Source organism: Diplotaxodon limnothrissa, linkage group LG22 (genome assembly GCF_057381915.1).
Source record: "Diplotaxodon limnothrissa isolate DT_005_m linkage group LG22, D_limnothrissa_male_GT1.1, whole genome shotgun sequence".
NCBI lineage: Eukaryota > Metazoa > Chordata > Actinopteri > Cichliformes > Cichlidae > Diplotaxodon > Diplotaxodon limnothrissa.
In genome coordinates this window covers 8,188,567-8,251,193 of record NC_140616.1, presented here as the reverse complement: position 1 = coordinate 8,251,193, position 62,627 = coordinate 8,188,567, and the positions used below count along the sequence as shown (strand labels likewise).

The window sequence follows — 62,627 nt, the reverse complement described above, 5'->3', positions numbered from 1 at the left end:
TGATTAGGGATTAGACACAGGTGGAGACTCAAAACTCCAGAGCAAAACAGAAGGAAAATGAAGAGAAAACAACCTAAAGGTATGGAAGTTTGTATCCACCATCTAAAAAACACAATTTGGGGTTGTTAACTTAAAAAGAAAATAGCTTAAAATTGTACCTTTGCTCTGCCTGGCAAAATGTTTTTTTCTTTTTCTGTTGCAGAAACAAGCTTGCATAAAAAAGACACGTACTAAACACAGAGACAAGAAAACTCACATTAAACATGAACCCAACAGCATTAACACAGAGACGAGAACAGATTGGGACAATCTAAACTCAAAATAGGAACCGAAGCAAAATACAGACCAAGATCTAAAAACTAAGGCTAGAACAAGAAAACCAACTTGTCAGGAAGAGAAAACAAGAAAGATAAAAGAAAAATAATTCAAGAAAGCTGCTTATAGTGTTTACATTTCTGGTTCCTGTGGCTCTCGAGGGATGCAGCAGATGCAGACGTGAGGTCACTCCATGTGTACAATCAACACCTTGTAGTCTAGCCCACCACCCCAGCCCTTTATACAGGCACACACACAGTCTCTGTCCTTTCAGACAATGTTACACTGGCTTACTTTAATTTCCTGAAGACTTATCTGAGCCATAACCAGACTATTATATTTTTATTTATTTACATATTTTTCAAGTCCTCTCAGTGCGACTGTGAGAAGCAGTAACTTGGCTTTCCTTTGGAGCTAACATGACTTATTTCGGTGCACAGAGCATTCATGTACAATCTGTTTTAAATTCAAATTGTACTTTTTTTCCAAATAATTATGGTTTTTGCATCAAAACTAATAAAGTAATTAGATTTATTAACAATAATCTTTAAATCGTTAAAAATAAAATTCTAATGTTTTGGTATGTTTTCATCCTGCATTTATGTAACCACTCCTGCACCACGAACAAAGAGAGCCTGAACAATCAATGTGGCCTCATAGACTCCGCTGCATTATGTAACATCACTTTACCTTTAAACATAATAAGCCCACAGGTTAACGCTCTCATTAAATGCTGCAGTTTTTTTGGCTGTAAAAATTAAACTTTTTACTGCTGGGTTGTTAAAAAGTATTTTCTCTTTTATGGGTTACATCAGTGACTGCAGTGCATTAACACACATGTTCCTTCAAGCGTGCAACATGCTGCACAGAGCGACCTCTTCTTCTTCTCCTCCTCTCTCCGCTCTCACCCGTTTCACTGGCTGGATGGCCAAATCACCCCTGACAGGCCGGAGCTTTTCATGCGGCGCTGCGAGTGTTTGTGTGGCACACTGTACAAAAGAGCAGGGACACACAGGACCCTCTTCAGCACGTCAGGCTGCCCCCTGTTTGCTCAGACTGCCGAGGGGCTTCACGGGGCCGGAGGTCCGTCTGCCGTCGATGAAGGCACGTCTGGATCCCAACTGGATGCTCATCAACTCCACGAGGACCTCCTAACTTCAAACTGTGAGGCTGATATGTTTTACCTGAAGGCTGATGACGCTGTGGAGACACCAACAATAAATGGCTTATAACACATTATAATGAAGCTGTTAAAGTGATAAAGTAAAAGTTTATATAATTACAGCTTTTACTGTCATCAGTTAGCTTCTGCTTAAGGCAAATACGTCCAAAAACATTTTAAAATGTGTTATAAACTGTTTATTAAAGGGTCACACAGTGTAAGCCTTAGAAATACTAAACAAGAAGACTTAAAATAAGGTATTGATATTAATAAAAAATTAATATCCTCAAACATTTCCTTGCTTTAGTGGCTTTGAAACTGAGATGTGACAAAACTTATGTCAGGCTGTGATATCAGTTTGAATTACCTCAATATGACTAAACTAGTTGGGTTAAAGACAGTTTTATGTTGTCTGCAACGTATTAGGTTTGTTACAATGAATAGCTCAAAATAAAATTTAAGTGTTCATTTCTCCACAGAGATTTACTTCTCTTGAGTATGGTTTAAATATGTATCTATTAAAAACATCCTCAAATAAACCAGGCAGTTCAAAGTGAGGCAGAAATCTGTTTTTAAAGTCACTGATTTCCATCAAGAAGATTAAGTTCTCCTTGAGATAAATTGGAGGGTGTCACAGCAGGATAAATGAGATGTGGAAGAAAAATGTGTCTTTTCCCTTTATTTTTCTGTGAAATGCATCTAATTATATCTTTTTGGGCTTTTCCCGTCAAACAGTGAAGGCGTCCAAAGCAACCATAATATATTCAGCCAGTTTGCCAGACACTGAGTGAGCCTAGTCCTAAATTAAAAGAAAATTTCACGGAAGATCACCTCTGAAAATTGTTTTAAATCTAAGTCCATGTCTGGGAAACTGAGCCATACTGTCTGCATAAATCTCATCTAACAATGCTCACTTAATGAAAACAGTAAGAGGGATGGGAGTTTTCCTCTCCTGCAGGAAGCTCCTCTCCCGTCGGAGAAACTGAGGCAGCAGGAATGATGATCAGACTGGGAAGACTGACACCGGGATACTTCCGCCTCCTCCAGGTTTGTGACTCTTAATTCCTGATTACATCCATGTTTCATCATTAAGTGGTTCTTCATCAGTAAACGTGTGTGCACAGAAAAGTCTTCTAGCTGTTGTTATCATAAAGCAAATCTGAGTCTGAATGAATAATTTATGGTTTCTATACATTTTTAATAGCGATACTTTAGACTATGACAAACAGCAGCAGTGGACAGGATGTTCAGAAAGCTCCATCTCTGGAGGGTTTATGTTATATAAGCTGTTCAGACTCCAGCAACAGAAAAATAACTGATGCTGTCGTCCTGCTCAGTTCTCAAAAGTACCAAAAATGGTGGTGAGGTAGGTGAGTAGATTTAATGTTTACCTTCATAAAAAATGAGTGACTTCTTCTTTAGCCTTTACTTTATATCAATTTGATCTTTAATCGCTCACAGATCAAAGACACATCAGTGGTTTTAGGAAAAGTTTTCCCTCCATTGGCCCATCGGGCGATTAAATCACACTTTTTGTGTCTAATTTAATTCCTTCATATACTGTTAATTTAAGCTATATTAAAGTAGTTGAAAAAAACTGCAGTGAAGCAGGTTGTGTCTGGTGGTAAGGAGGTAGGTCTGTCACGCCTAAAGGGTGGAGTTATGCGGACTCCTGGGCGTGTCCAACAGATGCACAGATGACAGGTTATGATGTTTGCTACTGTAGTGAAGTTGGAAAGGGTTTAAAACTTGTTACTTTAACAATGATTAGATTTTATTAATCCACTCTGAAAATAAAAAAATGGAAAACTAACTGAAGACATGCAGAAGAGACAGTGAGGCAAAGGACTGCGGGGTGAGACGGCGCTGTGTATACACAGAAATGCAATCGGGGATGTGAACACAGCAGTGAAAAACAAGAAGTAGGTGCAGACAATCAGCACAATCACAGGGGAGGACGTAAAATGTATTACGAGTCACGGAAGATGACTTATAAAGTAGAACAGGAAGTAAGCAATCATAACCAAATAGTGAAACACAAACGTAAACTTAATATGAGGAAAAAATCTGAGCAAACTAATAAACTCTGATATATACAGTAACTCGAAGAAAGACCTCAAGACTGAAAAGACTAAAGAAATACAGAATGACAATGTAAAGAAACAAACTAAGATCCAGTTAGAGGGTATTTATTAATAATAAACGAGAAATAGTGCTGGTCCACGGGGAGATGGAGTCGGTTATGGAGGGTGCGTGAGGACTGATTCGAGATCACGATTTGGTCATTTGTGTTGGTTATTTTTACATTAGTGAAATGTTACCAGGAAAATAAAGGGATCAGGATTCATTTGTGTTCTTTATGCCCACACATTTTTATTACCGTTATTAGTGCTGTTTTGTCAAAGCAAGCATTTGTGCCCTGACACACATTGATGAGATGAATCTGTCACTTCCAACTCATCATCATCAGTGGTAAAAGGGTTAATTTTACCCCAAACCATGACCTTTCCTAAACCCAACCAAAGAAGTTATATATGATGTAAGCATCACATTTATCGTCCCGGTTATCAGTCTCATTTAAGGTGTGGAAATTAAAGCACCTTCTGGGGCCTTTCCTTTGTTTTATTGAATTTAACTTTATTGGACAGCGTGAACATTTAAAGCTGTCATCAGCCAGATGAATTATTACCCAAGTGGAGCATTCACTGAAAGCTTTAGTGTCTCACTATAGCAGTCCCTAGGTGACTGAAAGGAAAACACTCAGTGAGGAGTAAGAATATTTTAACAGCCTTTCTTCACCTGTGTGTCCACCTCGTCCACAGAGGCAGATGTCGGGTGAGGTCCAGATTCAGCCGCAGAGCAGCCTCATCGATCCTATCGCCATGACGATGGCCGCGGTGGGGATGGGAGTGTCTCTGTACAGCGCCAGGCGGATGTCAGAGAGAGTCCAGCTGAAGCGGCCAAACGCCTGAGAGATCTCACCTGTTCACCGGTTCAGTTTCTGCGGTTCATGCGACATGTGTTTGTGAACGTCAGAGAAAGTCAGCGGAGGAGGAGTGTGTTTATGTGTGTGGGTGTGTCTGTGTGGTGCTAGAAGGAAAATCTAAGTGTCCCCGAAGGAAAATGTGAGTCGGTCATCAGCATGTCGCATGTGTGAAGCTGTAGTTTGATAACCCTACGTGTTGTGTGCAGGATGTCTTTAAAAGGAGTGCGTATTAAATCAGAGATTTGTACTTTAATTCAGTTAATCATCAATTAACAAACAGCATTAGAGTTTAGTTTTAATTTAAAAATGTGTATAATACAGATGTAATTCAATTCAATTTTATTTATATAGAACCAAATCACAACAAGTCGCCTCAAGGTGCTTTTTATTGTCAGCTAAAAATCCTACAATAATACAAGGAAAACAGAGAAAAGCCCAACAATGATTAGACCCCCTATGTGCAAGTGCTTTGGTGACAGTGGGAAGGAAAAACTCCTTTTTAACAGGAAGAAACATCCAGCAAAACTAATGTAAGTTGAAAATCTTACAAAGTTATTTTATTCATTAATATTAGTCACAAACACACCCTTCCAGGCATTTCTGATAGTTTTTATATAAATTATTAAGCAGCATCACATCTGAGTATTTCTTCACTAATCACACTAAGCATCTTCGAAGCATCTTCGAACGACTTACTGAAGAAAATGTCTGTAAATGTAAGATGCTAACTCAGAGATATCTACACTTCTTTGTGCGTCTAATAAAAATGTTCACATTTTCTGAGCTCTGTGTGCAGACTAATGTTTTCAAACAGCAGACTGCAGTCCATTCAGGTGCTTCTCGGCTCAAGGACAACAAGCCTTTAAAGCTTAACAGGATCGCACCATTCTGTCCTGTAAAAGCAGACAGGACAGACACATCAGTCAGAATGTTTTCAAAGCGCTCTCTGGTTCTCAGGCTTCATCCATGTGGAAACGGTCTGAGGGGAAACGGATGCTGTCAGGCGACTGCACAGTCTGTATGGGGTGATTAATGTGACTGAAGCTCCAGCAGAGGAAGTGATTTTACTGCAAGGCGTGAATCGTGACATGAGTTTATTTTCAAATCGACTGATTCTTCGGTCTCACATGAGTTTGTCAAATGGTCCGGGATGTTGGGATGAACAGACTCCCTTTTCCGGTTCTCGCTTTGGGTGACGCTTTGAATCGGTTCTTTCCAATCAGGCCTGGGAGTGACTCAGAGCTGTAAAGGATGATACCCAGTAATAAATAGGGGAATTACAATATCACTGCTGATCTAGATGACCGAGCCCTCCTGTGGGTCACTGCATGGGACTTGTTTCTGTATCATATCAGTACATCTGCCTCCAGATGGACACCGAATAACACCCTGTCCTTTTCTGTGTCTCATTCCTGAACATAAAGACATACAAAACCATAAAATTGATGCTTCTAATATAGATCGAGATTATATTGAAAGAGCTTCTAGGAAATTTAGTTAGTGCCTGTTAACTGCATGGTGATCATGTTCATCTTAGAATTGACATTTCAACATCTCTGGTGTTCATAATTTTATTGTTTGACTTTCATTTGTGAGCACAGAGTGTAAATAAAAGTTGGATCTTTAGCCACCGAGGCTGTTTGTTTGTGAGGACAGAGTTGTGAACTGAGGAAGAGAAAACACAACTCTTGTGGTGTGAATCACAGAGCAGCTGTGCCCTGTTGTTTCCTTCTGATTGACTCTAATGGGACGACAAATTACAGAATGAACCACATGCTGTACTCAATAAGATAACTGAAGAGCAAACTGAGACCATGATCTCTTTATATTAACTGTGGTCATAAATCTTATGTTTGTTTGTGAGCAGGGCAAACGTCTGAGTCTGCAGACCCGCAGAATCTAAAATAATTAGGATGATATGTGTAGCCTTCACTCAGATTAAAAGATTCCTGTTTATTTACCTGTTCCCTCACTGACTTTACCTCGCTCTTGTCCTCCTTTACTCATCGTTGATTCTCTCATCTTCTTATTTTGAGTTAGTTTAACTTTATTTAGTTTAACTTTATTGATCCTAAAATAAGTGGGAAATGTAATCACTTATATTAATAGTCATAATTAATAATCCAGGTCCTGAAAGGTGTACGTAAGATGTGCATACTAACAATTTCCCTGTGCTACATCTCTCTGAAACTACTCGCCTTGCAGTGCCAGTGCAAGTCTCTGGGTGTTGCCACAGCTTAATTGCCAATTGTTTACACCTGTTGTGGTGTGGAAAAAGGCATGCCTGAGGTCAGCCACCCCACCTGGATTGTTGGGAATGCATGATGATATTTTGCCTCACCTGTGTAAGAACTGCCTAAAACTGATACGTGAGTATGAGCAAATGTCACTGGAGATGGCAGACTACAGGAACTACCCGAGTTTCAGCTTCAGATGCAGACAAACAAACGCAATCGATGTGTTTAAATCTAAAGCAGAACGGATTCAATGATTCAATGCAGATTCTGATGAGGAAGGTTTTCAACAGGTGATTGAATTCACTGAGAAGGCTCATCCAGCACATCATGAAGTCATAGCCTCCAGGGAGAAGTTTGATGTACTTCAACATACATAAACCAGGACCTCGGCTGCAGGCAGAGCAATGTATGCCAGACTCGCACTGAGGATGTGGATGAGTGGGTGAAGAGTTTGTCTAATAACCAACTAAAACAGAGAAGAATAATTCTTGAGAAAATTATTCTGAAATAAGCCCTGAAAATAAGGTCCAGGTGGTGGCTGCAGGAAAAGGGTGGCACGATCTGAAGCAGATGGAGCAGGACGCTGCTACTGACTGGACCTCATGCAACAGATTATACCCAGGGAAGCTACAGCTATGGCTTACCACAAATCCACAAACTAGGGGTGACTTTAAATACCTTCTCCAGGAACAAAAGGCAGTACACAGCTGTTTCACACCTTAAGGTTCAAACTCCCTTGCTACCTACCAGAGTCCTCGAAGAGACAAAAGACTCTTCGTGTGGAGTGTCTGCTCCCCCAACTTCCTTACTAGACCCCCACCATTTGTCTTACTGTATGAGTGTGAGACATGTTAAAATCCAGTGGCACCAAGGTATCATACAATAAAATAATGTGATTAATACATAAGTAAAAGAAATTCCTATACATGCCCCTTCCTGATTTCTTATGTTTTAACATGTTTGTTACACTTACATGTTTACAATTTCAAACGTTAACACAGATGTTCAGAGTAAATACAGATTGTAGTTTTTTAAATGATGATTTCATTTAGTTTGGGGAAACAGCTCTCCAACTTTACCTCATGTAGAAAAAGTCATTTCCTTCTAAACCTAATAAGTGGTTTTGTCATCTAGCAAGAACTGCAATCAAGCATTTGCAATAACTAATAAAAAAAGCACTTGGGACAATTGTGTTGGTGACAGCTTTTGTTATAATATCAATAATATTTATATGAATATGGGATACTGTTACATGTTTGCACAGACTTTTGTGAAATATGGAGACACTCCTGGCATTATATGAGCAAAGTGAGACTCATTTTTTAGGGTTGGTGGAGATGAGTGTGAAGATCCAAACAATCCCTGTCAGTGATGGAAAAGCTTTGATGAAAATATTTGGTAAAAAGTTCACCAGCATGAAGGAAATGAAGTTTCACACTTTCCTTAGGAGGAGCCCAGCACGCCTGCTTAAAGAAAAGGAAGTGTGCCGATGTGGATGCTTGCAGCGACTGCTGTATAGAGGCCATCCTGCTACACATGAAACACATCAGAGTCACAATTGTTATTTTAGTCACGTGTTTGTTTATTATCCTTATTGTTTTATCTGGGACTGTTTGCAGACATCTCAGAGAGAGGAGACACCAGCATCTGAACAGAGACTCAAACCAGCAACCTGCAGCTCCCTGCTTGGCTGCTCCAGTTTTCTCCTCACTCATGTTGCCCACCAGTGATTTCTAGCTGCCCACCCACACAGCAGAAACTTTATTAATCCTTAAGGAAATTATGTGGGTTACAGTTGCGCCAGAGGGAGTGTTTGCCCATGGCGCCAAACAGGCTAGGACCACCACTGCTTGGCACTGTCTTCAATCTCCATATTTCATATCCAAAGACCAGCAATGCATGAAGAGAGGTTTGATCCTGGAGCAGCACCTGGCCAGTGGTTCAGGTATGTGGATGACACCTGGGAGAAAATGTTTACCTGGTCCAGATGAACAGAATAAACTTTCTAGCACATTAAGTCTTTTGCTTCCTTTTCAGAGTGGACAGCCTGTTAATTTGAACTGCATTCATTTAAAGTTGAACCTAAGCATGGAAAGGGAGTGTTCATATTTGAATGTGGATTAATTCTTTAGCCTTCTGATCAAGTGCCCAAAACAAATCCTTTTCTCTGGAACCCGTACTTAATAAATCCATTTGTCTTCATCTCTCTGCAGCTAACAGCTCTGAGACTGATTAACAGCAAACAGCCTGCAGGCAGCTGCTTCCATCCGCCAGAAGAGGAAAGCTGGCACAGTGGGAACAGGCCGTGTTTGAAAATAAATGGTGTGTCTAATGAGTTTGGATGTTGGTTTTTACTCATTCTTCTGTGCTGGTGACAGATGGAGACACAGATGTGTGAGCCAGTTTAATTCTGATTTAATTTATGTTTAAATTAATAAACCTAAGAAGGTGTTTGAGCTCATTTGATTTCACAATCGCAGATCTCTGGATCCCCAGGAACGGTTTGAGCAAATAAAACCGCAAATGAGTCACGACTAAAGAGCAGATTGACTTCTTATTCTGGCTGCTGACTGATGCAGACGCATCCTCTGTGGTAACAGGAAGCTGTGATTTATCACACTGCTTTCTCCCTCAGTTTAAGCTGGCATTATGTGATACTGAGCCAGTGCTGTTTAAATCACATGAGAAGTGGGTACATAATCTCAGTGCAACACTGCGTAACTATCACATGTTAAAAATGTGAAATTATAATACAGAACTGTGCAAATGTTTTGAGCTGCCCCCTCGCCATTTTAATTTTTGTTGTACAAACTGTTTTCCCTTGTATACAGTGTTTACAGCCATTTCTTTGTTTTTCCTAGCAAGGTGCAAAGAAATGAGAGGTATGCCAAAACTTGTAGGCAGTACTGTGTTCCTCTGCTGATGGTAGAATACAAGTTTTAGCAACAAGGAACCACGTGGGATTCATTTTGATCCTATGCCTATGCAATGTTTAGTTTACAGGTTGTTAAATTTCTTCAAAGAATATAAATGAACACTGCTGACACACAAACTGAATCTCAAAAGGAACAAAGCCTTTACTTTCGTTTTGCAAGTAGGGAACAGCTAAAAGACCCTCTGATGGGCTGCTTCTGAGCCCTGTACTGCATGTGTAACACCCCTAATTTACCTATTATTAAAATTATATACCTTATTTAATTTGGAACCTAATCTAAGAAGTAAAACTACAGAACAAAAAGTCAGAAGTGCAATGTAATATTGTACTCTTCCTGGTGGCCGGTTTTGGTCTTCCACTCCAGCAGGTGGCACTTCGCTTCGAGCAGCCCGTGAAGGAAGAGAGGAGCGGGTGTGATCAAGATAGAAATCCATGTGATGAATTTAACTTCTTAGAGTTGCACTAAAAGGGGAGGAAAGAAAATTGAGATCAACTAAAGACTCAGGTGGGTTTAAACCACCTGTAAAACCTCCAGCTGATGGCAAGAAGACAGCGTTATGCGTGATTTTAACATGCCTGGAGAGTTTGTGCGTAAACGTGCGCGCTTCTCCGTGCCTCCCCAAGCTCTCTTCCCATCCTATCCTCACCCTCATCTTCCTCGGATCTGAGCAGCAGCAACAGCAGCCGCGGCGGTCCATCCTTCAGACCAGCTGAAAATGGATCCAATCCGGAGGAGCTCCACTCTGCGACTGACGGGGTTATTGTGCCTTTTATTTCTCGTTTTCTTCTCTCGTGGCTTCGCGAGTCATGATGTTGTTTCAGAAAAATCATCCGGAACGATACAAGAGGATTCCCGTAGCCAAGCAAACTCCACGGCTCATAAAAAGACTTTCCCCGTCCTCTCCTTCAACTATGAACATGTTAGGACGCCCTTTGAGATCTCTCTGTGGATCCTCCTGGCCCTGTTCATGAAACTTGGTGAGTGTCGCTCTAATGAAGCAACGCAACATGAATAAATACGTCCTTCTAAGCTGACTTCTCAGGCAGCTTTCAGAAATTATTTAAAGTCCAAGTTTATTTTGTTGTTTACTTATGCAAGTTCTATTGAAGATGCGATTATAAAGGTGCAGAATGCTCCGATACAAACAAGCTGACCGATTTCCAAAGCAAGAAGCCTCAGAGCTGCAGGTCTGCACCAATGAAGACGAGCATCACCTTTTATGGTTCCACTGTCTTCACATTCTTTAAAGTTTCAGTCATCTATTTACATTCTTTTTATCTGTTTATTTTCTTTATCTTTGTGTTGAAAGCGATTCAAGAAGTTTGTCCTTGATGATGTTGTGTGTCCTTTTCCTGACCCGAGTGCTGTAAATGTCCTGTAGTGGTGGGAGGGGTACTCAACAGATGAGTTGTGCTGGAGAGCCTTCCTGTCCTGAGTGGTGTCGTTTCCATACCACACTGCGATGGAGTTTGTCAGGATACTCTCCACTGTGCATATGTAAAACTTGCTGAGAAGTTTGGAGGTTAATCCAAATTTTCTCAGCCTCCTTAGGAAAAAGAGTCGTTGTTGAGCCTTCTTCATCATCTGCCATGTGTTATGGGTCCAGGTGAGATCCTCACTAATGTGGGTGCTGATGAATTTGATGGTCTTCACCCTCTCCACCTGAATCCCGTTGATGTATAGTGGGGCGTGCTGGTCTCTCCTCATCCTCAGGTCAATAGTAGGTCATATCTGGCCTTTTTGTAGCCCTCTGCGTCACCAGAGGTAAATGCAATGGAGCGTGCATGTAGCATGGAACGTACCTCACAGTTCAACCATGGCTTCTGATTTGGATATGTTTTATAGCACTTGGTGGGGACAATATTGTCAATGCATGTGCTGATGTAGCTGGTGACCACTGATGCTTATTCCTCTAAATCCACAGAACTGTCCTCTCTCATTGGAGCAGTCTTAAACACACCCCAGTTTGTAGCACCAAAGCAGTCCTGAAGCGCCGAATTAGTCTCTTCACTCCAAACTTTAGTAATTTTACTTACTCACGGGGCTCGTTTGAGGAGCTGCCTGTATGCTGGATAGAGAAACACAGAAATGTGGTCAGACTGTCCAAAATGTGGGCGAGGCACTGCCTTGTATGCGCCGCTTACATTGCTGTAGACGTGGTCCAGGATGTTGTTATTCCTTGTCGGAAAGCTCACGTATTGATGGAAAACACAGAAAACACGCAGTAAGCTCGTGTTAATCCATCATAAACAACTGCAAAGCGAAAAACTGTTTCAGTATAAATGACAGCTGCTTTTGTTAAAGAGGACATATTCTACTCATCATCTTCTATATAATTTTATTATTGGACTCTATTAGAGTAGCTTTGCATGATTCACGGGTCAAAACAAGCCGTGTCTCCCTTCATGCTCAGTTTAAACCAGCTTCTTCTGATTTCTCTCTCTCTGAGGAAGGGTTTGGACACCAGGTGGGTTTGGCTGACCTCATCACTTGAACCTTAATATGAGCATCCACCACAGGGTCAGTGTATATATATGATGGAATAATGCAGAAAAACACAAGTCAGCTTTACTGTCTGGTAGTTGCACCAAATAAAGCTTAAAAATGCTTTGCATTTAACATTATTTTATTTAATCACTGAATCTTTTAATTATTTTTAATATTTAAATGCTAATTCTTTGCAAGTTAAACATAATAAAATGTTTGTTATTGTCTTTGTAACAGTGAAAATCTAAAAACTGTTGAGTTTGCTGTTACAGAAGCTTAAAAAAACTTAAAAATGCTCATATGTGAAGCTACTAACAAAGAATTTCCTCCCACCAAGAAAAGACTTAAATGACTCATTGCTTATCTAAACTGTTAGCAGCTGTGTATTTGTCTTTGGAGTTTTTGTTGTTTGTAGCCGGCACTTTGTAGCAAGCAGAGATTTCAGGAACCTGACAGTTGTTACTTTTGAAATTCATCGCCAGAAATAACAAAACAATCAAATGAGTTAAAAGAAGCTTTGACATTCAGTCTCCCCGACATGTGACCGCGGTCCAGGCTGCTGTAAAGAACGTTTATGCAGTCACTGGTTTTGCTTGAAGCCTCCCTCGCCCCCACATCCCCTCCCTGACTCTGCACACTGAGATCTTTGTTATCAAGCAGTGCATTAGGACAGGAAGACGGACAGGCCCTCGGTCACAACAGCTGGACAAACAGATAAGACGCTAAAGAACCTCGCTGTCCCCGCTCAGCCAATGGAAACCCACAGGAGAGACTGAGAAAGCCAATCAGAGTCGCCGCAAAACACCACATGTTTTAGACATTTAACATGGTGGATAATATAGCACCAAAAGAGTCAGAATGGATCTTTTTCTGTGTTGAAAATGTCCTAAGAAAGAGCTACAGTAGTTGTAGGGAGGCCTGCAGCTTCACTGAGCAGAAGAACAATTTGTACACTTACTGCTTGTGTTCAGCTTTGTTTTTTTGAAATTTTAAAGTAGAAAACTTACAGGTTTTATAAATCAAAAGCAGACACAAACAGAAACTGATACACATTTTATGGTATTAAATGGATTTATTTATTTATTTATGCTTTAAAAAGCCAACAAAATATACTAAAATGGTAACAACAGAGTCACTGGGTTGCCAGATTGTGAGAAAATCATCCACCGGGATTATTATTTTGTCTTGTTTTCTTCTTAGTTATCTGCGTCTGGACCATTAGCTGCAACAGCGCAACATCTGTCTTTAATAAATGTCTAAAATATCCCCATAATAATAATAATAATAATAATATTAAATAACTTAATTCCCCAATAAAATTCAACATAGTCTCCCGCATTAAAATTTGCAGCAATTTAGAGCTAAACTGACATATGAATGATATAATTAGTAAAATAGGGAGTCCAAAGTAGGAGGGGTCCAGCTGTGTCAAACCTGAAGGCTATTTGAAGAGTTTGAGTACTACAAATCTCCACAGAGATCCCTTTCATAGGTCTGAATCCAGCGTTTGCTTTGGAAACAGGAAATAGATGTTCTGTCCAGCTTTGTCCTAAAATAACTGAAGCACTCTGTGTATAATTGTGTGCAGTGGGAATATCCTTTACTATCATGTTCTCACAGAGACATTTCTAAGCTCGACTGACTCTGAACTCTGACATCATGACGGCATTTTTAACCAGAGATCTGCCGCTCACTGGATATCTTCTCTTTTTCTGTCCGTTCTCTGTAAACCCTGGAGATCACAGCGTCACGTAAACCTCCTTTCCTCCCCTTTCCAGTGCTTCAGTGTATTTAGCCATCTCCACATGCATAAATACATTGAGTTGCTACCATGTGATTGGCTGAATGAATCAGTGGGCTGATTGTATTATTGAGAAGCTGAATCTAATAAACTGGCCAGTGAGTGCAGGTCCCATTTAATCCTAATGATACTTTCTCCCATGATCCTTCAGGGAGAAAGTCAAATTTTTAATTCAGATTGGTAATCGGTTCAGTTTGATCTCTCATGCTCTCCAAGGTGCTTTCTATCCAAGTTTCTTCTAAGCCAGCATTTATGAGCCATATATAATGTTTTGATAAATGGTTTATTCATATATTTGTCAACCATTATGAAACCCTATAAGTGGAGGCCGGTGCATGAAACTATAAATTTGTTCTTCGGGAAACTGTGCTTTCAAATGTGTTCACCTGACATGTTTAAAAGGTGCAACACTTGGAGACAAGTGCATGTCTGCTCTAAAGTTTTTAGCTAAAATGTGATTTACATGTTTTCATGCACAAAAAAATCTAAAAATTAAAAGGAGGGGGGTGAGTGCGTGTCTGTTTCAGTGTACATGAGATTTGCGTGTGTGTGTGTGTATCCTGTGTTCAACTTGAGAGAGAGAGTGTTCTTTCGCCCGGTTAATCAAAAGTCAACAGTCTTCCAGCTGATGCACGTGACCTTGAAGGATGGGAGCAGATAGTCAAAGCACAGTCCTCCTATCAAGGAGAATTCTCTGGCCAGTCTTGGCTTTGGGTAGCCGCATGAAGGAGATGGTTGTTTGGGTTCAAACGAACAACTGCATTACAATTTCGCAGTTGGTCTAAATGTCCGTCACTGGTCATCAGGTCTCTCAGTTCCCATTCTTATCAATATTGCATTCAATAAACAGTCTGAGTACTCACGGCTTGCCCGTCGTCAATCATGTCGGCCAGCCTTGTGGGGTTTTGAACAGCTGTAACCACTTTCTTTGTTCTTCGATAAGCCAGGTCCAAGCCAGGTCCAGTCAGCCAGAACTCTGTTATCATTGTTCCGAATAGGCAAATCTCGTTCAATGCCCTCCATCAACAGTTGCGAATGACCATCGAGTATCCGGCAGCAAACGTCTCTGCAGGACAATCGGGCTCTACCGAGCCCAGGCTTCTCATTTAGAATAGGGTGTCATGTTTTTTAGGGACCAGTTGATCAAATCCATAATTCTTTAGGTTTTAGAGAACAAGACTGAGAGACTTTCTGATGGTGAGAGTTAGATGATAGTTATCCACAGTGGATTTTAAATCAAACAATAAATGAAAAATTTCAACTTTAATTCAAGGTGTTTAACATACTCAGTCCTCTATTTCAAAGGCTCAGAATTTGCCTTGTGCCATGTGCCAAATTACACATGTGTACAAAAATGTTGGTACCCTTTGGTCAATGAAAGGAAAAACTCACAATGGTCACACAAATAACTTTAATCTGACAAAAGTAAAATTAAATAAAAATTCTATGAATGTTAACCGGTGAAAGTCAGACATTGCTTTTCAACCATGCTTTAACGGAATTATTTTAAAAAAAATAAACTCATGGCACAGGCCTAGACTAAAATGATGGTACCCCAAGAAAAGACTGAAAATAATGTGACCAAAGGGACATGTTAATCCAAGGTGTATTCACTATTTGGCTATTGTACATGGTAATAGCCCCATGCAGTCCACTTTGGCTCAAACAACTGTCCTGTGGACAGATGAGACAAAAACTGAACTTTTTGCCAAGGCACATCAGCTCTGTGTTCACAGACGGAAAAATGAAGCTTATCAAGAAAGGAACGCTGTCCCTGCTGTAAAACATGGAGGAGGCTCGGTCATGTTCTGGGGCTGCTTTGCTGCATCTGGCACAGGGTGTCTTAATTCTGTGCAGGGTACAATGAAATCTCAAGACTATCAAGCGATTATAGAGAGAAATGTGCTGGCCAGTGTCAGAAAGCAGGTCATGGGTCTTACGACAGGACAATGAGCCAAAACACACAGCTAACAACACCCAAGAATGGCTAAGAGGAAAACATTGGACTATTTTAAAGTGGCGTTCTATGAGCCCTGACCTCAATCCTATTGAGCATCTTTGGAAGGAAGCATGCAGTCTGGAAAAGGCGCCCTTCAAACCGGAAACAACTGGAGCAGTTTGCTCATGAGGAGTGGGCCATAAATCCTGCAGAAGTCTCATTAACAGGAATCGTTTGATTGCAGTGATTGCCTCAAAAGGTTGTGCAACAAAATATTAAGTTGTGGGTCCATCATTTTTGTCCAGGCCTGTTTCATGCATTTTTTTTTTAAATAATTCAGTTGAAGCATGGTTGAAAAGCAATGTCTGACTTTCACTGGTTAGCATTCATAGAATTTTTTGTTTATTGTTACTTTTGTCAGATTAAAGTTATTTCTGTGACCATTGTGTACCAACAGTTTTGTCCACGTGTGTAAGTAGATCAAAGTTCTGGAGTTGATCCCAAGTGTTAAATTTAAATTTGGATCTCTTAATGTGAGGATCTCTTAATGTGAGGTCCAGACAGATGTCAATGCAAGTGAAGAAAATAAAACCTATCAGAGAGATAGCAAACATCTTAGAAAAGGACATGTCAACATTGTGGTACATTGTTAAAATTAATGAATGCACTGACCAACTCAGGAAGTTGCTTTTGAGATGGCTTAAATACAAAACTGAAGACAGAAACAAGCCTTGATTGATTGATTGATTGATAATACTTTATTTATCCCAAGGGAAAGCATCAACTGAAAGTGATGTCCATGGGCTCTAGACTTCATGCAGGCATTGACTGCTAATTATTTTCAGTATTAAGAACATTCGACATATTGAAAAGTAATTTATTAGTGTCAAAAATCATATTTTAACAACAAAACACAGAAGAGTGGACAACTCCACATTTCAAACGTTCAGTTCGAGGAGTTTTTGGCATTTTTTCTTAATGATTGTATTAAATTTGATTATGGTGTGTCTGCAGGATTTCACATCATCCCCACTGTGTCTCACATCGTGCCGGAGAGTTGTCTGCTAATCTTTGTTGGCCTGCTGGTTGGTGGCATCATCAAAGCGACTGGAGAACAACCCCCCATCCTTGACTCCAATCTGTTCTTCCTGTACCTGCTGCCTCCTATCATCCTGGATGCGGGCTACTTCCTGCCCATGCGCCCCTTCACCGAGAACATTGGCACCATCCTGATGTTTGCAATGGTGGGGACACTGTGGAACGTCTTTTTCATCGGTGGGATGATGTACGCTGTCTGTCAGATTGATGCGGCCAAGCTGGCTCACGTGGACCTGCTGTCCTGCCTGCTGTTTGGCTCCATCATCTCGGCCGTGGACCCCGTGTCCGTCCTGGCCGTGTTCGAGGAGATCCACATTAATGAGCTGCTGCACATCCTCGTGTTCGGGGAGTCGCTCCTCAATGATGCCGTCACTGTGGTGAGCAACGTTCGCATTCTCAAATAGTAAATATATTATAATTAAACTCATTCTTTTTAATGTGAATTAATTACTTTTCTATAAAATGTTAAAATATAGTAAAAAACAAATAAACTTTGAGGTGTTGTTATATCCAGTTAACACTAAAAATAGATACAGAAAAGTAGTGAAAGAAAAATAAAGACTAAGCAGGAAATCTCTCAATTTAGGAGGAAAGGAATTTTTTTCTCATGTATAAATTTTCACTTGAGAAAGTTTCTGAACTATAAATTTTCTGCTGATCAGGTAATCAACCCATTAAATAATGAAATTATCAAGATAAAATCAATTTTTTAGGTCCGTGAAACAATCATGAACAAAAGCAAAAGCAAACACAAACACCGCTGTTTCTGCTCCAGGTCCTGTATCACCTGTTTAAGGAATTTGCTCACGAGCAGGCGATTACCGTGACCGGCGCCGTCCTCGGTGTCATCTCTTTCTTCGTGGTTTCCCTGGGAGGTGTCATGGTGGGCGTCATCTACGGCATCGTGGGAGCTTTTACGTCCCGCTTCACCTCATACTCGCGCGTCATCGAGCCGCTGTTCGTCTTCCTCTACAGCTACATGGCTTACCTCTCAGCGGAGATCTTTCACCTGTCAGGGATCATGTCGTAAGTAGACGAGCCCTCGGTCTCTGAGCTTTATGATAAAAAGGTTTGAAGTCTCAAACTCACAAACACTCTGTATCAGATATAATACACTAGTGTTAATATTTCCTAATGAGAAAGTGAAAACATTTTTGCAAATTTATTAAAAATGTAACTAAATTAAATGTATCTTAATTAAAATCTCTCTCCTTTGTCATATTGTAAACTTGATAAAACATTAATTATCAAACTAATTTTTTATATTTATTTAACAAATATCAGTTAGCAGTTAGGTAAAAATGTCATTTTTATTCATTACAAAACATACCAGCCATTAACAGCATAGTCACATATTTGCACTAATAACTGTGAATTTACCCACAAACCAGGGGCTGCTGGGAAGTGGTGTTAACCTTAGACTGTGTATAAAGAAGGATAATATAACAGTTCCCCTGGATTTAAGTCGAATTATTTCATCTGTGGGTTACAGCCCTGTTGTTCTGCTGCTGCAGAAATCAAATTTGCCCACTGGTGGCACCGTGGGTGGATATTTGATACTGAGATCCTGTCGCCTAAACTGTTCTTGACACTAAGCCAACAGAACCACCCAGCTATCTGTTTTCTTGACTACATGTGCAGCTTAAAGACGGTGGCCCTTTTACTCCTCTACGTCTGGTGGCTTTGATGCGAAAGGAAAAGAAGACGCTTTATCCTTCTTTATATACAGTTTGTGTCGATAAAACCACGACAGACTCTAGGTTTTTGTCTTGGTTACAGCTGAAATCATACATTAAATAATCCAATAACCCTAACTTTAGAGAAACTTCTATCAAACCTCATTACGTTGACTGCTTCTCCTCCTTCTTTTCCTTGCCAAACAGTTTGATTGCTTGTGGCGTGATTATGCGGCCATATGTTGAGGCCAACATCTCCCACAAGTCTTACACCACCGTCAAATACTTCCTGAAGATGTGGAGCAGTGTGAGCGACACACTCATCTTCATTTTCCTCGGGGTTTCCACAGTGGCTGGTCCTCACACCTGGAACTGGATCTTTGTCATCTTCACGGTGATCTTCTGTCTGGTCTCTAGAGTGCTGGGTCAGTACAATAAAACACAATAAACCAGGAAGTTCTCTGTTTCTTGCCTATTAGCAACACAATAAACATTGTATAGTAATATATGCTAATCTGAGAGTGCAGCGAAAGCGGAGCTAGGAGCAGCTTGTCTAGCACGCTGGACACAACCCAAAGGCTCCCATGTAATTGAAATGCAGTACAGATTACAGCGTGATCAAAACCAAGCAAGGTCAGTTCTGCTTCATGACAGAGCGCTGTTAGAGATGCAGGGAAAGAGGTCAAGCACTGCCTGCCTTGCTTACCCTGACCTGGTTTAATCAGGTCTACAGTCATGAGCAAAGGGTTTTGGCAGTGGTCCTAATGTTTATTTTTTATTTAAATTATATGTTTTTTATGATATAGTGGAGAACAATCACAAGCATTTCATAAGTTCCAAACTTTTTTATAGGCAAGTAAAGTTTAGTTTTGGCAGTGCTTCCACAGCCTTTGGCCATGACTGTAAAACTTCACCCTTTCATTCAAGTAGGGTCCCTTCTGGCTCGAAAGAAATAACATGAAGAGACCAAAACACTAACTTTGAGGCTTTAACACTCAAATCAGTGGGTGGTGGCTTTGATCGCTACTGTTTTTTAGCCATTGGCATTGCTGCCTGAGCAAAACAGAATCTTGCTCCTCTACTTGGGGACTCATGGGGAAAATCCAGTGGTGAAATTCAATAACCAGTTAAGTGTAGAGACCCAATAAAGGGAAACTGATGATCATATTGATAATGAATTAATCAATTCTTTTTTTTCTGTGTTTCAGGAGTCATCGGGCTTACAGCCTTCATCAATAAATTCCGTATTGTGAAGCTGACCAAAAAGGACCAGTTCATTATTGCCTACGGTGGCCTGCGAGGTGCCATAGCCTTCTCACTGGGGTTCCTGCTGAACAATAATGAAATCAAGAACTTGTTCCTCACTGCCATCATCACCGTCATCTTCTTCACTGTCTTCGTGCAGGTGGGAATAACACGAGTACTTGGGATTTAGGTGTATGACAAAAACAACATGGCAAAGGAAAAAGGCTTGCATGTGAGGCTGGACATAAAGAAAAGAGACGTGTATCAGTTGTCTCTTTTATGTTTAATGTTTTTCCCGCACACATTTTTTCCTCTTGACTGGCCTCTAGTTGTAAGTTGCTGTGGCTTCCACCCGTCTGTGTCAACATCAGTAATTATAGTAATCAGTATTTTTATTGGGTATTGTTATGTGAGTGTGTTTATATGTCTAAAATAAATGTGCAGTATGTTTTGTTAAAACTTAATTTCTCTTTTTTTCTTCAGGGGATGACGATCAGGCCCCTGGTGGAGCTCCTAGCTGTGAAGAAAAAGAAAGAGAGCAAAGAATCAATTAATGAGGAGATCCACACACAGGTGACAATTTCATTCACTTCATGTATAAGAAAACACATCAGTCCTTGTTAATATATGAGAGGGATGGGGCTACAGATCAAACAGTGTATAAGATGTATAAATAACACCCTCTGTAAACTAATTTTGCCATCAGTTCCTGGATCATCTCCTCACAGGAATTGAAGACATCTGTGGTCATTATGGGCATCATCACTGGAAGGACAAGTATGTATTTTCTTTCTTAATGTATCCTCTCTATCACCTCCATCTTTGTAGTTCAGAAGAAGCCCTCAAGTTGTTATGCAGCCATGTGAAAAAGAAAATTTTCACTGGTCTTTGTGCAGTCCTGTAAAAAACATGAAGATGACTCAGTAGATTGTAGATCAACAAGTAACTCTAACTGCCAAAACCTCTGCTTTGATAGAAGTGCTTAAACTTCAAGCACATCTGATTAACAGCACCTGGTTGCTACTTATCCTCTTAAGTCCTGGAAGCAGTAAGGGTGCACTCAGTTTTTCACAGGACTGCAAAGTCAGATTACTGTATCCCCCTTTTATAAAACAGAAAAAATAACTTTTTCTTCTGTATACAGGCTGAATCGCTTCAATAAGACCTATGTGAAGAGATGGCTGATCGCAGGAGAACGCTCCACCGAGCCCCAGCTCATCTCCTTCTACAATAAGATGGAGCTGAAACAGGCGATGATGATGGTGGAGAGCGGGAGCGCCGCCAAGCTGCCCACGATTGTGTCGACCGTCTCCATCCGGTAAATGTCAGAAGCAAGTCCTGCAAGAACTGCTTTCTGTGCATGAGATATTCCCCAAAAACAGTATTGAAGTGAATTACTGAGTAACCCGGACATACCTGTATTTTTTGGGTGAACTAACCCTTAATCCAAATTGATTTTGTGGAGGATGGAGGTCTTTTTGTTCCCCAGCATAAAGCTAAGGTTAAAAACACATCTCAGGAAGTTTTTTTATTATAAGTAAAGCCAGATGCCACCAAAAACACTGATGCTGCTGATCCTCTACATAACAAGTTATCAATTCTCCCCCTCAGCGGATACACTTTGTGCTTGTTTTCTGTGTTAGGCACATTAAAATCTAACTGAATGGCTTTAAAAAGTATAAGCTGTGAGTAATATCACACTAATGCAGGTTCTGGACTTTAAATTTGTTCACTGTTTCCAAACAGAAACGTTCAGGCCAAAGGGTCGCCCAAACCGAGCCGAGCCATCTCAAAGAGTCGTGAGGAGGAGATCAGAAGAGTCCTGCGAGCCAACCTGCAGAATACCCGACAAAGGGTGAGGAAGACATCGACGGCTTGTTCAAAATGGATTGGACTAATCTGAATGTTTGCATGCATGTTCATGAGTTGCAAACAAGGTCCATCCTTTTTAAAATAAATGTGCATTTAATACTTTCTTCCTCCTCTGCAGCTTCGCTCGTACAGCAGATATGAGCTGCTAAACGACGCGCTCGAGGACGATATAAGCGAGGCTCGCTTCAGGAAGCAGAAGGAGATGGAGAGAAGGGTGAGTTTAAACAACTCTAAACTCTAAAGCTGTCGACTTAAACAAATTAGAAACATTAGAACATTTCAGATCTGTCCAACTTTTTGTGCATCTAGTTTGAAGCTTTATTTTTTTGTTCCCTGACTACCACGTTTTTAATGTCAAAGAGTTAAAATCAGAGAACTCGCAGAGTTAAAAGGGTAATTTGGGCTAATAAAAAATGCAGATTCACAGAAATGTGTAAAGATTTTTGGCAGTAAAAGTAAAATGAGGATACTTTCAGATACATTTATTTTTTATCAGATAGAGTACCAGATACAAGCTTTCCTTTAAAGATACTCGAAGGATGTGTCTTGATGCATTCTAAGTAATACAGATAATGAAATCTCAGGAAGCTGATTCTGTTCATCTGGACGCAGAGTTTTAGGAAGGAGAAATGTTTCAGACTGAAGTCCCTGATATGAGTGACAAATATGTCTTCCTCCTAGAACTCTGCGTCCAGATGAACAGAATCAAGTACAAGATACAAGTTGTTACAAAGAAACAACATTAAATATGAAGGAGAAGTGTAAAAACTCCTCAGCAGGCAGAGCTGAAGGCAGAGAGGAGACACAGAGACAGCCAGTGGGGGAAAAACTATTTTTGTCAATGTCAGTTTTATTTTACAGCACATTTAAAACAATAAGGGGGGTTTTAACCAGCTCCAAAGGAAAGCTCGGCAGTGACCAAACATTATCCAAATAGAATTTTTTATCTTTTCCAGCCAATTTTGTAAATTGTGGTTTTATTTAATCATAACTGGTACTTTTATTTTTTTAAATCAAATGCTCAAATGCATAGCCAAACCCTGCAGAAAGGGATCTTTGCATTGAGAGAAACTTCAGAGAGCTTATTTAATATGTCCTGGTGCTGAGTTTAAAAGTGATTGAACCTCTTGAAAGTGTAACAAAGGGGTTTAACAGACGGTCAGAGGACTCTCCATCCAGCACCAGAATCATTTCAGGACCCATTAGATCCCTCCATCCTTGTGTTTTGCTGTGGATAAGAATCAATACTAAAGTGCTTTGTTCAGTTGTTGGGTGTGACTTCCTGCAAAGTCCTTCTTTAAACTCTGTTATGCTTCTCTTACAGATGAGCCACTACCTCACGGTCCCTGCAAACCGCCAGGAGACGCCCCCTGTGAGAAAAGTATTTTTTCAACAAGGTCAGTCTAAGAGCCAGTTTAAAGCACGATTTTATGAGAATGAAAATTATGTTCCGGCTTTAAAGTCACTCATTGTTTTGAGTTTTGTGCTACTGGATTCTTTTGGAGCATTTGAGCAGCTGTGTCCTGCTGTCGAATGCAGACCTGGAAGTCTGTGCATCAATACAATACTTTTCTTTTCCACACGGGATATGTCCTGTACAATGATGCAAATATTTTGCATTAAACAGAATGAGTCTTATGGGGATCGATAAAAGGATACCTTTTGTCTTCCACTGTGTCTGCCCTGGATCTTTTCTAATCATATTATCCTGTGTTGGGTATCATATTTAGCTACAAGACTGGCTTAGGATTTTAAAATGGAATAACCAGATTATTATAAACATTTACACCCAGAGGAAAATTAGATTAAGTGGATGAGGTTGCACATTTTAATAACTGTACAAATGTGCGATATTTACCTGTGATTTCTGTTTAATTCTGTTTAATAATGAGGTTATTTTTCCAAAATTAATTTAAATAATATTTCCACCCACATCAGTAAAAGCCTAAAAATAAATAATATTTTAACATTTTCATTAATAGTAAAGATTAATAAGTGCTTATAAATAGAAGCAAAGGATGATATAAACTATTAAAAGTAAAAATCTGTTTAATTTATTTATTTTTTGGTTATTTTCACTGCAATAATTTTTCTTTTGAATCCTTTCCTATCCTAAAACAATAATTTCTATGTGTAAGTGAATATGCATGCTCTAAATTATTTTAAAATATAACTGGTGCTGGTGTTCCTAATTAACCAAATCTAAAGGTGTTTGTAAAAGGTGTTAAACTGTTAATGAGCCCCTGCCTTTATTCTCCAGAGCACAAAGTGTACACCTACGATGACAGCGAGAGTCCCCGAGGGCGGGCTTCTCCCAGCTGTGCTGATGATGTCAGCGAGCTGAAGGAGACCCCTGAGAAGCCCGATCAGAGCAGCACGCCGAGGGCCAACAGGGACGCCGAGCTGAAGCCAAAAGAGCAGGACGACCAGGGGGATCAGCTGAAAGTATCACGCTGCCTCAGTGACCCCGGTCCAAACCCGGAGGATGATGAGGACAGCACCTTCCTGCCATGAGTGAAGCACATTTTACAGGAGAGGCCTGAAGACAAGAGAGCTTTAGCAAAGCTTGATATTTATCATTTAAATTGTTGTAGGTTTGTGATGTAGGATTGTGCAATCTTCGTTCCATACGTTCATAACATGTTTTTTTATCATGCAACATGCAGAATTGCCAAAGCGTGCTGCAGGGGACATTTCTTATTTGAAGTTTTTATACCCGCCTGAAGTTTCAGCATTTTGAATTTTAACATGCGCCTCAAGCCAAAGCATTTGTTTCAATGAGCTTGAAGCACCAGACGGGTGGAGTCTCCTGCCCTGAAAGCACAGATAAGAAACATAATGAGGTAAAGCCCGGCTGATAAACGCCGTTGGCTGCCAGTGTTTGTCTGTCTGGGGTATTTATCACAGACTGAAACATCTAAACAACCTTTAGTTGGGTTGCCATGACGTTTTGTTCATCTATAGTGCCCAGAGGATGAATCCTCACAACTTAAAGCCGTCATGGATTACCATGAAGTAATGACAGGGGAACTAGAGCTCACATTTTTCCTATATCGACTTCCCTTCATGGGCTCCCTGTTGAATCCAGAACTGGATTTAAAATATTTCTCTTCACATACAGTTCCCAAAATAAGACCTCATAGTATCATATTATCTTGTCAGAGCTCATTGCTCTCAAACTGCAGGGTTACTTGTGGTTTCTAAAAGTAGAATCAGAAGCTTAGATTGGATTAGACTCAACTTTCCTGATAGAGCTTATAGTTTGGGCTGGATCAGGTGAGGCTGAACCATCTCTTAGATATGCTGCTATAGAGTCAGGCTGCTGGGGGTCTTCCCATGATGCACTGAGCACTTCTTTTTCACTCACCTCATGTCACTCCACATGTGTTTAGAAGCCATTGTTGCATGTCATTTTCTCTTCCACAGTTTGTGTTTTGTCCAGTCTCACCGTGCAGATAGCTGCTCCTCCCTGAACCTGGTTCACGTGGAGTTTCTCCTCCGAACTGCTGGTCAATGTGAGAGCAGCACTTATTATAAAAACAAGCTATATCCAAACATGAGACTGAAGTAAAACATCCAAAACTAATGTTTTCATGACTTACTCAGTATTTTCAGTGTACATTCAAACTCAGACATATAGACTGTTTTGATTTCAATCAAACAGGACGATTAAACATACTCCATAATAGTCTCTATAAAGACCCACATTCACCTCTCTTTAAGTCTAAAGGAAGTATTCTGAAAATGTTTAGCTGAGCTATAGCTTTGAGTTTTAATAAGCCTAAGCCAAAAGTCCAAAAAAAGATACCCCTCGTGATCACTTTGCTAAAACATAATTGCCAGGCTACAGAGGTTGAAAACTGCACAGTCAGCCAGATCTGTTCTGCTTTACATGCATCAACCTAAGCGCTATAATCAGGTTTATTATGTGGCACAGTGTGTGGCCTTAAAAGTTCCGCTTTGACATATCTTAGCCAAATTTCTCTAATTGAGAAAAACTGCTATCAAAACAGATTATTTTGCTTTAAAAAAACCAATCTGTATTGTTCCCGAGTCACACTCACATCAGCCTTTACAAAATTCCGGCATCAGATGCATAAATGTTGTATTGTAAATATGTTCGCGCTGCTTGAAGTTTCATGTTGGTAACGAAAAGACCGATCTGATGATCAGAGGCCATTGACGAGCTTAAAATTAAAAAACGAGCTGCAGATATTTGTGGACAAGCTTAGCACTGTGTTTATCTCCACAGCTGTCGCTGCATGTCTGATCAGTGTTTTCTCAGGGAATTCAACAGACGGTGTGTTTGTATGACTAATACGTGCTCCACAGTTTATAATGTGCCTGTTTTTGCACGCTAAAGTGTTTTCAGCTCTTGTCAAACCGAACAAGGTGTTGGTGATGTTTCCACGTTTTGTAAACAAAGCTCTTTTTGTGTGTGTGTGTGTGTGTGTGTGTGTTCCTGTTAACTGAGCATGCTCCAAGACCTGTCAGTGTTTAAGAGACTGGACTGCCTGAGCTTTTGCTGCCTGCACACATTTGCCTTATAAGTGTTTTTGCTTTTTATGCTTTTACCAGTTGTAATGTTCTTTATATTACATATTGTTATATGTTTATTTTGCAAAAATAAAAAAATTGTTGAAATCATAAGGGAAAGCTTTAATTCCTGTCTTAAAAAAAGTTTCTTACTGCTGATTTTGTTTGATTCAAACTGTGCAGGTAGTAGAAGGAGTCAAAAAAAGGTGGAGCAGACTCTACCTGTGTCGCTGCCTGGCTGCGAGAATACTTTAAAGATGTCAGGATTAAAAAGGACATACTGTAATAAGGACTAATGGATGAGTTCAGGCTACTGAGGCCCCTCAGTGGAAAGACAATTAAAGAAATAACAGGGAGTTTGAAATCCCCAGCGTGCCAACCAGCAGCGTGTGATGAGACTGTGACAACATCCTCTGCAGCAAACATGAACTTCAACGGCACCTGGAAAGTTTATTCTGAGGAAAACCTTGAGGAGTTTCTCAAATCCATAGGTAAGATATTTTAAAAACTAAAGGATTATTTATTTCCTGAATATATTAAATGTTTTTTTTGTATTTATACTTTCCAGGTGCACCTCAAATGATTATTAAAATGCGTAAGGAAGTGAAACCGGTGATCATCATAGAGCAGAACGGCAAAGACTTCACCTGCACCGTGAAGACTCCAGCCTGCACCAAAGTCCACTCGTTCAGCCTGGGAAAAGAGTCAGAAATAACAACTGTGGATGGAAGGAAGTTTAAGGTAGTTCAGGGACCTCATGCTCAACACATTTGAGTTTTTAGAGTTTTGTGAATTTTAAATTAATATTGGAAGGAGCAGTGCAGAAATGAATGATGTGATTTATGCAGGCACAGTAAGCAGGAGACGTATCTCTGCTATTTATTTACCTTTTAATATTTAATTGTTATTGACTACAACAATGATTTTGTTCCTGGTTAGTGCATTGTCAGAGAGGAGAACGGGAAGCTGATAGCTGAAAATGACAAGTTTACCTCAGTCAGAGAGATTCAAGGGGATGAAATGATTGAGGTGGGTGGCTCTAATTCTTCTTAAAACTGCTATGAATGTGAATCATCCACGTTCTCCTAATGTGTCTGCTTACTGTTTATATCTAGACTATCACTGCTGGCTCTATAACCTTCACCAGCAGGAGCAAACGTGTCTGACCGGCCAGCTCATGGATCCCTCTCAGAATTCCTCATCTGAAGATGAACGGAGTTAACTTATAACTAACTAAATAAAGCTGAAGTTAATAAAATAAAATGTGCAAACACTATAAAACTCGTATCGTTATTTACTGTAAGGCAGTATTCTGATTGTAGAGGGCGCTGTGGGGATTTTTAAGTGCACGCTTTCGTGTAAACGAAGAAGAAGCAGGAAGGCGCCTTTTGAGTGCGCATGCGTTGCTAATTTTCCCCCCTTCGCAGCCTTTCGTTTTCCCTCTAAAAGAAAACATCCTTCTGCTACGTGAGTGTAACTTTATGGCCAGATACATGAGGCCTCCAAACACGTCTTTGTTTGTCAGGAACATCTCTGATGAGTCCAGGTGAGTCCTCGTAAAGAAGCCGCTACTCGTCTACGAGTTAACTCGTGTTAATTGTAGCTAGTTAAGTTAGCCTGGTAGGCAAGATAGGCCTCAACGTGCAAACTGAAAGGGTAACGCTGACCGGGAGCAGCGCCGCATTTCAAATCTACGTTACGTTATTTTGGCCATATATGTCTTTGTTGTGGTTTTATAAACATTATTAACGTCTGTGTTGCTCTTTAGACGCGAACTTTTTCATGTTTACAGTCAAGCTATCAAAGCTAACTGGCTAACGAAAGCTGGTAAACAGCTCCGTGAAACTTTGAAAGATTTTAAAGGAGGCAAGAAACCCTACAATGTGGATTTAATATGAAGGGGCAAAAATTAATGGCCTCGGCTAACGTTAACCTAATGTTTGTTGGCCGTTATCAATTTTAAACACGCGTGGTTAATTGATTAGTTACAATCTGAGGTCTGTTTGCTGATTTAAGTTTGTATATTTAAATGTGATTAGCACAGAAATTCTCATTTAAACTGCCAAAATACTGACCTCAGAATACGCGATCGCAAATGAAAGCTCGTTTTAATTTTGTATGTGTAGCTTGTGAATTAATCTGTACCTGTAATGGTTTCCTCATGTATTTGTTATTATCATATTTCATTGTTGTTGTTATATCTAGGTTTAGTCTCAGTGTTAATCTAATCTGACCACACAGGGTTGGTTTAACTTGGTTTTAAAAATACTAAACTTGCTAGATGTGTTAATAACTAGTTAAAGTTTTGCACTAGTATTTAAAAGCAGAGTGAAATGGGTAAATCGATCAGAAATCATCAACATTTTGTTCTCAATCATCTTAGAATTGCCAAAAAAATGTATGGTCCAAAGTTTGGGCATATGCAATGATTGCTGTGATGTTTTAACGCATATATTGAAAATTAAAGGTCAGTCCAACCACTTTCAGGCTTTTTAAACACATTGCAATCTGAGGCAATATTTAAACATGAACATCTCCAAAACTATTAACAACACAAACCAAAATAAGTATCACTGACCTCTTTCACAACTGATTAACTCTGTTTGACATGGATGTTGAAGCTGATTTTAATCTCACTGACACTGTGACCTGAACTTAATTTCCTTAATTTCTTCAATTTTACATTTGCATTTGTGGACGGCCTTGTAACTGTTTATAATGTGTCAGTGCTACACCAATGACATTAACATGAATTGCATGTTAATATTAAAAAGTGTGGATATTTTAAAGGGATAGTTCACCTGAAGAGTGTGGCAAACTGTGAGGAGCTTTTTTGCCCCTATTTTCTAAACATTTCCCAGATTATTTTACTAAAGAAAAAAACAATGGACTACTAGGCAATGAAACTTCTAAAAATTACAATACCCGTGAGCCTTGGTGGCTTTTGCCTTGGAGAAAAGACCAGTCGACTAAAAATGCTTTACATACAAGGACAAAATCTTATCTGGACACAAAATAAAAGATTGTTTCTTAACCAAATTAACATTTTTAAGCTTTATGTGCACAAGTTGAGTGTTTTTCATTTTTGCAATGACTGTGCACATATATAGGCCACAAGAAGAGAAAACCAGTTTCCTGTTAATTTAGGTCACTTGATAAAACAGAGGGTATTTTGTACTTGAGTAAATTACATCCACAACATGGTTCAAATGCTTTATATTTTAATGACAGTTTTGGTATATTTTTCTTTCTTTGAAGGTGAGAAGCTCTCTGAGTGACATTAAAAGCATTTGTATGAAGGGAAAACCCTGAAGTTGTATTTGATATATGATCAGGAAGTCTTATATTCAAAGGGGATGGATGGAAAATGGGCTGATTATGTGACCACAATTGAATCATGAGCAAAAAATACAGGCTGTTGATTTCACTGCTCTCTGATATCGGAACTTAATGTACTGTGGGGCAGGTTAGTTACCATCAGCTGGGTTAACGTGAGACACCTTCGTAATACGGAAGTTACCCAAATCCTGCTTTGTCATCCAGGCCTCTCGTTTCTTGGTTGATTAATAAATAAATAAATTTTAAAAATGCCCAAAAGAGCTCCTCAGTGTTTGCCACCTGCTCTGTTTAAAAACAGTCCTGCTGGGATACAAATTGTCTTTGAGCTCTTTTAACAGGTGGATCACCCTCCAGGTAAGAGGAAACAAAATGTACTCTGAGGTGAACTGTCCCTTTATTCAGCAGCTGCTCTTCCAGCTGTTGTCACTGGTTGATGATGTAGGTAGAGATGCCCGTGATGGTCAGTTGAGTTATACTTGTATTTACGGTGTTCAGGCCTGAGGATTTGCGGCGTGAGTTTGGCCGCTATGGGCCGATAGTAGATGTCTACATCCCACTTGACTTCTATACACGTCAGCCAAGAGGATTTGCATACATTCAATATCCTTTCCCAATGACTTTTAACTGTGTATGCTGCTGCTAACAAATTATTTAAATTTCCTTTCGGCAGAGAAGATTTTTATTAATTTATTTTTTGTGATGCATTTTCTTTTTGCACATAATCTGATTGAATATCTAACACGCATATTTCTCTGTTATTGCTTCAGAAAATGTAAACGCGTCCAGTTGTGGAAACCGGCCACAAAGAGTTACAAAGACCCATATAGAGTAGCTGTAAAGACACACAGACCTGCAGGATCAGAGGGAGGGAAAAGGTTGAAAAGAGAAAGTAAAGCATGAAGAGGAAAAAGGGAACGGAGACAAAGCTTGGATTTGGATATGGCGGCAAAGAATGGGGAAAAGAAAAAGAGGTTTAAGAGGAGAAAGCAAGCAGGAAACCCCCGAGTCTCTGTGGGAGTCGGTTAAAGAGTGTAAAGATCAAGATGAAGTTCAAAGTCAAGCATGGGCAAAGGTAACAAGTCTGAATTATTTTGTATCCTCCCATCCACAAATTTGACATGACACCAAAATCAGCTTTCCCTGTGACACTGATGAAACGATTTAATCCAGTCTTATTGTGTTTGATTTTATTTTTTTATATATAGTCACTGTCGTGATCCCTCAGACAGTTAGATGATATGTTTGAAAAGAGCTTGCTTCATCTTTTATCCCTTAAAAAAAAAAAAGCAGTCAGCTGAGCGTGTTTGTGTTGTTTTCTCACCTGTCTTACAGTAATGTAAACGGTGTCTTTTTATAAATGTTTTTACATGGTAAACTGGGCCTCACAAATTTAACTAAAGTAAACGTTTATGAAGTGCATGGTTCTTTTTCTTGAGAAGCCTTTTATTTGTTTAGGAGAAAAAAAAACATTTCTTTAAATTTGTGAGGCCTTAAAAAAAGAGAAAGAAACAGAAACCTTAACCACTCAGCATATTTGAGGACGTGCGTGATGCTGAAGATGCTCTTCACAGCCTGGACAGGAAGTGGGTCTGTGGTCGCCAGATTGAAATCCAGTTTGCACAGGGCGACAGGAAGAGTAAGTGTCTGGTTTTTGTGTCTGAATTAGATTCAAACACTTTGAAATATTTTTGCTGTTGGTTTAAATATTAATCTGTGACTTCCAATGATAGAAAAATGTGTGACCAGCTCGGTTTTATCTCTTTAAAAGGAACCCTGATTATTTATTATTTATTAATATTTAGCTGGTGGTCTCCTCCCCATGAAACATGGCGTTTAAAATTAGACCCATTTCCAACAACATGCCGGTACTCTGTTTTCAACATCTGCAGACACTGAATTTATCTGACACCAGTTTAGTATTAGGAAGCTTTCCTCAGTGTGAAGAACAACTGGAAATTATCCTTTTATTTATAAGGAGACATCAGAATCGACTCTAACATTGTCCTGTTAACTTTTCAAAATATAGAAAACAAGCAGATTTACTGAGTAAATTGGTGAGAATGCATAAGTGTTATTCATGCAATTTATCTGCACTGGTCTCATTTCAGCTCAGTTACGCTGCTTTGGTTGTTGCATGAGCCAACGGTTACATCAGCACACTGGCTTAAGCTGCTGAGGTGTGCTGCAGTCTCATCTGGAATGATACATGTCGCCACTCAGGCAAAAACAAATAACCTGCATCAGTTCTGTGGCTCCACACATTTATTTAACATGCAAAAGATTCACGGTTTGATGCCAGGAGGAGACAGAAATCCATTTGTGGTCGCATCAGGACAAACGGTATAAAATCTGCTGAATTAAATATGTGGAGCTACCCACTGTGGCGAGTCAGTGTAGTAAAAGCTTCCCAATGAGCCTTACATTAGTACACTCTTGTTCAAGCTGTTAGGCATCATTACCCAGACTGCACTGTGACATAAACAACAGTCACGAACTGAGACTGAAAGGATTCCCCCTTCCCCCTCAACGTTTTAACAACCAAGAAATCTGCAGTATGCGTCGTCATAGTCGGGGTTCCTTTTAAATCACGTTTTCAGATTTGTTAAGTGTTTAAAATTAAGCATCAACCATCATGGTTTTAATTGTTTTCTGCTTTAACCACTTCTTCCTCCTCTTCTTTTTCACCAGCACCAAATCAGATGAAATCAAAGGAGCGGCGTTCCCCAGGAAGATCCTCCCGGTATGACGACTACGATCGAGACAGCCGGCGCCGGCGGTCACGCAGCCGCAGTTACGAAAGATACAGGTCGCGCAGCCCGTCTTACGATCGCCGCCGCAGACGTTCGGAGAGTCCTCGAGAGTGAGTTAATCTCTCAGAAGAGAGTCGGTCGGTCCCAAGTGTTCTTTGTGAGAAGGAAAATAACGTTTTCATTTTTCCTTAGGTCTCGTGGACGGGTGTATGGAAGAGGAAGAAGCAGGAGCCGCGAGGATGACAGGTACAACTTCTCTTCTAGACTAAGACCACATTTACACAGATGTAGCCTGTCTGTTGTTTTGCTTCCTAAAATCCATCTTTGTAATGTGCTACTGCAACCAGAAGGTGGAAGTAATGTAGATTTTCTTTGCCAACAACCATTAAATGACAAATAGGATAACGTGCGACTAAATGCCCTGGAATACCCACGTCACAATACAATACAACACTTGTGTCCTCAGTTCAGCTGCAGCGGTACAACACACCAGGTTGGAAAAATCGAGAGGTGCAGAAACAGCAGCTTGTTAATTTGACGTCAGCTTTGTCATACAGCGGCAAAGGCGACTCCAGATGGTAGAAGGACTCAAAGGAAAGAAATGAAATGAGTTCAATGAAGAAAGTGTTTCTCTGCAGTTGACAGCTGCTCATTTCCATAATCGCAGTTAACACGAGTCCTTTATTTACTTATTTTTTCATCGACTGCCATTTGTTTTAGAGACAGCTACTGAATGAAGACTGTCGTGTCCAGATGAACTGAAAGATGCAGGTTGGGTGTAAAGCAAGGTGTGACGCGTTTATTTATTTAAAATACAGAAGGAACCAGGTGGTCCAGCCATCGTGGCTCTATGTTGTGTGTGTCAGCATCAAATTGTTGGACAGTGTCAGTCTTAAACCATTTGGCGCACACAGCAGCACAGCTGGGTGAAAACTGGTAGCTTCATGAACTGGTTTTTAAGCTCTTTTGTACTGATGTGGTGATATTATTGAACCCCACAGTCTTTTCCTCCTTTACATACATTACTGTTCATGTTATCCATGTTCTACCAGTTATTGTTAGATCTAATATGCGTCATTTCATCTGTAACGGTGCCCACAAGTTAGAAATTCATGGGATATCATCAGATTTGACTCTTGGGAGTAACCCTAATGATCCTTATGCTCCGAGGAGGAAATTCCACATTTAACACTCATCAGTTTTCAGTTTTAATGAGAGAAGAGGCGGAAAAAATAAGGACCAGACAGTCAATCACGTCACCCCACAGCCAGTTGAAAGTAAAATCTGATCTGCACTGCATCTAAAAGTGTGACGTATCACTCTTTTACTTTGTGTGCCTTCAGATACAAGCAGAGACCCCGGAGAGTCTCCAGAGAGCGATCCCGCTCCAGATCCGCATCTCCACGAGAGAACGTCAAACCGCCGTCCACCTCCCACTACGTTGAGGAAGAAGTCCGACAGACGCATTCCCCGTCCCGCTCCAGGTCCCAGTCTGCGTCGAGATCACACTCTCGCTCACGTTCTCGGTCCCGGTCCTGGGCCGGGCGCAAGACAGGAGGACGCTAAAGCAGAACCCACTCCCCACCCCGTTCCCCCGGTTCTGTCAGACAGAGCAGAGCTGGTCGTTTTGTTAAGTAAAGGTGTTTGTTTGCCATGAATGGTAACGTCCATTTGTAGAAAGCTCGTTTTCGCTATTCCATTTTAAGAACAGCGCTGCAGCTCCTCGGCTTGGTTTTATAAAGTTGTTCGGTGATATTTCTCTTTAGGAGCAAGATTCAGCGGTTTCTGCGCTCAGCCTGACGGGAAGAATATCCAGTCTTTTTTATATATACAACCAGTTACTGATGATTTTTGTTTTCTAAACCCTATGCACCCACTTTTGCTAAACAATCCCTGACATTCAGTATTCTAAGGAAGTATTGAGTCTGTTGGTGAACCAAATGCATCTTTGTGTGTTTTATAACTAATCATGTACTAGGTACTTTACTGTCAGCCAGTTTCACCGCTGTTTTTTAAATTTACATTTGTTCGACAGCGATAAACCATCACCATGAGATAAATGTGTTCAAGGTTCATGGTGTTCATGGTGTGCGTCTGCAGTTTAGTCAAGTACATGAGCACGGGTGCTAAAACGCACAGAGGTGATGCTGGGGTCCCTAAAGTGTTAAAGACGTCAACAACAAGCTGACCTATACGGTCATTTGTTTTCTTTGTGGTGTTTTCTGTAAGAGTTAAACCCTTTTTTTTTTTTCTGTTTTCCCCCCAAGTTGTTGTTTCTTTGAGGAGAAGCAGGTTTACTTGACGGTGTTTTTCAGAACAACTCGTGTCGCTGCATGTTTTATTCTTATCTTCTATCTTTAGTAGGGAAAAAAACTGTTATTTTGATTAATAAATGGTTAACTTTCGGTTAAAGAAAACATTGCGTGGCTTGTTTTTGTACTTGCTTGACCAAAGTTCATTATTGAACACAATTCAGAGTTTTCTCCTCCTCGGAGACCTCGGTGTCCTGTGGATCCCCAGCGTCTGCCTGGAAAACGGAGCAGGACAGTCTGTGAGCACGGCCCCGTCCATCGATTTCCTTTTAATGGAACAACTGAAATTAGATTCTCAGCAAAGAGGCAGCCATGGATGAAATCGGACGTGTCTCATTGATCGCTGTACTGGAAAAATGCATCAGTCAGATGAATAAAGCTGCAGATGGTGGAAGTCCTTATCAACCATGCAGTCACCAGTATGAGCATAATCACAAAAACAAGAGGCTGCACCACGATGATGCTGTAATCAGACGGGTTTCTGGGTTTCTCTCAGTCCCTGCCACTCCTGGTCAGTTTAATCCAGCTGTACTCCACCCTGTAAAGATTGTAGTGTCACATCTATGATGTCAGTTATCCTTAAACCCCTAAAACTCCTGTTTGGACTTTTTGTACCTGCCACCTTCTAAAAAAACACACACAAAATGTACAGAGATGAGCTGTAACGGCTGAAGATCGAGCTTCATTTATTGTTTCTACTGCTTTTCTATCTGAGCAGAACTGAACAGCTACATCACCAGTATCATTTAAGGTGAACTATGAGGGGGGTTCAATACTCAAGATCAGGTTTATTTTCAGTATAAGGCTGAAGATTTGGTAAACAGACTGATTCCTATAACACATTTCTATTTGAATACTTTAAACATGTCTCAATCACACAAGCACTTTCTCTGTTTACACTGCAGTGAATAGGTTGGGAGCATAAACACATACTCGGGGTTCAGTGTCTTGCCCAAGGATACTTTGACATGCAGACTAGAGCAGCTGGGTTCAAACCACCAGCCTTCCGATTCAAAGATGACCTGAGCCACGGCCATCTATGTTTAATAATTAATGTGTTAAGAAATTAGTTGTGAGGCGGGGCTCCTGGAAGAGCTTAAAAAGTTCTGTGTGAATGTAGGGGAAAATATTCCAGCCTGCAGGGTTGGAACCGTAGATGATCATTACCAGGACATGACCCCAGGCTCACATTGTTGTGATTTACACCACCACCAACCTGCCTATTCAGTGTACTGTTTCACTGGTTAAATATAACAGCCTGATGTTTGAACACCCTTATTTTTATAAGAATTATTTGCTTGTTGTAGCAGAAATAGGAAACAAAGATAAACCAGACAAACACTGGTTGTACATTTTACTCTACATAAATCAAATAAATCTTTTTTTCTGGTTGATTGATAGATAAGCACCATAGACAGTTTATGATTGGCAGGTTGACAGATGAGGTCAGGCAGGAGTCTGTTCGCAGACGACGTTGTGATCTTCAGAGGTGTTAGAGAACCTGGAGAGTTGGAGGTATGAGCAGTCAGTAGAAGCAAGACTTGCCAGATGGCAGCAAGACCTGTTGTGAGGAGGAGGAGAAGATTCATGAGTGTGGTGGAGGAGGGTTGGAGTGACAGAGGACGATACTAGGGATAGGGTGAGAGGGAGGCAGGGACTGTGGGGTCCCATAAAGGGAGCAAATGAAATCCATTATGCAAGAAAAACTCTGCAAATTACAAAGTTCCTTCATGGAGGAAAACAAAATGAATAGATATGCATCTATGAAGGTGCATTAAGAAAAAAATAGGCTTTTTCTTTGAATTCCTCATTAATTTGTGCAATTTTAAAAACATATTCTGGTAAATAGTCAAACAAATATTCATGAAAACAATTAGCCTGAAAAAACAAACATGGAGGCGCATGTAGTAAAGCTCTCTATTGTCTATTGTGACATCTGTTGTTGGAATAAAGTAGAATTGAGGTTCTGTAAAATTAATATCTCTAGTTTTGGGAGTACCGGTCTTCAATTCGTTTGTTTGTTTGTTTGTTTTGTCCTCGGGTAAGATCCAAAAATATCCTACTGTTTAGAAAATGAGAGCGCCGTCTCAGAACCCATATTCCCACCAAGGCCCAGCCCAGTTCACCCAGTTCTGTGCTGCTTTCATCTAAATTTAGAGGATCAAACCAGTCCAGGATCCTCTGGGTTCAACCAGAAATAGGCGACAGACAACCAAATATTTTGGAGCACATTTCACCCCTGATGACTCGCAGGAACTGGCAGGTCGTCCATTCATACTGCTGCGAGGTAAATGGCAGCAGACCATTGCCACGGAATTGATTGATGGTGTTTCACACTCTATAAGTCGAGAAGAGTTAGTGCCAGCTCGCCTCATTTGTTTTTGCCCAGTTCGTGACCAACAACAGGGAGTTAAATGTCTACCAGTGGGAAGATTTTACCTTTGATAAGAGATGAAAAATAAAGAAAAAATGCTTTCATAGGTCAGAAATCGGCAGCGTTACATCAAAAAGGCTTTTATGGTTACATTTTTATATGGAAGATAAAAGGTGAGTTAATGCTAAGTTATTGATTTGTATTTAAAATGATCGGTTGTGTCTGGTTTTACTCATTTATCTGGAAGTTTTTATAATGATGACACAAAATAGTGGTGAATAGACTCCTGTCTCAAATGGTGTCTGCTGGGCTGTGGTTTAGTTGTAACTCAGTAAGCTGGGGCTTTTATTCTGCAGGAATGATGATTACATTTAAAAGCATCAGCAGTGAAATGTAACCTAACAGTGTTGTATTTTTTCTTAAATCACACTATAAAATAATTACTGCTGTATCAGCATGTAACAAGCATTTTAAAGCCATTTTTCTTATGTTTCAGCTCATTTTGAAAACTAGCTTTGCCGTGTAAATTTTGAATATTTAAAAAAATAAGCAATTGAAGCTCTTCTCTGGGATTAGGTTATTCTCAGATATTACCTGGTATATGCTCCTTTGCATCCTTTTTTTTTTAACTTGTTCGCTAATTAACAACTACACAAAAAAATGTAAATACATCACACATTAAAAAGATGATAAGTGAAATTTTTCTAACCTTAAAGAAAGTGACTTATTTTCATGCTCAAAATGAAAAGCAGCAGACAAATGTTCAGGTTCACACTGAAATAAAGATCTAACTGATGTGAATGAATTTTTATACCTTCTAAATTACACTGTGCTGTTCTGTTCCTTTGATATAATATAAAATATCAATAAACCATTTTAAAGATAGTCTTAGTCAGTAGTCTTCGTCTCTATCCATAAAAACATGCAAAACCTTTAAATACACCCGCGTTCCCCTTCACAGTTTTCTCCTTTTGTTCTATGAAAATCCTGTTCTGACCACTGGCACATGTGCATCTGTGATTTCATCACACGTGAAAAGCAAACATCAGCTTCTGTTTCCAATGGGCTACATGGACTTGTACTTTTCAGGATTGTAACACTGCATCCTGTTGCATGTGAGGGCAATCTTCAAACTTGTTAACGGATTAGCTGCAGCTCAGGAGGTAAAGCAGGTCACCTACTGATCGGAAGGTTAGTGGTTCGATTAGTAGTAGTCCCTGGCTCCTCCAATCTGCATGTCAAGTATCCTTGGGCAAGATACTAACCCCAAATTGCTCTCCGATGCATCCGTCGGAGTGTGAATGTGTGTGAATGTAGTTATAAAGCACTCAGTTTAGAGGGAGTGCTTGTGAGAATGGGTGAATGTGGCATGTTGTACAGAGTGCTTTGAGTACTCCGGGAGAGTAGAAAAGCACTATATAAGAATCCATCCATTTACCATTGGTTCTTATACAGCGCTTTCCTACTATACCTGAGTACCGGAGCTTTATACAACATGCCCTTCACTCATTCATTCATTCAGCTATTAATCCAAGCATGTTCGCACACATACAGACTCTGATATTTACTTGGGTTCAGTATCTTGCCGAAGGATATTTGACCTCCATCTACCTCCTAAGCTGCAGGAGGCGGACACATATGTGGTGTGTGTCTCGTTTTAACTGTGGCTTACTACCCACCTTAAATGACAAGTAGCCAGACTTATTGCAATTATTTTAAAGTGGTCTTGGGCAGTAATTCTCCAGACTTTCTGAAGAGCTTTCAAAGTTTATCTTTGTCACTTATCAACAGAGAGCTACAACAGTGAAGATCTACTGGCATCTGTAAAATACGGTGGGGGCTGTCAATGCATGGGGCTTAATTTCAGCTGGTGTTGTTAAGGATCTGCTGAAAAGTACCTTCACATTTTGATCTATCATGCAACACCATCTGGGATGAATCTGATTGGCTTCCTTTTTTGTTTCACTGCCAATGCAGTAAAAGCATCCCTAGACAGTGGAACATTACTGAAGCAGTGTGGGATCATGTTTATGGAGTACATAAAAAAAGCAGCCAAGATCCAAAGAAGAGCTTTGAATGTCCTTCAGGAAGGTTGAAAGGTTCTCATTCTGACAGAGAGAAGGTGAGATCACAGGTGCACAGTGCAAGTGGTTAGAAGAAACACTGAACTCCTAGTATATAAATGAGTTTTTCTCTCTTTTTTTGTTACAGAGCTGCTAAAGTAGAAAATGGGAGACTGGAACTTCCTTGGTGGGGTCTTGGAGGAGGTGCATATCCACTCCACCATGGTTGGCAAGATCTGGCTGACCATCCTGTTCATATTCCGAATGCTGGTCCTGGGCGTCGCCGCAGAAGACGTTTGGAATGACGAGCAGTCCGACTTCATCTGCAACACCGAGCAGCCGGGGTGCCGGAATGTATGCTATGACCAGGCCTTCCCTATTTCCCTCATCCGCTACTGGGTGCTCCAGGTGATATTTGTGTCCTCGCCCTCCCTGGTGTACATGGGTCATGCCATCTACCAGCTGCGGGCTCTGGAGAAGGAACGCCACTGCAAGAAAGTGGCTCTCCGGCGGGAGCTGGAGGCAGTGGATGCAGAGCTGACAGAGGTGAAGAAGAGGATTGAAAAGGAGATGAGGCAGCTGGAGCAGGGGAAGCTCAACAAAGCACCACTGAGGGGCTCTCTGCTGTGCACCTACGTGGCCCACATTGTTACGCGCTCAGTGGTGGAGGTCAGCTTTATGACGGTTCAATACATCCTGTATGGAAACCGCCTGAGCACCATTTACAAGTGCGAGAGGGAGCCGTGTCCTAACGTGGTGGACTGCTTCGTCTCGAGACCAACAGAGAAAACTGTTTTCATGATGTTCATGCAAGCTATCGCCTGCATCTCTCTCTTCCTCAGTCTGCTGGAGATCATGCACCTTGGCTTCAAGAGGATTAAGAAGGGCATTCTGGACTACTACCCACACCTGAAGGATGACCTGGACGATTATTATGTCAGCAAGTCGAAAAAGGACTCAGTGATGCATCAGGTTTGCATGGGAACGACTGTGGGAAACAAGAGTACGATTACCACAGCACCAAGCGGGTACACGTTACTGCTGGAGAAACAGGGCAACGGACCCAACTACCCTCTCCTCAACGCCTCCTCCGCCTTCGTCCCAATTCAAGGGGACCCTGGTGGAAAGCCGGACAGTCAAAAGGAGGGCAAGGAAGGAGTCCCGAGTCCCACGGAGCACAACAACAACTCCAACAATACCAGCAGTGAGACGCGGTCCCCTCCTTCAGACAAACAGGAGCAACGAGAAGATCAATCCCCACCACATCACGAGGACCTGGAGCGTGCAAGATCTGAGTACCCCACCCTGCCTGTTTCAGATGCCTCCTGCAGCACAGCGCTGTCAGGCTTCACGAGGAAGACACGAAGGATCACCCCACCGTGGAACTGCTCCACAGTCGTGGAGGGAAATGGCTCAGACAGCAGAGACTCCTACAACGGGAACAACAGCATGAAGCTACAAAGCGGCGGCGGCCCCAGAGCAAGGATCCTCTCCAAGTCAGACATTAAGAGACAGAGCAGACCCCAGAGCCCGGACTCTGCAGGGGAGCTGAGCTCTATATCTCGACACAGCCGGGAGAGCAATAGTCCCGCCGCCTCCCCACCAAACCGGCGAGTGTCAGCTGCCAGCAGCGCCAGCAGCAGACGAGCCCCGACTGATTTACAGATATGAGGACTGCTTAGAAGAAGCCATTAAAACACGATTACTGCACCTTTTTCACAGTTTAGACTTCTTTAAAAGACAATCACAAAAAGCCTGCAGAGATTATGCTTGTGCCAGACATTCTCCAGTCTTAGAAAGAGCATATGACAAACAAGCAGTCTAACATCTACTCTTCCTTTTAGAGGGATTCATACTAGGATGCACAGCCTTGTTTTCTCAGATTTCCAGGTCAGTTTCAGGCTATCAGAATGAGCTTCAACCCTCAAACAATCAAGCTATAAAGCTATGTTAGCAGCTGACATGACTGAGTGGGGCCTCATGATGTTTGATGATAAGTCGATTTATGAGTTATTCTGAAATGTTTTAATGGTCAAATGAAGGCTGAAGGGTCACACACGCTGAACTGTTTAACTGAAACATGCACCTAGCACTGAATTATTGCTAAACTTAGCTATCACAGATAAGAATGGGTCCTTGTCTCAGAAACCAACTTAAGAAAATGCCGACTTTTATGTTTGTGTGGTGCACTGTGCGCTAAACACATCTGCTCAAATGCTTTATTAACCTTTCATTTTTTCATATTTACAATTAAAATAAAGGCTTGCAGGTAATTCACAGACAGTATAAAAGATGGGCAGGGAACTGTAGCATCCTCAGTGGCTAACAAGCTATCAAGTGGTAAGCCAATGAGCATTTCCTGGATAATCCTTCTTCCTTAGAATATCCATTTACTTCCTGTTTTCCTGTTTTTTGACTTAATGTTTTAATAATATGACCCAAACGGAGTGACTTAACCCATAAACTATTTGAGAAAGTGTTTGCAGAGCTCAGGGCAGAGGGCTGCTTCCCCATTGACTTCTTTGAGACCCAGGTTGTTTTTGAAATCACAGGAATCACCCCCTGGTGGACATTAGTAAGAATGCAGGTTTAAAGCATTGGCTTCACTTTTCAGACCTCGAACCTGCGCCTATGTTTTATACTGTCTGAGAGTTCATAGCAAGTGTTGTTTTCTCTCTTTTGACCTCGACTTAAATAACAGTACTGACTAGGATCATTTACCTCATTAACATAATGCCTTTTATAGATTTCTTTCTTTTCTTTTGACAAGGGGGGATTTTAGTTTGCCTTTTAACTTGTCAGGGGTGAGACTGAGCGGGCCCACTGGCTGGTGGAGACTGATTTTGCACCTCTGCATCATAATTATGATTTCAATCATTTTTATGCAACAAAGGAGTCAACTTGAGTCATCTGTTTTCTTTGTTACGTTTGACATGAAATATCTTCAAGACTTTTCCAGCAGTAAATTTCACTTGCAGCAAAACATGAGTGGTTAGAAAATAACATGCATATAAGCCACAATGATGTTTCCATGACTGTTGCCACACAAGTGAGCCAATTCCTGCCAACAAGTGAGTAAATCTGTAGGATTTACAGAGAATGGTCTGAAAAACAGAAAATACCCAATGAGCAGCTGTTCTCTGGGTAATATTTGTTGACTGGGAGCAGCCAGACTTCCCTGAGATTAAATGACAACAGTAATTGAAATAACAAATCATTACAACAAAGAGCATCTCTGAACGCACCAAAGCTTGAAGCAAATGTGCTACAGCAGCAGAAGACTACATCGCGTGCCGCTCCTGTCCACGAAGAGCAGGAAACTGAAGGTACAGTTCACACTTACTCACCAAAATCAGACAACTGAATACGGGAACAAACCTGCCTGGTCTGATAAGTAAAAATTACTGCAATGCCATTTGGATGGTAGGGTTAGAATTTGGTGTAGAAAAACAGAAAAGGATGGATCCAACATGCCTCAAGTCATGGTTCAGACTGGGAGTGGTGGTGTAGATCACAGTGTGATTTTCTTGCCACACTTTAGGCCTGTTATTAGCAAGTATATGTACCTAAGAAATAACCAGAGTGCACACATGTTCTGGTAACTACTTCCTGCAGGATCCTTTGTAGCCAGACACTTCAGTCAGTCGCAGCATCTGAATTCATCCATGATGAAGCTTTAATAACAAATGAAGAATTTCCATCAGCAAAATCAAGGACCTTCAGGACAGAGAAAGGCTGATGCTGAAATGTCATTTTTAATTTAGAAAGCTTCTTGTTATACAAAAAAAAAAAAAAAAAAAAAATAACAGTGATTTTGCATTCACTGTACATCCATTGTTTAATAAACATTTACATACAAACAAGGCTTTAGTAACATTTTTCTTTTTATTCCTCCACAAAAGCAAAGAAAACCTCTACTCTGCTGCTTCCCCATCAGGCGATGGTTCATACTGCATCAGCTGGAAGATGAGGAGGAAAACGAGAAGGTTAAAGGTCACAGAATCCAGACCAAATATAGACATGTGATTATCTGTAAACGCTCACCCTGCTCCTCAGCTCTTTGTTCTCCTCCATGAGCTCGCTGCACTTCTGTTGTAGGTCAGCCAGCTCCGTACGAAGAGCCTCTGTGTCTGCTGGCTCTGGACCAGCTGCCCCGAGATGAAGCTTTATGAAACTGTTGCCATGGTTAAGGTTAACGAGTGCATGGACATTTTACCCATCAATACTATCTAATTTTATTAGAGCAGAACAAGGTCCAACTCGGTTCTGCATGTTAATTCAGGAGAATGATGATCCAGTTTGTAGGTTGGAGAGACTGGTGCAGGAGAATGACTCCTTAGCTTAAGAACTGTTGGCCTGTGACAGACTCACCCACTGCAAGTATCCTGCAGTATTTAAACATGTGAAGAACACAGAATAAATCAAACCCCATGAACAGATTACAAAAAACCCCTTAGATTTTAAATCTGCTGCCATAAAAAGAAACTGGCTTTTCCACAATAAAACAGCCGAGTGATTACCGTAATTGTCGGGCTATAAGCCGCTACTTTTTGCACAAGCTTTGAACCCTGCGGCTTTTAGTCAGGTGCGGCTTTTCTATGGATTGTCCATGATTTTTGTCATATCGTAAGACGATTTGTTTTGTTTGTTCCGCTGTTGTACGGCACTACGTTGCCTGGCGGAAGGATCGGAGTTCAAGAGTGGTATGTTAGTCACATGTCCATCCGCCAGGCAACGTAGTGCCGTACAAAGTAGCGCGAAAAACAAACTTCAAAGTAGCACTACGCGTTCAGCTGGAGGCAAAAAGCAAGTTATGCCCAACTCCACCACTGGATTCTGACAGCGTGGGAAAGTGTGAAAACATCCACGATCACCAACGGATTTCGAAGGGCTGGACTGCTGCCTGATGGAGAGGAGGCTCTTCAGAAGGTGTTCGACTCTGACACTGACAATGAGGATTTCTTTGGTTTTGAAAGTGACAACGAAAGAAAGGAGCTGAGAGTGGATGATGAAGCCACCCTGAGCCTGTTCGTTTCCGACACTGGAGGAGAGGACTTTGGTGGTTTTAGTGCGCAGGAAGAAGAGAAAGATGGTGAATGACTGACTTTTCTTCTTGTTAAAGCCGTGTCACTGCACCTGAGCCTAAAAGGTAGTCTGAATCTATTTTTCTGGTGTGCTGTAGGTTATTGTTATGTACTACATTTGTTACTCATTTATGAAGCACAGTACATGTTTTGTACTTGTAATTACCACTACTTGTACACATACCCTAAAAGGTTATGCAAATATGTACCCATAACTTGTTTTTCAAAATATTAATAAAAGTGGTGTGTCTCCAAACAGCCATCTCTTTCCTGACAATTCGATTTGTGCATATTCTCTTACATATGATAAGTCAACATTGAAACACCTGCGGCTTTTAGTCAGGTGCGGCTAATGTATGTACAAAACAGGATTTTCCCCTGCTTTTAGCTTGTGCGGCTAATATTCAGGTGCGCTCTGTAGTCCGGGAAATACGGTATTTGGTCTAGCCTACATCCTTGCAGTATACCGAGATGCACAGAACATCAACATATTGATGAATTTTGATGCAGTTGATTTCCCCTTTCTACATAGCTGAAGAATTGGAGATGTTAAGATTTTTATTGTGAATTAAAACTCAAAGTCTTAAAGGCTGCCATTCATCTCTAAATGGACCAGGAGTCACCTCATTGCCCATCTGAAGGTTTCAGGGGACAACGGTGCATTTAAATAATCGATTTGACTGCAATCGTAACATTTTAAGACTGATAATACCATAAATAAAAAATAATAAACTATTTTATTTTAAATGCAGTGGTTTAAGCTCTAAACCTGTTTATACTGAGTGACATTTTGTGAAAAAGTATTGCCAACTTCCAGATCTTATTTTTACATATTTGCTGCATTTAAATATTCCACATGATCAAACAAATATTGGACAAAAATAACCTGACTGTCCACTTCCTAATGACTCAAATAATAATGAAAGTTTTGGAAGGCTTTATCTAGTCAAAGTTTGGACTTAAACTGGCTAATCGAGCTAATAAACAATAAACATAACAATAAAAAAATAAAGTGTGGCTGAAGTAAACCAGTTTTGCAAAGAAGAGCGAGCCAAAATTCCTCCATAGTGATGTGAAAGACTTGTTACTAGTTATACCAAAGAGTTGCAGTTCTTGCTGGTGGCAAAACCAGTTATTAGGTTTAGGGGGAATCACTTTTTCCACATAAGGCCTGGTAATTCTGGATAACTTTTTCCCCTCAATAAATGAAATAATAATTTAAAACCTGCATTTCCAATATTAAAACCCAGTAGATCTGAAACATACAAGTGTGACATATCTTTTTTGCTTTGAAGATAGAGCCACATCAGAAACTAATTGTTACCACCTGAGGTTGTAGTAAGGCTGCAAAAATGAGAAAAGGATACTCCAGTGCATTGTTAGGTTTCTCAGGCTCCTCATAAAGAGCAACTAAAACTGCAAGAAAGAGGGGGAGCACGGATATCAGTAAAAACAAATTAAAAGACTGTTTCACAGAATGCATTATCGTTAATGTCACCAGGCTGAACGGGGGGGGGGGGGGTCCATTTACCGCTTGTTAAGGTGTCGAGGACTCCAGATTTTTCGAGGTACCTTCTAAATTGCTCCCGCTTCGACTCAGAGGCCTGAAAAAGACAAATAGTTGGATGACACACAAGTTGGGAGCCCATTCATACACCGACATAAAGAGCGCTATAAAAACTGTTTTCAGCCCATGGTGCCTTCACTGCCTTCCACCGTGTTGGCGAGCAGGGGTCACGTTGTTATGACGCTAGCTAGCTAGTTTTACAAACTTTAAATGTACCACGTAAAACATAACAGCTACAGAAAGTAAGGCCAAAAATACTTACTCTATATTGAGCCATGACTTCAATAATAGCCGTGTAACTCCGGGTCGTCTACAATGTGCGAAACGGAAAATAACTCGGGACTAGCTGCAGCTGTTTGAATGCTACGCAGGAGGTGACTCTGTTGCCATAACAACACATCAAATCATGCGGAAATGAAGTTCTTCCGATAAACAATCAGCTTGTAAAAGGAGAAGAAAGACTACAGAGTAGCTGTTAAAATAAGATACATTTAAACAATAAGGAAACGTAAGTTGTTCCGTTTGCGAGTAAACAACTGAAACGCCTCAGACATCGAAACGAGACGATGAAGCTGTGTTGCCAGATTTGCGTCACGGGCATGCAGAACCTACCTACCATATTATGATTTTTCGTCAGTTAAGCAACAACCCATTATAATTGGGAAATAAAGCAAGCCGAATTTTGTGTTAGGAGCTCCTGTTTGCCATGTACTACTGGGTGCTCTAAAATCGAGTAATGGATTGCTCTGATACCGAAGGTATCGTAAAAATGTCATAATTCACTGTCGAAGTCTTTTTTCCCGGGTTTCTACACTGGCATATTCACGGTGCTCTTGAGAGATATTGTCACCCTCAGGAAGAAAAAGTCAAATTAAACTAACAAATAAATACGTGCAACTTCTCTGCTTTTTTGTGTGTAATTTAGTGTCTATATTTAAATGGCTTGGCCTCGCTGCTGCCACCCCTATCTGGCAACACAGAAAGGCGAACGCAAGCCTTCACGGAAGCGCGCTACCAGCGCAACGTCCGATTTATAAAACATATGAGCTGCAGTCATTGGATAGTCTAAAACTAGGCGTGGTTTATCCATCGATCGGCCCCTTCCCGGGGCTCACATGACTTGGGTGTAAAAACATCAGCACGGAAAGGAGTTTCTATTGTTTCGCCGGCTTCAAGATGACAAGTGTCAAGTGTTAAGCCTCCTGTGCTTCTACCTCCAATAAACCCTATGGAATAAGAGTTTATAATAACAAGGTAAGCTGATATAACAAGGTAAGCTGCTTTTGATCGATATCCGGTTAATCAGTGACACATTGTAGCTGAGCTGTTAACAAACATTTCCTGGCTAGGGCATTTAACAGCTAGTTCTAGCTTTAATTGGAAACGTTTAAGTATATTAACACTTATTTAATGTGTCTGAATGTTGATATAGAGTTACAGTTACGTTATTTAGACATATTACACCATGCTGTGGTGTGTCTCAGTGTGGGAAAGATGAGTTGATTTAGCTCCGTTTCCTAAAATATTTAATGATATTCATGTTACATCTACTGAAGGATGAACAGATGCTGTTTCTAAATATTATTTAGTTGGATTTATATTGAGTTATATATAAATAAAATAAAAAAACTCGTTAAAACGACAACAAGTTCTGTAGTAGGCGGTCCCCAAAAGTTTATGTAAATGCTTTAAGAGGTTTTATCTTTCTCTACCAGTGCTGATAATAAGACTTATTCAGCATCACGTTGGACTACACAGTCCATCACACAATAACATAAAAACAAACTTAAACTTCCAGTTATGGATGGGAAGCTGGTGGAATATAATCTGCCAAACCTCGAAGCTGTGTGGATTTACATAAAGTTATGCATATGAACATTTGAGATCTGGTTATCCGTCTTTACCTTTTCAAACCCAGTTCCCTCCAAACTAAGCAGCAGAAAAAGTCAGTGTAATAATATGTTTACTATTCCTGAAGAGGTGACATGTGCTCTGAGGATCATGATAGACTCTCACACACACACATTTGCACACACGCTCACTCGGAGTGCACGAATCACATGGTAAAGGCAATAATCTAAGTTTTGTCATACAAAACTCTTAAATGGATTAACAGAATACACATTGTGGGAGCCATCTGAGGATAACTGATAATAATCAGATTAAAGTACCTGTTTAAAGGTCATATTAATTGTGGATATTTTCTAATATTCTTATCCTGATTGGGCTCACTTTCTCTCAGGGTTATTTTTTTATTTTGTTTTAGTTCTTTTTCTGTGTGTGTGGTAACCATAAGTTTGAAAATACAAATCTGGAAAGTTCACGGTGCATTACAACAAAAAGGTGAGCCTATAAAAAAGTACAGACTTTAAGTGTCATTACTCAGTGAGAGTCTCAGGTGTTTTTCCACACAGCTGGCTATTCAAGTTCGCATACTTCTCAGAGTGACATGGCAAATTTAAAGTAAATCAAAGAGGAAAAAACTTCTTACATTTAAAAAATATTAAACTCTTTGCAGATTTAATGACTGATTATTTGCATAAATTATTGTTATTAAAGAAACATGTCAGGCTGTAGCTGGATGCAAAGTGGAAGTGGAAAACAGGGGGGGCAAAGATTAATCCAAAAACACCCACAAGGTGCTGGGGAAACACAGGAGGACGAGGAAATCACAGCACACATGACAGCAAACGCCAGAGCAAAACAGAAGAGAAAACCTGACACTATCAAAGTAAAACAGGAAACAACTGAAAGGCAGAAACAAAGCAGAGAGATGAGCAGACTCACACTGGATGTAGAGACAGTGGAAACAATGTGAGAGACTAAAATAAAACTGAAATAGAACCCAAAAAGTAATGACATTTCACCAGGACGTTCACAAAAAATGGGAACAGGATGCTCAAAGTCAAATGACCATGACATCAGAACCAAAACTGTAGGCAACAATAAATACTTTTTATTTTTTCACTGTACCTTTTTGCACCATAAACTGTAGATCTATTTTCAAAACACTGAGGGGATGACCTCAAGTTAAGGACAAATTAATGGCGATGTCTCCCTTTTTTTTTTACCCAAAAAGTGGATAATCAAAAAACAACCTGGAGAAAGTAACCACTGATGGAAAACCTCTCACAAAGTTATACTCTGTTTAAGTCCAGTCCAGCGTCTTTGAAGCTTTGAAATCTAGGACATGTTCATCTGAGTCACAGTTTGGGACTAAAACACACAGACTGACTGACCAGGTGAACTCCTAATCATCTCAGCCAAGTGTGCCAGACAGCAGCTGTGGTTCAAAGGCTTATTCACAGTGATTACAAGCGTTCATTGATGAGATAAGAGAGGCCACTGTCATGACACCAAGTTTCACTTCTTATGTGAGAACATCTTGACCTCTTTGTCTTATAAAACTCTGTAGTTAGCTTAACTACAGGGTTTCGATTGGGTCGTGTGGATGTTTAAACACATTTAAAGTTCAGTCTCATGTGTCTAAAGGCTGCTGGATGAGCATCAGAGTCACAAAATATATGAACTTGACCTACTGAGATGCAGAGATGATTAACTAAACTCATAATAAATGGCTCTTATTGCAGTCTACCAGACTTTCACTCTTCTACTCTGGATATTAAAAGTTTTAAGAAATCCCCCACCAAAACTCCAACAGTCTAAAATTCAAGTAAATTAAGATTTACTATGATGTGTCACATAAATAATTAAAGTCATGATATTTAGGAAGCCGTTCCCCAGAAAGAGGATGTGAGGAAGTAACAGGAATTGTTTTGGAGTTTCACTGATAGAGATAAACTTTTATTTGTAACAAAAACAGTGAGAAGGAAAACAGCTAAATCTGTGTGTTGGTCAAAAGAAAGAAAAGCAAATGCTTCATCTGTTGATCGGCTAATTGGCACAGCTCCACAATCTTCTGCAGTTTTCCTCTTATTTTGAAACGTTTTCATCATTTGTCCCGATTTTATATTTTACCTCTTCATTATGTCTTTAAACTTAACAGACAGAAACAAAATGACTTCGAAAGAGATGACGGTTTTATAAAAACGTCATCTTTTCTGCAGAGCCTTTTAAAAACTTGCTGTAAGGAGCAGGATCGAAATGCAGGAACTAAGCAGGAACTAAAAGTCACTTCAGGTCATCTTCTCTCATAACAAACATACACCAGCAAATAGATTTACCTTACCACAAAGTCAACTGTCAGTGTTTTCCATTCTGCTTTAGATCTAATCTTTATAGTCTCATTTTGCAGCTTTTCTGTGTTGTATTATCCACGATGATCCACATTTATTTCATGTTTATTTCATGTTTATTTCAGACAGACTGAACATTGATTATTATTAAAATTATTATATTTATCCATGGGTCCGGATTTTTCCAGCGCATTTGAAGGATTCTTGATTAGATTGGCATCGTTAAAGTTCTTCAGCAGTTTTTGCAGCGTTGAATTATGAATTTTCCTTTCCCGTCCAACACGGTGTTTGGAACAATATTGCAATGTCAAAGAAACCTCTGCATCTGTATTTCCCAGCAGAATATTATTGTATTTAAAAACTGTCGATCTATCACTTCAACCTATTGGTGTTTTTAATGTTTTGGCTAATAGCTGTTGTGTTAATTTTCAGACATACACTGACTTTGGTAACCACGATTTAATGAAATCAATCAAACTTTATTTGTGGTTCAATTCAAAGTGCGTTACCGATGATGGACCAGCTGATAATTTAATAATATTTGTTTTGTAAAAGAGGAAGCTACAGAGAAATTAAATACAATTATAAAGAAATAAAAACAACATTTAAAAGGGTGTATAAGCACAATCGGAAGATTTAGGAAAAAAATGAAATACAATAAGAAAAATGAATTTGGAAAAAAATAAACAAATAAAATTTAACATAAATATAAAATTAAATAGATATTTAAAATTTTTTAAAAAACTTATGAACAATTTGAAAATAATTAAGGAACAAATATAAAATGATATATTATATTACATTAGAATAACTCCCTCCATTACATCCAACTAATATCAATTAAAGATAATTGATATTAATTATTAATTGTCTCTCTTAATATGTCTGTATTTTCTAACTCTTAATCTGATCTTTGGTCACACAAAACCTGTTTAAAACCACGTTTGTACCTGTGAAAACAGATGTGTGTCAGCCTGAGGTTGTGGGTTGTGTTCTCAGTTCCCAAAAAGCTTAAATTTATAACAAAGAGCAGCTGAAATAACAGCAACAATAACTGCTGTGTTAGTGTGAACGCTCTCTGAGCTTCATCGTCAGCATCATCATCTCCATCAGAGCCAATTCGGGCATCAGTAACTTAATGAGTTCAGACATGTGGAAGTATTTTGGAAGTGGAAGAGCCACTCTGTGTGTGTTTGTGTGTGTGTGTGCGAGCGTGTGTGGGTCAGCATGTTACAGTGTCCAAACCTGCTGCCTGTCAGCACGCCATGGCATTTGTCATGTGTTTGTCCCACATCCTCTTTGTTGTGGTTTAATAAGTTGATCTTGCCTTTGCAGACGTCCCGGGCACCATGGTTCACTGACATCGACACAGACTGAATATTTTCCTGGATCCAGCCGCCTGCCATGCCGCCACCCGATGGCTGCTCCATCAACTCAGCCGCTTCCGATGAGAGTGAGGACACCGAACCTCTCATCGGGAGTGATGAAAGTGAGGAAAACATTTTTTTACATGTTAATCTTTACCAGAAATATTGAATCTGCTTTGAAAAAATAAGCTGAACATGCAGCAGGTTGAGCTTTTGGTATCACTGAAGTGTTTGGATCTAATTTTGAACATGACTACAAAAGTGAAGCTGTTACTTTTGTTGTTTTGTAGCGATGGTTTTCAGTTCTTCAGTGCACACATCAGCATTAAAGATCACCTGTCATATAAGACCTCAATGAGGCAGCAGACATGGAATCACATGCCGCTGTAAAGATATAAACGATCTTGGTGATGCTTAGAGGCCAGGTTTTTTGGCTTGTTACGGGAAAAATCTGCAATGTTTAAAGAGAAATGTTTGTTATAAGGTCAAGAAAATTATTTATCTATTCAGCTTATTTACAAAGCCTTCAAAGTTTACCCAAAATGCTCTTTGTGGATTTTTTTGTTATGTTTTTTTCTCCAGTGAATGATCAAAAAACAGAAACTCCAGGGTACTAGTACTAATGACTGGAAGCAATATCATGCTTTCACATTGTGGTGTGAGTATGGAAGCAGCTCTTCTAGGGCGGTATCTGAAAGTAGTGCCTGTATATGAAGCGGCTCAAACGTGCGTGGGAAAATTACCTAAAAGAGGAGATCTGCCAAATTTAAGGCTCTTAAAAAAATACACTATTTATTTCTCTGTGTGATCAGTTCCTCCTCGGTGCTGCTCGGCCCGCTTCAACCTCGCCTTCCTGATGTTCCTCGGCTTCACTGTGGTCTACGGTCTCCGTGTCAACCTCAGCGTCGCCATGGTAGCCATGGTGAACAGCACCGACCCAGATCCAGACGGAAACCACTCCGTCACCAACGCCTGTCCACCACCATCAGGACGCGAGAACACTAGCAATAATTTCCAGCAGCCTGCCGGGGTAACGCTGCTCGAGCATTGAAAGAGCCGCCATCAAGATCTCTCCTCACGCTTTATTTTCTGTGACGCCTCCTCTCTGTGTCCTCTTGCCCCAGGTCCCTCACTACAACTGGGACTCTGAGACTCAGGGCTGGCTGCTCGGGGCTTTCTTCTTCGGCTACCTGTGCACGCAGATCCCAGGCGGTTACCTGGCCGGTCACTACGGGGGGAAGTTTTTCCTGGGTTTGGGTGTGCTGGGCACGGCTGCCCTCACTCTGCTCACCCCTCTCGCTGCCAAATGGGGGTCGTACTGGCTGTTTGGACTGCGAGCTCTGGAGGGCTTCGGAGAGGTACGACAGGGGGGAGACCAGACATGTTTTTCTTTATTTCTTTGACAGGTTCGTTTAAGCTCTGAACACCCATCTGTGGTAACTGTATTTATACTAAGATGGATTGATTAAATAAATAAATTATTACTTGAACAAAAATCTTTGAAAGGTAAGAAAATAATAGGAAAACTCAAGATCTCAGAGAATAAAAATCCAAATTAGGGGTTTAATAAGTTGTGGTATGAGGAGTCCTGCGTCTGCTCCTATCGGTGATACAGGCCTCGCTCTGCCAGCGTGATCAGCTGTGAATGACTGCCAAAAATGTAATGAGAAGAAAAACCATTGGTACACTTTTTGGTTTAACCTTTTTACACCTACATCAAGAATGACTCCAGGTGCTTGTAGTTGCCAACGTAAAAAGCTTCTATAACAGTGGTCAGATTATTTTCTTTACATTGTCTCTGTGTGCATCTCTAGGGTGTGACGTACCCGGCTATGATGGCGATATGGGCTAGGTGGGCTCCTCCTCTGGAGCGCTCTCGCCTGATAGCCATGTCGGCATCTGGGGGCAGCTTTGGCGCCTTTGTGGCCCTGCCGCTCACTGGCTACATCTGCCAGATGCTGGGCTGGCCCACTGTCTTCTACATCTGTGGTGAGGGGAACACACACTGGTGCCACCACAAGCCATTTTTTTACTACATCTGAACAACAAAAAACTGTTTAGAGCAATTTGTGTATTATTGAGGCTACACAGAAGTCTTGTTTTAATGTACAGTGATGCCAGTCTATCTTTGGTACACACAATTTTACATTTTAGCTTATTCCTCTTTGGTTTATGACAACAGTAACATTACTTTTCCTCTGACTTGGCCTTGAAGACAATCACTGTTTAGCTCTTTGCTTTCACTGCCAAATCTGCTGATTCTTTCAATCATTCACCTCCTCTTCCAGGCGGTGCTGGTTGCCTCTGGGCAGTCTTTTGGTTTATCTTTGTGTCAGATGACCCTCGCAACCATCGCCGAATCAGCAAAGAGGAGCGAGATTACATCATTAAAACCGTGGGACCACAGGTACGAGTGAAACATTAACAGATATTTATTTACATTGATCCTCGTGTGTGTCTCTGTCAGGGAACCCTGTTATAATCTGACCAAGCAAATCCTTCGTATCTTTTATACTCCTTATATTTATCTGGAGCTATTTGTGTAAATCTGTTTTATACATAAAGTTTCAGACTCCATGCGACTGTTGTTTTTGTTTGTTTTGTTGGTCCTCATCTGCTTTTTTATTATTTTGTGCTCTATATAGGGTCCTTGCTTTGAGAAGCACTGCTCTGTGACCCCGTATAAGGAAACTCCTGCAGATTCACAGGCAACACATGACCTCAGTCCTGCCTTTTAGTTGTTAGATTAACTGGGCATCTTTAGTAAATACCAACAGCAGTTTTTTTTTTAACCCCAAAAAGAGATTTGAAAACATTTGCAAATGTTTTTTGTGGTAGTGTATATACAAATGACATTGCTTTCCGTTGCTGTTCAAAATTGTCCCTCACCTGCTCCTATGTTGTGTATTCTTTTCTACCTGCAGTGAAGAGTGACTCATCACTTCCTTTAACTGACTTCCTGTTTCCATTTCTCTTACTGCTCTGCCTTTTCTTACTCTCTCTTCCCCGCAGCTGACCTTTTGTCTCAGTTGGTTTTACATCCAAATATATTTTCGATCCAAATATATTATAGTTTGATCTTCTTCAATAGGTTTCGTTTCAGTTTAGATTTTATTGTTTGAAAAGGTTTCGGAGGAGGGGGAGGGGGAATCGCACTGATGGACAAGTATTGTGGTAAACTTGGTTTTAAGGGCTTAACAAGTTCAGATTTGGTTTTAAAGTACAAACAACTGCAGACAAACCGTCACATAGACATTCAGGTGTTGGTGAAAAATAAATCCCTCTCAGCTCAGTTTGACCAAACTAATAAATATAGATTAAACTAATAAAGATTGAAATCAAAGACATTTTCTGCATATTTTTATGCTGTTTTGTACAGTTTTTGAGGGGGTGGTTTGGTTTTTTACCCCTCAGCCATAAAAGGCTCATGGAGTATGGTCATCATTGTCCACGGACAGGTGACGTGGACACCCAAGTCTCCATGGGTGTATCTGCTAAGAATGTAGACCTCAAGGTTTGAGGTCAGAGGTCAGGTTTTCTGAAAATCGTCTGAGTGTGATAATTCTAGAAGGAAGTCACCTAGGATTTTGAAATTGATGACATAAGTCTATCTACTAGGAGGCTGAGGGGGACCACTATCTGTCACCAGTATGTCACTAGTTGTTTTTTTTTTACCTATAATAACTTAAAACAGAAAATCCTTCTTAACCCTACAGATGTTCTGTCTATGATTATGTTTTTATTGCTGCAGAGTAGAATCCAGCATTAGTTATTTTGGCAGATGATAAATGAAAATTGAAAAAGTAAGCAGAAACACTCTTCAGGCATGTTATGAGTGTTGATGTTGCATGGTTTGTCCACCAGAAGACACCCATTTGCAACAATGGGAACATCATAAATGCAGCCAGCTGATCCAACCTGAGCGTAAACAAGTAAATAAACTTCTGCTCAAACTTCGGGTAAATCTGTTTGTGTTTCATATGTCTGAAATGAAAAAGTATTGGCTGACATACTGGCTTTTAAATCGTCAAATATCTGCATCAGTATCGGTCTGAAAAACCCTATATCAGTCAGATTCTACTGCAAAGTTCTTAAATTGTATTATTTCAGTACATTGTTATGATTTTTCTCTAACCTGAACCGATGCTTCAGGGTACAGGTCATGGCTGGTCCTTGCCTTTGCTGCACATGGCGCTGTCTGTCCAACTGTGGGCCATCATCGTCACCCAGATGTGCTCGAACTGGGCCTACTACACCCTGCTCACATCCCTGCCCACCTACATGGACGTCATCCTGCATTTCGACCTGCAGTCGGTGAGATTTCCCTTCACTTGTTTCATGTTTACCGAAGCGCTTCAGATGTTTGAGATCAGAGTAGAGACACATGAGACTCACCCAAGTAAAACTTGGATGTGAAATTTCAGTTTTAATGTTATGATACAAGGACTTTGTTCTATCTTTGACCTCTGCTTCTTTTTTCTCTTAATTGTAAAAAAAAAAAGTAAAAAATAGAAGAATTGAAACACTGTTGGATAGTAAACGTGTAGCTTTATCCAAAAATGTGGAGATGTCAGAGAGGAAATCAAGTGAAAGTCCCAAAATCTGAAACTACAGCATCAGCTCTACACTTTCCTGATGTCAGTGTTTTATATTTCTGTATTTTTGTGTTGGGACAAAGTCTGAACATCTGTCTGTGTGTCTGTATCAGAACGGCTTCCTGTCCTCTCTGCCGTACCTGGGCAGCTGGTTGATGGCGTGGCTGTCTGGAGTCATGGCGGACGCCCTCATCGAGCGGCGAGTGTTCAGCGTCACTGTCGTTCGCAAAATCTTCACGTTTGTAGGTAAATAAAACTTGAGTGCTCATTTCATCTGTGTGCAGGCTTACATACATATAGGTGTTTGCATACTCAGAAGGTAAAGCAGGAAGTTAGTCTCTCAGGTTAAAGTCTTGACTTTTAAGAGAGTGTTACATCCACTTGTAAAGAATTGTGTGAATTTTCTGGCCCCGCCTGGTTAGAAAGGAGTCAGGATTCCTGCGCTGCTGGTTTAACCTTGATATGAAAACACTGTCACAAAAGGTTGTCCTCTGTCTTCATGCTGGATTCCTGCTATGATGACTCATGAAATCCTCCTAGAATGTAGGATGCAGCTGAATTCACAAAGAGCAGAAAGCCTTAGAGTCAGCAGCAGCAGTCAGCTGATTTGGGAGTTATTTTGAGACTAATAAGTTTGCTGGATCTTAGTGTTCCTCTGCCAGCAAAATCCCACTTTAAGCCAAGGCATTGGAATTACAAACATCCAGAAAGAATGAGAAACACGGCACAAACTAAACTCGGCTCATTTGCAACACTTCGACAAATATTTTACTACAGAGATCATTTTATGTGATTCGTCTCTGGGTCCCTCCCCGAGATGAAAAACTGTGTTCATCAAAGCTTCGTCTGCAGTTTTTACATGTGACACAGGAACAGTTGCTGTTCAACACAAACAAATGCAGATTAAAGTTTGAGTGACTTAATGAAGCAACGCTGCCCCCGTGTGGTTTAGTTTGCATTTGTTGTTGTGAAGCGATAGTATGAGGCCTGCAGGACTCCAGGTGACTGTGATTATAATGTACTTGTTTTTTAATGCGTGTGTGTATGCTGTGGTTTTACTGGTCTGGGATGAATGTGGCCCATGCACTGAAGTGAATTTCCTCCCAGTAAAACCAACACTTCACTCAGAATTTGGACATGAGTAGATCAGATTCTCCCATATAGAGAGAAACTGACCCGGTGCTGTTTTATTTTTTTCCTGTTCCAACGGCTGTCTCTTCTCTCCGCAGGTCTGTTTCTGCCCTCGGTTTTCCTCGTGGCTGTGGTTTACGCCGGCTGCGACCACATCCTCATCGTCACCTTCCTCACACTGTCAATGACAACGGGAGGGTTCAGTGCCGCCGGAGTCTTCATCAACCAGATAGACATCGCTCCTCGGTGGGTGTCGTCGTCCAAACAGCTGATTAAGTTTTTACTGCTTAACAGTTTAAACCCCGAAAACGTGAAACACATAAAAGCTGCAAATCACTTAAGTGAACTATACATTGATAATCGGAGTCCACAGATCTAATGAAGACTTGGATAAATGAAACTGACAAACAGGTACTTTGTTTCCTGCTCCTGCAGGTATGCAGGATTCCTGCTGGGAATCACCAACACCTTCGGGACTATCCCGGGGGTCGTGGCGCCGATCGTAACGGGATACTTTACTGAAGATGTGAGTATAAAGGCTAAATTCATCATCTCACCAGAGCACAAAGTCTTCTTAAGTAGGGTTAAGCTATTTTGTGTCTTCCTAACGTGAGGAAACCTTTCATAGCAGAAGCTGATATGCCAAAGTAAAAAAAATAAAACCCAACCCTAACCTGTTTTGACCTGTGCCCTGAACTACAAAGCGAGGTCACTATACGGAGGACTTATTTATGCTATCTGGATTCATTTATCCTAACTATGGCAATCAGGATAAACAAAGGTGGTTATCATCTCGCTAAACCCAGGGTTTATCAACCTAGCTATGAAAAAATTCACATTAAAGGGTTGACGTTGGCGGCATCTGACCAATCACAAACATGGACAGTGATAATTTTACAAATAAGGATAAAACTTTATTACAGAACATGAATGAGTTAAACATGTAAAACAGACTTGCATCACTAAAACGGATGCAGACATATCAGCAAAGTATTAAAAGTACAATATGAATCTCTGTGCAATACTGTATTAATAAAGTTCAGGGAAAGCTGGCAAAAATGCAGACTCTGTGAGGTAACATATCGAGCAGTATCACAGCTCTTTCTCAGACTGTTAACACCTGGTGGTGTAAACGTTCTGAGAGCAGTGAGTAAATACAAAAGCATAGACTTCTTACAAATTAATATAAAGTCCAAATTTACAAATAGTTGCCCTTTTTATCTATCATATATAATATAAAAAAATAAAATTGTTATGAAGTTTAAAACCAATACACAGAGCTGTTTTCTAAGGACTGGTTGATCTTTTTGTCTCAAACATAACCTGCTCCAGGTCTACAGCATAAAAATCATGTACCTCTGTGTGACTAAAAACCCAGGTTTAATCATGAAGTTATCGAGATAAGTCCATAATCCTGCTTTAGTGCTCTGGTGGATGTTAGGAGGGTTAAAGTCGGGCTGATGTTGCTGGACGTTTGAGTTCTCAGGTTAATGGCTGCAGTGTACGTGTGAAAACAACAGAAATAGGAATGATAATAAAATCATATCTTCATATTTTTATTTCTTCAAGGTGGAAAATACACAGAAGGCATCATAAAATAGTTGAAAGCAGCAATAATTCACTGTCAGATTCACAGTGTTTAACATTCATCGTCCTCTCCTCTGGTTGGCAGCGCACTCTGGCCGGCTGGGCAAAAGTCTTCTGGGTTGCCGCTGGGATCAACGCGGGCGGTGCCGTCATTTACACGTTTCTTGGCAGCAGCAAGCTCCAACCATGGGCCCTCACTGAGGAGGAGCGAGCTGAAGCTGAGAGGAAGAGGAACAGGTCCATCTCACATTAAAGCAGAAATATGCATCAGCAGCAGAGCCTTTACTCAGGCTTTAAAGACACATATACGGTTAGCTAGTTTTACACAGTTTTCCGATTTTAGAGGAATGTGTCTGGAGGTTTAATCTGTAAATTCAGGTATAAATGAAGGGACTTCATGCAGTATTCACACTTCATGAACCAATAATGACTTCAGAGCTACAATATGCTCTTCTTGTTTACGAGGTGAGCTGATAGACTTATTTTTACGGTAATTCCAGCAACTATATTACAGCTTATGGAGCATTTAAAATTTCCTGTTAGGCACATTTTTAACCCTTTAAATTCGCTGGGAGGTGAAATTTCAAGGGTTAGAATGTTATCACTACTTTTAAGAAAAGATTAGTTTTGGTGCAGATGACATATTCGAACACGTGCTGCCTTTTAATAATCAGGAAACACGTTTACTCTTGTTGATAAAGTTTTAATCGTTTGTATGTGAGTTTTGTTTAAAATTTTCCGGGTGATTTTGTTTCTTTGCACCTGTTTGATACTTACGACACTTCAGGTGAGACCAAAACATATCACTTTTTTTTAAAGTTATTTTGGTTTTTCTTTTAATTTTACCTTGAACAAGGTACAGTTTGGAACAAAATGCATATTTTGCACAACAGGAGGGTCACTCCACATAAAATATACATATCTGGGGGGAAAAAACCACCATCAGGTGATTTTTCTTTAAAGTAAAATAACTTTTATACATTTAATGAAGCTTTGAATCTTCATGCTGTGAATATTTTCTGGGTTACAGGCCATCAGAGTACACAGGGATGTGTTAAAATTTTGGGCTACTTTTTAAGTCACTTAATTTTTTTTCCCAGCATTTTTTAGCCTTTTTTAACCTACATACAGGATATATCCACATTTTTCAGGATCGGTGTCATGGGTTATATCATAGCTCAATAGGAAACAACAATTTAATATCTTTGATGTAGAGGAACAAGAATGATCACTGGATGTTTGACCTGTTTTCTTATAATTCAATGGAGATATCTGCATTTTGGGTATACTTTCAAGCACCATATGACCATGTTTTACGGGAGGCTGATCTAAACAAATTATATTTCATGAAAGTTCTTATTTTTTCCCACATTTTGATACCAGCATCATCTTCTAGCTCAGATTTCTTCTGTGTTAAAAGAGAGAAACAACGTCTTGCTCTTTGTAGTTGTTTTGACATGCGCAAGTTTGGGTCCTGAAGAATGTTTTTAAAGGTAAAACTGAGAGCTTTGCCTCCAGCTCAGCTCTTTCTTCACCACAACAGTCATGTTCAAAGTCCATCTCACCAATCTGTCAGCCCACCTAACCCTCCACCGTCCCATCACTCATGGATAAAATCCTCCCTCGCCTGGGGACTCCTCTCTCCTCCCACTCAGAGTTAAAGATCCTCCGTTTTCAAGCAGGGAACCACAGCCTCAAACTCTCATCCTGGTTATTTCACCTTTCCTGTTCAGTTTCTGTCAGTTTCCTTTGGGATGAGACTGCTTCAGACAGGAACATCGAGCTGCTGTGAAGCTGCCTTCAGTGCGGCTTCCTCGTCATCTCAAAATTATCCAAATCTTAACCCACCCTGTGTACTTTGGGAGCCTGTAACTCAAAAAATACTCACAGTATTATAATAAAATTTTGCATGGTTTCATTAAAGATATGAAAGTTATTGGACATAAAAATCAGCTGATTTTGAGGGGCTCAGGTGGGAGACACTGACTGATTTTTCATGAAGTGATCCTCTTATTAGTTTGTCGCACAGCTTCGTCTTTGACTGCTTTGTTTGCAGTTTTCTGACCACTTCTACAGACTGTTTATTAGGACCAACAGAAGCACTTTTCAATGACATGAATACTCAGGATGTTTTATTCTGATAAGAGTGCCAAAGACACGTGAAACCTTACATTTTAGATTGGAGTTTCTTCACTTGTTTTTAAGACTTAAAGCACCTTTGGGTGCTAGCATTTGCAGTGTTTGTAATCATATGGGTTTGCTTCAACAGTAAGAAGCTTCCTTTTATAAACTACAGTAATTATTGTTTCTATATGATCTAGGAAATACCATCATGCAGTTTTTCAAAGAGCACTGTGATTGTAAAGATGTGATGATTTATTCACCTCCTCTGTGCTTTAAAAATGTGTGATGTCATGAAAATGTGTGCTTTTATTTTGAAAATAATTTTGTTTTTACTTGGATTACCTGAAAATTAAAGTGAGTGGCATGTAACCCTCGTAATGTCCTCCCATACTCCTTCTGTCCTCTGATTTGACTGTTATGTAAAACATATGGTATAAATTGTCAATCAGTTCTGTGTTACAACTTTAGTCTTCGGTCCAGTGCATTACAACAAAATTTTCTCTTCATTTTGGAATTTAGGGCCTAATTTCCATAAACGTATATATCATATTTTTGAGTGAAATTTAAATAAAACATTGAATTATTTTGACTATTTAAATTATCACAGAGTAGTATATATCAAAATTTAGTGAGGATGCTGTTTTTGAATCATTTGATAATCACACCTGTTGTCCTCTGGGGTCAAAATTTATCGTGTCTGGTTTGATTGTTACGAAAAGAATATAAAGTGGATACGTCATTCAATTCTGTTACACTTCCAATTACAGCTTCATTCAAACACATTAACACAATTTCTTTATTCCATTTGAAGCTCAAGGCCAATAAGACCTCATTCACCATACTGCTTTCAAACATCTTTGATCTTGGATCATTGATGTGTGGGGTCAAACAATGGTCATAACAACAACAATAAAACAGGCAGCACAATGAGGAGGCAGGGGTTCTACATTCAATTCAATTTTGTTTATAAAGCACCAAATCACAACAACAGTCACCTCAAGGCGCTTTATATTGTAAGGTAGACCCTACAATAATACATACAGAGAAAGTATGGTGGCTAATTTTTTTTACCATATTGTGCAAAGATATCACCAGTAAAACAATGCATATATTGTCCTCCAATATAATGAGGAGGAAGAATCAAAGGAGGATCCAGGGTTAGAAGATAAGAAAATATTGCCAATATTTAGACCACATGCTACTTCTTTCTCTGAAGAAGCCCCCACATCTCCCACCTGTAGAAGTGGAAGACGAGTATGAAGTGAAGGAAAGTGATGAAGATGATGATTAGGAAGAATTTACTCCATGGCTTTTAAATCAGAATGAGTTTGTATTACTTTTATTTATCTTACTTCTTACTCAAATCTTCTAATTTTATGATTCTTTTTCTTAACTTTTATCATGTCTCCCTATGTTTTTATTTCTTTTGATTATCTTAATTGTACAGCACCTTGATCAACATTTTCTGTTTTAAATGTGCTATATAAATAAATTTGACTTTGACTTTGAATCTGAAATATGTTCAAGTAGGTTCTCAGGCATCCAGGACATGGTAGTCTAAGGAGATTGGAAAGAAAGTGACAGGGCTTCTTGAAGTTTCTTGAATTTCCAGAATGTGAAACTGAAATAGAAGATACACATCTTTCATTTCAATCATGATGAAGGCAAAAATCAAGCAAGAAGGAAGAGTCAGCTGACACATAGGAATATTTGCAGTAATGTGAAGAAAAACTGATCTGGTCTTCTATCCTTCCCAGTGACAGACGATGCATGACTATCTGTCAATGCACTTTACCCTACCGCCTACTGGTGTTGGCCAGAGGGGCCGATGGCGCGATATGGTAGCCT

The 62,627-nt window shown here is 40.2% G+C and overlaps 6 protein-coding genes across 6 annotated transcripts; 5 read left to right on the top strand and 1 right to left on the bottom strand.

Moving 5' to 3' along the window:
* The first annotated feature begins 10,324 nt into the window (after positions 1–10,324).
* On the top strand, positions 10,325–24,280 carry slc9a1b (solute carrier family 9 member A1b). Its single transcript, XM_085346852.1, has 12 exons — positions 10,325–10,613; positions 16,878–17,338; positions 17,737–17,987; positions 18,845–19,062; positions 19,846–20,042; positions 20,366–20,455; positions 20,589–20,659; positions 21,027–21,200; positions 21,629–21,737; positions 21,873–21,968; positions 23,079–23,151; positions 24,015–24,280. Exons 1-12 carry the CDS (start codon positions 10,352–10,354, stop codon positions 24,266–24,268), a joined length of 2,256 nt encoding a protein of 751 aa, XP_085202978.1. The 5' UTR covers positions 10,325–10,351; the 3' UTR covers positions 24,269–24,280.
* Positions 24,281–26,585: 2,305 nt separating this feature from the next.
* fabp10b (fatty acid binding protein 10b, liver basic) lies at positions 26,586–27,456 on the top strand. The gene is made up of 4 exons (XM_085346101.1): positions 26,586–26,781; positions 26,859–27,031; positions 27,230–27,319; positions 27,406–27,456. Exons 1-4 carry the CDS (start codon positions 26,586–26,588, stop codon positions 27,454–27,456), a joined length of 510 nt encoding a protein of 169 aa, XP_085202227.1.
* Positions 27,457–27,704: 248 nt separating this feature from the next.
* On the top strand, positions 27,705–34,740 carry srsf10b (serine and arginine rich splicing factor 10b). Its single transcript, XM_085346315.1, has 6 exons — positions 27,705–27,836; positions 30,125–30,229; positions 31,162–31,265; positions 32,318–32,489; positions 32,572–32,625; positions 33,723–34,740. The coding sequence occupies exons 1-6, from the start codon at positions 27,772–27,774 to the stop codon at positions 33,943–33,945; spliced, it is 723 nt and encodes a 240-aa protein (XP_085202441.1). The 5' UTR covers positions 27,705–27,771; the 3' UTR covers positions 33,946–34,740.
* Positions 34,741–39,293: 4,553 nt separating this feature from the next.
* gja9b (gap junction protein alpha 9b) lies at positions 39,294–40,799 on the top strand. Its single transcript, XM_085346627.1, has one exon. The coding sequence runs from the start codon at positions 39,294–39,296 to the stop codon at positions 40,797–40,799; it is 1,506 nt and encodes a 501-aa protein (XP_085202753.1).
* Positions 40,800–43,024: 2,225 nt separating this feature from the next.
* mycbp (MYC binding protein) lies at positions 43,025–46,293 on the bottom strand. The gene is made up of 5 exons (XM_085347049.1): positions 46,042–46,293; positions 45,744–45,816; positions 45,580–45,628; positions 43,173–43,302; positions 43,025–43,087 (listed from the first exon to the last, which is right to left on the bottom strand). The coding sequence occupies exons 1-5, from the start codon at positions 46,054–46,056 to the stop codon at positions 43,043–43,045; spliced, it is 312 nt and encodes a 103-aa protein (XP_085203175.1). The 5' UTR covers positions 46,057–46,293; the 3' UTR covers positions 43,025–43,042.
* Positions 46,294–46,890: 597 nt separating this feature from the next.
* LOC146609342 (sialin) lies at positions 46,891–60,839 on the top strand. Its single transcript, XM_085345828.1, has 11 exons — positions 46,891–47,033; positions 51,311–51,464; positions 52,155–52,372; positions 52,467–52,700; positions 53,157–53,331; positions 53,631–53,749; positions 55,495–55,656; positions 56,051–56,183; positions 57,167–57,314; positions 57,504–57,594; positions 58,741–60,839. The coding sequence occupies exons 2-11, from the start codon at positions 51,380–51,382 to the stop codon at positions 58,906–58,908; spliced, it is 1,533 nt and encodes a 510-aa protein (XP_085201954.1). The 5' UTR covers positions 46,891–47,033; positions 51,311–51,379; the 3' UTR covers positions 58,909–60,839.
* Positions 60,840–62,627: the final 1,788 nt, after the last annotated feature.

Excerpts from the sequence above, each read along its gene's own strand:
- gja9b (XM_085346627.1), top strand. The coding sequence starts at position 39,294 with ATGGGAGACTGGAACTTCCTTGGTGGGGTCTTGGAGGAGGTGCATATC.
- slc9a1b (XM_085346852.1), top strand. The coding sequence starts at position 10,352 with ATGGATCCAATCCGGAGGAGCTCCACTCTGCGACTGACGGGGTTATTG. Across the intron at positions 21,738-21,872 it reads TGCAGAATACCCGACAAAGG|CTTCGCTCGTACAGCAGATA; the intron begins GTGAGGAAGACA and ends CCTCCTCTGCAG. Across the intron at positions 23,152-24,014 it reads AAAAGTATTTTTTCAACAAG|AGCACAAAGTGTACACCTAC; the intron begins GTCAGTCTAAGA and ends TTTATTCTCCAG.
- srsf10b (XM_085346315.1), top strand. The coding sequence starts at position 27,772 with ATGGCCAGATACATGAGGCCTCCAAACACGTCTTTGTTTGTCAGGAAC. Across the intron at positions 30,230-31,161 it reads AGAGGATTTGCATACATTCA|ATTTGAGGACGTGCGTGATG; the intron begins ATATCCTTTCCC and ends ACCACTCAGCAT. Across the intron at positions 32,490-32,571 it reads CGTTCGGAGAGTCCTCGAGA|GTCTCGTGGACGGGTGTATG; the intron begins GTGAGTTAATCT and ends ATTTTTCCTTAG.
- fabp10b (XM_085346101.1), top strand. The coding sequence starts at position 26,586 with ATGGATGAGTTCAGGCTACTGAGGCCCCTCAGTGGAAAGACAATTAAA. Across the intron at positions 26,782-26,858 it reads GGAGTTTCTCAAATCCATAG|GTGCACCTCAAATGATTATT; the intron begins GTAAGATATTTT and ends TATACTTTCCAG. Across the intron at positions 27,320-27,405 it reads AAGGGGATGAAATGATTGAG|ACTATCACTGCTGGCTCTAT; the intron begins GTGGGTGGCTCT and ends GTTTATATCTAG.
- mycbp (XM_085347049.1), bottom strand. Across the intron at positions 43,303-45,579 it reads AAACCTAACAATGCACTGGA|TTTCATAAAGCTTCATCTCG; the intron begins GTATCCTTTTCT and ends CCATGGCAACAG. Across the intron at positions 43,088-43,172 it reads ACAAAGAGCTGAGGAGCAGG|CTGATGCAGTATGAACCATC; the intron begins GTGAGCGTTTAC and ends CTCATCTTCCAG.
- LOC146609342 (XM_085345828.1), top strand. The coding sequence starts at position 51,380 with ATGCCGCCACCCGATGGCTGCTCCATCAACTCAGCCGCTTCCGATGAG. Across the intron at positions 52,701-53,156 it reads CTCTGGAGGGCTTCGGAGAG|GGTGTGACGTACCCGGCTAT; the intron begins GTACGACAGGGG and ends GTGCATCTCTAG. Across the intron at positions 57,315-57,503 it reads CAGATAGACATCGCTCCTCG|GTATGCAGGATTCCTGCTGG; the intron begins GTGGGTGTCGTC and ends CTGCTCCTGCAG.